This window comes from Neofelis nebulosa, chromosome 17, assembly GCF_028018385.1.
Source record: "Neofelis nebulosa isolate mNeoNeb1 chromosome 17, mNeoNeb1.pri, whole genome shotgun sequence".
NCBI lineage: Eukaryota > Metazoa > Chordata > Mammalia > Carnivora > Felidae > Neofelis > Neofelis nebulosa.
The window spans coordinates 33,093,995-33,165,439 of NC_080798.1; the positions used below are offsets into that span (position 1 = coordinate 33,093,995).

Below are 71,445 nucleotides of genomic sequence, written 5' to 3' on the forward strand. Positions count from 1 at the left end.
GAAACTTCCAGCTTCCTCTCTATATCCTGGCTCACCATATACTTATCTAGAATAATGACTGCTCGTGAAGGGGGTTGGGTTCCTTAGAGAGAAAAAAAATTAAGACGGTATTCGACACGAAAACTTGGATGTTAATAGGTTTTTTTTAAATAAAGGTTAAAAAATTAGGTCATTTCCTACTAGTGAAAGAACATGCATTTTTAGAAGGTAACAAAAAAAAAATCACAAATCGCGTTCAAAGCATCTTGCTTCTGACACATGGCTGCTAAGTGACAAATGGAAATTTCCTGAGCTCAGTAAAATGACTTGACAATAGGCTACATATAGTTTCTACCGAAGCTGGCTGTCAAAAAAGTTGTAGCAATCATGCTTATCGTTAATGATGACCAGCCAAGCTCTTTGTCTGCAAAGACCATGGGCCAAATATTGTCATAGCCCGTCACTGGCTGTGCAAACCTTTTTTGTTACCACCTGGCAAAGAAAGAAATTTTATTTTTACGGATTGGCTCTCTTTACAACGAATATCACCCCAAACCCTTGAAATAACAGAAAGAATCCAAAGGCCTAGCCAATGACCTGCTCGCTTTATACAATATTGATAGGACAACCCCTAGGCAACAAAGGAATTCTGATGGTGCCTTGGTTCTCTTTGTAATGGGATTTGGCCAGGATCAGGAAAAGCATGTATTTATTTTTTATTTATTTACAGGGTATACCCTGCCTGCTTCTCAAAAGGTTTAGGATGGCTTACAAAAACAGAAGCCAAAGCAAAACAGGAAAACTATATGCATTAAGACTGGTGCAGATATAAAAATAGAATTTTTTTAAGCAAAAAAAGAAAAAGGAAGGACAGGAAGGAAGGAAAAAGGAAGGAGGAAAGAAAGAAAGAAAGAAAGAAAGAAAGAAAGAAAGAAAGAAAGAAAGAAAGAAAATTAGCCTAAGTAAATCCAGGCAAATATAGGTTCCATAATTGGGTGGTAAACGGACTTTGATGTAACACTTCCTGCTCAAGAAAAAGCAGGACAGAAACTCAGCTGGAATACCAGGAAGACTTACCAGCTTTGTTTTCGGCTGACATCTACTCTAACTGCTTGATGCCCACGCTGTATTAGTTGCTAAGTAATGTTATCATCATCCCAGGAGCCACGCAGAGAATAGGCACTCATTAAATGGTGGCAGTTTCCAATATTTTGTCCATTCCCAGCAACCATATCACCTGCGGCATTCAGTTAATATATACTGTGTTTGAACTACGCAGAAAATATATTCCTGTTTTGCCTTTAGGCACCTGCCTGCTAAGTGCCCTCCACCAGCCAAAAAGGAAGCAAGGGGTTGATCTTTCTTTGGGCTCTATTTTGCCCAATAGGAGAAATGAGACCACAGCTCAGCTGATGTTCACCAAAAAGCCGATTCTCGTTCCCAGCAGAGACTTTGCAACCACATGATAAATCAATCGAATACCGCACTGGGTGCCCCAATTCTGGTGTATTTGCTGAAAAGCATGCACTCTATGAAGTTTCTCTCAACTTTGGAAAAAAAAAAAAGTGGGGGTGGGGCATTTCTCTCCTTTCCTCTAATTTTTTTTTTTTTTTCCTAATTTTTGTTTTGTCTTTATATGTAAGCCTCCCACCCTTGGAAGGGTTCATGTAGCGACCTGTGCATTTTCCCTTGTGTGAGTAAAGGACAAAGTGTCTGCTTTCACTTCAAATTGCTTGGTCCTCAATCAACATCACCATAAATGTGACATATGCATATTAAATCCAAATATTTTATTGGTGCAGATAAATATGATTTGTAAAAAGAGTCAAATTAACAATCCATTACATACTAATGGGTTCTAATCAATAAGTTTAATTTGACTAAAAGGAGAGGGGAGGGGGGCAGAAAGGGACTCAATTACACCCAAATGGTGCAATTTAAAATTCTAAAGGTGACTGCCTTCTACAACTGCTGAACCACAGTCTGATTTGGGGGCTTATGGACCCAAGGCCTAAACTCTGTTGAAATTGAATTTCTGTCTGTGGTTTACACACTCATGTTTCCAATTGTTTTTCTTTAAAACAAACAAACAAGCAAACAAAAAACCCACATTGCTTTAAATACAAAAAGAAGTACAAAGAATAAAAAAACAAACGACCTTCCACAACCCAGAAAGAACAAAGATTTTTTAAATGTCATATTTGCTTCAGATTACTTTAATAAAAATTAAACAATGCACATAAAACTGCTCTCTTTTCTCCGCGCCCCCCCCCCCCCCCAGTGACCTTCTCTCCTTCCCCTCCACCTCCTCCAGGGACTGGACTGAAGGTTGTCTGTTTCCTTCTTGCCTTCATTTCTGAACATTTACTCCCTCTACAGAGGCCCCACCCGCCAGGCATAGCATCACTTGCGGTGTTCGTAAAATCTGCAACTTGCTTTTTGCACTTGACAATCTGATGCATCCCTTTTAACGTTCCACTCTACGATTTGGTTTTTATTAGCTCGTTAGCCGTTAACTGCTCATTTATTCCCCTACTGATGGACAGTTAGAGTCAGCCGGCTTACTATGGTTATTCTGATGTCTGACACATAGGAAAAAGGTGCCCGGGTTCCTTTGATCACGGAAGTTGATTTCAGGTATTTGCACAGGCCACAGCCTCTCCTCCGGGGCTCCATCACTGGAGAAGCAAGGCAGAAAAATCCCTTCTTCCTTGGCAGTGGCTCTCTATTTTATATGAGGACCCTGTTCCTGGCAGTTTGGCTCAAGCTGGCCAAGCCCTTGGAGCATGAAACGTGTCCCCTTTCCCTCCGCTCCCTGCATCTCTCTCTCTCTCTTCTCCCGCTCTTCGGCAAAACACAGAGCCTGAATAAAGGAGACGGACGAGGCTTCCGTTTGCAGGGGCTTCCGCCTCTTCAGATGGGGCGTCTGGCGTCTGCGACACACCCACGATCTTTGGTGTCAGCCTGCCCCCTAGCGTCGCCGACGGGTCCAGCATCTGACGGCGGCGAATCTGCAGCTGCTAACCAGGGGCGCTCGGCTCCAGCCGCCCTCCCGCAGAAGGGGAACAGAGCCCAGCAGACTATCTCGCTATCTTCTGGGTGGCAAGGAAATGTCAATTATACACCCAAGGGATGTGGTTTATGAAAAACTAGAAAGAATGTTTAAATTGTGTACGTAAATTGTTTTGTTTTACAAGCTGGGGTAAATCAGCACATTTGCAGCCCATGTTTATCTGATCCCCTCCGTAAGACTCTTTTTGAATGTATGCCATTGATGTGGGGTGAATGCCTATGCAAAACATAACCGACCCCTAAATTCAATTAGGGCATCACGGGGGGGAAAATGGAAATTTCGCTTTGGGGTTAGTTAGTCAAGATTGCTGAGAACTTCTCGGGATAGTTCCTTGGCTGTAACCGAAGACTGAAATCGAAGGATAAAATTTCCAACGGATGCCGGGCAGTCAGAACATTGGCTCGGGCTCGCCCTTTTAAGAAAATGATGGCAGACAAAATGCCCTTCTTTTACCCGATTTCTAGCTTATTTTTTTGGAAACAGCTGGATAGAGGGTTAATTAACATTCTGTCCCCTGATGGTAATACACGACGGAAGACGGGAATACCTAATTCCACAGGGAATACCTAATTCCACCATCAACTGGAAGAAAATACCCCAAGGGGAAAAAAATTATTTGAAAACAGTGTTTTATTTTTATGAAAGTCTGAGCACACCCCAGGGAGGCAGTTGATGGGTGAAAAGGAGGAAGTGTTTAAATGGTGTGTGTAAACTGCTGTGTTTTGCATGCTGGGTAAATCACAGATAGAGGTCACAGCGATGAGAAAAGTTTGAGATGGCGTGGAACCCAAGCGGGAATAATCCCTTGGCTTTGACCGTGGGTTGCTGAACCCTAATCACTGATAACAGCCGTCAAGCGGCTAGTGGAGAAGCTCCACTTTATATTGATGTGGCATTTACTTCTCCAGAAAGTCCCCCACTCGGGTGGGCACTTATGGCAAGATAATTAATAGTCCCCTGAGTTATAGATTCTGAGCTAAAGGTAACAGTACATAATAGAAGTCAAGGTCACCCATAATACAGTAGCTTCTATAACAAAGGGGGATTATTACTGCAATTACCGTCCTGTTGGAAAGATTTTATAAGTTTTCATCATTTTAATTCTTAAATCTTCCTCTTGCCAGTGACGTTTAAACTCCTCGGTTTATGGTAGAGAAATAAAAGCCTCTCCTACACCGCTGCAAAAGCTTTCTGTCCAGAGCATTCAAGTGGCTTCTGGCGAGGTCGAGAGACCAGAGAACAGGAGAACGGTGACCCTGTTTAGCAGTCAGGCCTTGAAAGACTCCTTACACACCGAATTTGTCTTCCTTGTGTTATCCCTTCCGAGGCCACATCAAACGAAACACACTCACATCCCAAGGTAGATGGAAGTTTGGGGTTTTTTTCTACCCCCCCCCCCCCCCCCGCCACCCCGTGCAGGATGGGAAAGAATTTTCTGGTTTTGCTTCTAACATTATTATTCATTTTCAGTTGATGGTGTTCTGTTCTCCTTTTCAAGCCAGTGACTTTTTACCCCTAGGTCTCAAACATTTTTGAAGGGCCTTGAAAAGTTTGAGCTTCTGGCCCTTTGCCTGTCGCGTCCTGTGAAGGCAATGGCTCTGTTTGCCAAAACCTAAACATGAGCTGAACGCGAGAGCACGTTTCCCACCCAAACCATTTAGTGTCTAAATTTGCTCCTGCCTGGAAAACCTCCGGTTCCTGACGTTGAAACCAGAAACAAAACAAAACAGAACCTGTTTTTAAAAGCTTCTAAAAAACAAAAAAAAAAGGGGGGGGGGGGTTCAGACCTTAAAATTGTAATTAATTTAATAAGACATCCCCCCCCGGAGTAGATCAGAAGCTACGTGTGCCACTTGGGAGAGCCTGGGGACAGCGTCCTCCGAGTGCTTTCTGAAATGGTGGCTAACTAAGACAGCACTCGTTTCTGTGACCTGGACGGTCTTGCTGTCTTTCTGTTCTGGACAAAAGAACGAGCAGACACAATCATCTTTTGAGAATGATGGCATCGTCATTGTCTGCATAGCAGGACTGTAATTAAGCACCAGAAATAGGACAGCTGAGAATGGACAAAAGCGGGGGGGGGGGGGGGGGGGAGGGGAGGGGGGAGAAGAGTGAAATGGCATTGTGGGGCAAAGATAGTAGCTGAAATCCAGTATACACATGGATGAGGTCATCCCAGGAAAGAGTGTGTGTCCAGATGAACAAAAGGGAGGGAGGGAGGGTGTGTCCAGAGGAAGGGAGGCCCAGCGGGCTGCTTAAGTGTTCTAGGCCCACCTCACATGCCTCCTCCTCCAGGTAGACCTTGGGGATGTCTCCTGGAAGAATTATTAAGGTCTCAAAATTTTACTGGGGACCTGCTATGTGCCACGTGGTGTTTCAGGTGGTGGGGATCTTCAGTGGAGACACCCCAGGTCTCCCTGGCTTTTTGTGGATACTGGAATGTCAATTCCAGAAGAACCCAGCCATGCCCAGTTCTGGAAGAAGAGCATTCCAGGAAGAAGGGACAGAAGTGACAAGGGTCAGAGGGTGGGAATAAGACTGGTATGTCCCTGCAGCCTAAAGAAGGCCAGGGTGCTAGAGCTGAAAATGCTGGGGGCAGGGGGCGGGGGGGGGGGGGGGGAAGTACAGTGATGGCAGATATGTGGGCTGGGCTTCACATGGAGTCAATGGCCCCCAGGGGACGGGCCTGAATTTTAGCCCAAACTTCAGGGACTACTGCTGGGAGGGTTTTAAGCATGGGGCTTATATGGAGCTGCGTGTACTCACAGGGGCCCTACTTTGCCAGGCTTCTCCCCTCGCAGCCCACACTTAATACAATGTACGCCCACAGCAGCCACCTCATCAGTGTGCATGCGGCCGAGGGGTGGGTCAGGACTCAGCATTCAGCTGAATCCCCATGCACGGGTTGTGGACGCCAGTCGACTCTGGGTGCTCCCCACAGACCTCACTTGTGCTCAGCAGGTCGGTGCATGAAGGCATATTAACCAAGAGCTGATTCTGAAACTAAACTCACCAGGAAGGTTCAAAACGGACACCGGGAAAACCTTCATTGTCTTTGATTTTTCTCATCTCGTGGCTGATGAAGCTACATAAACACGTACCTCTTTCCCCAAATCAGAAGGTCAACAGCAACTCGTAATACCCACCCAGTCAGTACAGCCCTTGTGGAGGCTTGAAGAATGTACGTGCGACAAAGGGGCACACAGGAGTTCGTTGTAGGAATGAGCAGATGGGTGCATGGATTTCAGAATTTGTTTCTCACTAGGCTCCAAGGGTTTGGGGCTTGAAGAGAGAGAATTGGCTTATTTCAGTCCCTACCAATCCCCCTGAATATTTTCTAGAGATCCTCTTTGATGAGTAGTGTCATTGAGCATCGGACAGCAGGTTTAACCCCAGCTAGAAACTCTGAGGTTCAGAGAGGGGGAGTAACTTGCCCAAGGTCACACACCCAACGTAGGGCTGGAATTCTACGGGGTGCTCCCTTCATTGTGCTCTGTTTCTTTCTTGACGGATAAAGACGGGCAGAGAAAGAAGGTTCAGAATACACACCAGATGGGCATTCTGGACCACAAAAAGGGACCTGGACCATAGGGAGAGCTCTCTCCCACTTTCGTCACTGGTCCTGCTCTGTAGGCTCACCCACAGCAGGGCCCTTTTGGCAGGGAACGCTGGGCTCCTGTGTATCCGGGGCATGAACTTTGAGTGGGCACATCCTCTCAGTTTGTTCATCTGTAAAGCGGGTACAGTTTTAATATCTTTCTCACAAGGTGGTAGCCATGGCAAATTAGCCTATGAGAAGTTTCTCCCAATGCCTGGCATGCCCTAAGTCCTCAGTAAATAATAGCCATTGTCAGCATTATTTTTTTACGACAGAAAATATAAAAAATACAGACAAAAAAAATCACCCATCATCCCAAACCTAGAGATAACCATAGTTAATATTCTGGACATTATCCTTCTAATCTTTCTTCCAAATACACACACACACACACACACACACACACACACAATTTGCTTATTAATTTCTGGTATATTATAAACATTTCCTGTGTCACCAGATTCTTCCAAAATGGGATTTTCATGGCTCTTTTAGCCAATATCTTATTTTTGGAAATTTAATTTTGTTAATAATTTGCTGCTGCACGTAAGGCTTCAGTAATTGTTCTTATACGTAAAGCTTTATAAATATGTATGATAATTGCGTCTGGATGATTCCTAAATGTGGACTTGCCCGGTCACCAGGCATGCCTATTTCTGAAGCTTTGTGTAGAAACTGCCGAAACGCCCTCCGAAAAAGGTGGGCCACTTCCTACTCTCCTGAGCAGAATACACGAGAATATATGCCCACATTTCCACCAACCCTCGGCATCATCGCTTTAAATACTTTTAGCTTTTAGATAGGCCCCAAATATTACATCCTGTTGTTTTAAATCCCTTGATTGGTATGAAGGTTGAAATTTCACCCGTTTTTATTCATTTACGAAGTGGCTGGTTAAGTCTTTTACTTTTTTTTTTTTTTTTTCTACCGGGGTATTTGTTTCCGTCAACCTTGAAAGAGGGTGGTGTATACTTGGGATGTTTTGTCACTGTGTTAATTGAAACAGATCGCCTGTACTGTGTTTGTGGTCTTCTAGTATTTTAGTCAAAACGTGAGAGTCACACGAGCTTGGCGTGCTGTTCATCTGACTCTGGGCTTCGGTCGTTGGTAACTGGCCAATCACATTGTTGTTTATTCCTGTCCCCAAGACTGTTGTTCCTGGGGTGGGGTGGGGGACGGGGGACGCAGAAGGCAGTCCAATAGGGTTTCACTTTTATGACTTAATTTGAGAGAGAGAAAGAGAGAGAGAGAGAGAGAGAGGTAGAGGGGTAGAGGTAGAGAATCCCAAGTAGGCTCCACACTCAGAGCACAGAACCGTGAGATCATGACCTGAGCCAATATCATGAGTCGGATGCTCAACCGACTGAGCCACCCAAGCGCCCTAAGATCTTTTTGCTTCATATCAGAGCCCTACCTGGAGCCCCAGCACCACCGACCTTCTCGAAACAACACTCTTTAGGGGCTGTTGATGTTGCCACTTGGACCCCTTTCCTATCCTCGTGATACACATTTAGCACCCGAAGTCTCTAGTGGGTCCCGTCTTTGAACAAAGTGAGGAGAGGGTGGGAAAAGGAAGAGGAGTTAGTGTTATTGTTTTTTTTTTTTAAGCAACCTAATTTAAGTGCAAAAATCAACTTTCCTTCTGAACAATGTGGCAACAACCTGAAAGCTGTGAATAGTGGAGCTAAAGCTGGGGTACTTGTGAGGAAAAGCTTTTATCCAAAGTCCCGGGGGAGAAAGCTGACTGTTTCTGTGCTTACAAAGGACATGCTGACCTGCAGGGATAACCCACCACAGCCCTCCTTTACCTCCTCAAGGATCTTTTCTTTGTCCCCATCAGTGATCCCAGAACAGGGACTACATGTCTTCAGATGGTGTAAGGGACATTCACGCCCCCAGCTTCCATTCCCCCTCCTTCTGGTAACTGGTGTCCTCTTTTCCTTTGGCAAATCCCATTCTCAGTTCATGGGTCTGGGGAGAAGTTGACTCTCATACCAGCTCTAGGGGTGGGGGGTTTGGCTCAGGTCCATCCAGTCAGAGCTCCACAATACTCGTGGCCTCCATTAGGACCATGGGGGATGGGCACGTGATCCAATTCAGGCCAGTGACAGTCAGACGTAGAACCATGGCCCAAACCATCAGCGATGGGAGCCCTCTCCTCCGCCAGGCGCAGAGCTGCTGGTGGCCATCTTGCCACTCTGGTCTTCCACAGAAGGAAGCCGAGGGGATAGATGGAGGTAATGAGCCTGAGCCCTGAGACACTAGTGAGCCCACGGATCGAGCCATGCCTGAGACCCACTGTTGGACTTTTCAGTGGTGTGAACCAGTCAACTCCCTAATTTGGCATGGGCTCTTTTGAGCTGGGTTGCGGTCACAGGAGTCCTGACGAATGCAATCCATTCTGTAGATTGCCTTGAACATCTGAATTGTGGATACTCATCGCGGTTCTGGGGTTCTCAGCTAAGGCAGGGTGGAGTGGGGTGGGGTGAGTAGGGGGTAGGGCCATGAGCTCACAGGAAAGGGACCTAGAAAAACACATGTGAGGAATAGTTGAAGAAACACAGAGGGGGACTCCAGGGAGATGTGGCAGCCTGTTGTCATGGAGACCCCACAGTGTAGACCACTGGATGAAGGATTTTTAGAGCTGGATTTCAACTCCGCGGGAGGAAAAGTTACCGGCTCTCTCGGATGTGAGGAGGTAATGGGTTCCCCTCCCCTGTGGGCGTGTAAGACGAAAGTGTCCAACAGGATGTCATCAGGGAGATTCAAGCAGCAGGTGCGGGTTGAACTAGGTACCCTTGACATTCCTGCTAACCCTGAGCCATGATGAATCTGTTTTCAGGATGAAGAGGTTAGTGTTTGAATCAGGTCTTTCTCATTTGTGACCCAGCTTTTCCAGCAGAGAAGTTACGTTTATGAGGGTGGAGTTGCTATGGAGACAATTAAAATGACAGATTCCGTGCTTAAAGCAAAGAAATAGAGATACTGCCTTGAAGAGTATGGCCCCCGCTTCCCAGCCCCAAAGCCCTATGCACTTGTCCTGTTACCCAGAGCTTGCACATAAACTGGGAGACTCCTCGAAAAGGAACTTGGCTCCCAAAGTCCCAGAGTTGGAGGCCAGTTAGAACAGGGGCAAGAGTCACTATCCGGACGCTACCCCCAAGGTTTGCTTTAAGTGTGTGTCGGGAGGCCCAGCTGGGGGTTCTGACTGTAGCCTCTTCTCCTGGCCAGTTCCCACGTGGTATGGGGTCCCCAACCCTGGGGCCAGTCTCTCTCCTTCTCTCAACCCAGAACCTCTGTTCCTTCTAAAACGGAGGTGGAGTCTGCCAATCTCTCTTACATTCTCCACAGAAATGACCTTGACGCGTCTTTCGGCCCTTTTTTCCTTTTTGAGATGTTTATAAATCACCACTGTACATGGCATTCATGGTCGGGGCATTATTTTGAGGATCGTTTCATATTAAAAGAATTTTCTTCCAATTAATGGTGTTTGCTTTTCCACCGTGATGCTTTTAAAGTGTGGGCATGTGCCTACGCATGAGCTCAGTTGCTGTTGGTGAAGTCCAGTTAAAATTCATGGAAAACAATTTCCAAAATACAGATTAGCTGTTTATAGGCTCTTTTGTTGTTTTTTTTTTTTTGAAGGAATCTATGTATTTTGTTATGTCAGCCATTCCTGAACCACAGGTGTTTTTGTGGCATTTTTGTGGGCCTCCTGGAGCCATTGGGAGGCAGCTGTCTTTTTACTAAACTTCCTCTAAAGCAAACATTAGAAGCTTCTTCCTTATCTCAGAGATCTCAGAGCTTTCCTTGTCTCCTTTTCCTGTTAGTGACTTCCCTCTCCCTCCTTTGGGTAAATACTTATCATGTCTGGGACCCTGATGATTCATAATCCACAAAAATAAAATGTACAGATGTTTGGGGTTTTTTTTAAATGGGCCAAAATGGACACTTTTCACATCTCACTCCTCGGGGTATTTTATGGTTGATTTTTATTTTAGGGGAAATGCTATGTCCTTATAACCCTGACACGAACACCTTGTGTCAGTGGGCCTGGTTCCCTGGGACACGTTTCTGGAAACAAAAGGGCAAAACACCAAGAGCGTCATCACTGGTGGGGGGGGGGGGGGGGGGTAGGGAGAGAAATAGGGTTCATTTTTGATTTTCATTTTTATGCCTTTCTATGGCTTCTGGACAACCTACAGCAATCATGCACTGGCTTAAAAATAATTAATCAATATGCCACTACATGTTCTTAGAAAAAAGAATTAAACATATGTACAAGGTTAACGTCTCCTTTGACCACATCCTTTCCCATCCTGGTTCTCTCGTAAGAGGTAACCACTGTTAGTCAATCTGGTCTGTATCCTTCCAGATTTTTCCTTTAGTAACTCACACACACACACACACACACGCACACATGTACATAAGCATCCGTGTATTTCTTTAAAAATCAAGGGAAGGAAAACAAACCACGATTTTGGTAAAAGTGCAGCGAGGAGTACTCACAAATTTTAGAGCAAGAAAGAGTCTTAAAGACCCTGTAGTCCAACTTGCTCATCGAACAAACGCGGTGCCGGGTTCCCGCGTGCCTCCCTTCCCACGAAACCGCGCTGTGATGTGAGCCACATTTTGATATGTGGGGCTTCAGATGAGCAGGCAGATGTGTAAATACTCGTCTCCCAGGCCTGAGTATGATTTTTAATAATCGAATATGGAGCTCGAGCCAACGTTTTATTCAGGCACTAAATTTAAAAGTGGAGCCAAGAGACTTTAAAAAATTTATGATTCCACAAACGCAGGGAATTTTCCCCCACGATCGCTATCTTAGAACTAAAAGCATACAACCGGCCCTGTGTGGCTTGGCTCTCTTTCCCGAGCTCCAGCTCAGGGGTGCCCCTGAGTCTCAGGTGAGCTGCCCAGGCTGGGGTCCCTCCAGACGGCGGGGGCCCGGGCCCTGTGCCCTCTCCCACCCCCATCCCCGCCCCAGGCCCAGGAAGGCCTCAGTTATCGTCACCTTCCCTTCATACAACCCTCCGAGCGAGTGAGCGCCTGAGCGCCCTGGATAAAGATAGTGTTTCGACTTGAAAGAGTAATTGCTGACACACATTACTGTTTCCCTGGAGGAGATCAGTCCAGACAAATCCTCTACAAACCTAGGACAGCAAGCTGGGCAGTTTATGATGGCAGCCTGCTTGGTTGGCTTTTGCTCTCCCTTGTGAAGTCGTTCTGTTGCCTTTTCAAGCCTTGTGTCCAAACGCCTGCCATGCCAACAGTAACCTCGAGCCTTCCCATCCTGCCAGGCCCATCGCCAGGATCTGCACCTCGGAGGCTTGGGGACAGCTCTGCACCCCCCCCCCCCAACACACACCACTTGGGAGGACTTGGGGAACACAGGATTGTTGCTGATGGAAAAGCACCCTGGGCAGTGGAAACAGCCAGTGCAAAAGTCCTGAGACAATGGGGCCCCCCCGGGTGGCTCAGTTGGTTAAGCGTCCGACTTCAGCACAGGTCATGGTCTCATGGTTCTTGGGCCTGGCCCTGCGTTGGGCTCTGTGCTGATAGCTCAGAGCCTCCAGCTTGCTTCGGATTCTGTGTCTCCCTCTCTCTCTGCCCCTCCCCGTCTCGTTGTCTCCCTCCCTCTCTCTCTCTCTCTCTCACTCTCTCAAAAAATAAATAAACTTAAAAACAAAAATGTCCTGAGACAAGAGGAACAAAGAGGCAAGTCTGGCTGGAGCCGAAAACGTGACAGAGGAAATGGAAAATTATATTGGGGACAGTGAAGGAGCTTATTTTTGGCCTTATAGGCCATTGTAAGGATTTAATTTTTCCTCCAAGTAAGACGAGAAGCCATTGGAGGGCTTTCAGCAGAGGAATGACAGGATCAGATTCAGATTTTGACAGAATCATGCAGACTCCTAATGTTGAAAAGACTATGACAAGATTGGAAGGAAGGAGACCAGATAGGAGGCCATCTCTGTCTTCCTTCTAAGAGATATTGGTGTCTTGGTTGGTAGCACAGAGAGGGTGAGTAGGAGAGGTCCTGATATATACTGAAGGTAGAGTCAACAGGAATTTGGCTTAAATGATTGAGAAAATGGAGGTATTTTCTGAAATGGGGGAATTGCGAGGGGACCACCAACAGGTGGCGAATTCAGGAATTTGGTTTTGGATGTGCTAAGTTTGCAATGCCTTTTAGACACCCAAGTGGATATATGAGCCTGAAGATCAAGAGAGAGGTCTCAGGGTGCCTGGCGAGCTCAGTTGGTTGAACATCAGACTCCTGATTTCGGCTCAGGTCGAACTCTCATGGTTCGTGGGTTCAAGTCCTGCGTTGGGCTCCACGCTAACAATGCAGAGTCTGCTTGAGATTCTCTCTCTCTCCCTCTCTCTTGGCTTCTTCCCTACACATTCTTTCTCTCTCTCTCTCTCTCTCTCAATATAAAAATAAATAAACTTTAAAAAGAGAGAGAGAGGGGCGCCTGGGTGGCTCACTCGGTTAAGCGTCCGACTTCAGCCAGGTCACGATCTCGCGGTCCGTGAGTTCGAGCCCCGCGTCAGGCTCTGGGCTGATGGCTCGGAGCCTGGAGCCTGTTTCCGATTCTGTGTCTCCCTCTCTCTCTGCCCCTCCCCCGTTCATGCTCTGTCTCTCTCTGTCCCAAAAATAAATAAATAAATAAATAAATAAATAAATAAATAAATAAAAAACGTTGGAAAAAAAAAAGAGAGAGAGAGAGAGAGGTCTCATCTAAAGATATGTTTCAAGATAAAGCCATGATACTGGACGAGTAGCCAGAGAAGAAAATCAACAAACGCATGAGTATGAACAGCGAAGAGAAGAGGAGAAGAGTCAGAGAGAGTTGGGGAGGAAGGAAACAAGAGAGAAAGTGAGGGAAGGGCAGGAATGGGAGAGGGAGGGAAGGAATTGAGAACTGAGTTCAGGAACGCCCAACATTTAACAGTTGGGGAGATCATGGAAGAACTCCAGTTAAGAAAGCATTTCCATTGCTGGAGGGTGAGATCCAGGGGAGTGTGGTATCCTAGAAGCCAACAAAGAAAGTGCTTCCTGAAGTAGAGGATGATCAACGATGTCACACACTGTAGAGGAGCTGAGTATGATGAGGTCTGAGACTTGGCCACAGGTTTTAACAATATGACCTTGAAAAGAGCTTTCTCGGTGGAGAGGAGCCTGATTGGACTGGGCTCAAAAGAGAATGGAAAAAGTACAGGTGAAGATACGAGAAGAGATAGTTATTTTGAGGAATTTAGTGTGAAACTCCATGACATCAAATCTTGGGGGGGGGGCACCTGGGGGGCTCAGTCGGTTGAACTCCCAACTCTTGATTTTGGCTCAGGTCATGACCTCACGGTTCGTGAGTTCGAGCCCTGTTTCCATGCTGATGACACAGAGCCTACTTGGGGTTCTCTCTCTCCCTCTCTCTCTCTCTCTCTCTGCCCCTTCTCCCTCTCTCTCTGTCCATCTCCCCTGCTCACGCTCTTTCTCTCGAAAGAAATAAACAAAATCTTGGTGTGGCAAAAAGGCCACTCAACGCCTACCTGGATTGCCACGAAAGGACAAGACCCAAGGCGTTCCATTCCTGTGGGCCTAGCTTGAGATGTTACCAAATGCCAATACTTTACTCAAGCATATTTTTTCTTAAATAGAACGGGCATTCAGGGACACACGGACACAGCACTGAGCGTGAGGCAGTGGGAATTTCTTCCCGGATGTTTGTCCTGCGCTAAGTGGATTTTTCCACTGAAGTGGATTTCCAGTGATCCTGGAGTGGCTTCTTCTGCCCAAATCTGTATCATGGGCTGACACTAGGTCAACAGGGAAACCCATCTCCAAACGCCCCTTCGGGTTCTCGGAAACCAGGAGAGCTCACCACATTTTTAGCTCCCCACCTGACCCGCTCGTCTGTCCTTATCTTTTACAAATGTTTAATGATGGTTGCCAAGACTTCCCACCAACCATTTGGACAATGAGTCAAATGACTAATTGGCAAACGATGTTTCCAGAGCCTTGATATACCGCAGCACTGTTCTGATGGAAGGTTGCCCAGGCATGCAAAGTCCTAATGGTAACGGGTCCGTGTTGTCTTTGACCTCATATCCAAAGTTGGCGGTTTTGAATATTATTAACATGCAGACATTGGATATGGATTTATTTTGATCAACGAGCAACAGCCATTGTGGTATTGACACATGAGTAGACAGATGTCCACAGATGAAGAGAAAGTTCAGAAACAAAGTCGAATTTACATATTCATTTGTTTGATAAAGGAAGCGTTTCCAATAAGTTAGGAAATTAATAATGATTTAATGAAATCGTGCCAAAGAGATTGATTAACTATTTAGAAAATACAAGGTTAGAGCCTCACCTCACTTCCTATACCAAATAAATCCCAGTCCAATTAAAGGCATCAGTGTAAAACTAAAACAAAGCAAGAACTAGACCAGATGATAAGGAGATTTTTTTTTTGTCTGACCTTGAGCTGGAGATGATCCCGTAAATATCCACACAAGGAAATATCCACACAAGGAAAGGAGCTGTGTATGAAATGTTAATGGTTTGACAACTTAAGACATTCCGTTTTTATTAAAATAGAGCCCTGCTCTCCTCGGCCTCTCCCCACCCTTCCTGCCCCAATCCCTTTCCACTCCTGTCCTCTGTCGCCAAGGCCTTCTGGGATCTAAGGAGCACGGGGTGGAAAGCTGTTCGCTCATCTTGAGAAAGGGAACCCAGAGACCCAGCGAGGGGAAGCAGTTTACCACAGAACAAACAGCCCAAGAGTAGTGAACAGCTAGACTCCCTGCGTTTGAATCTCAGCTCTGCCACTCACTAGCTGTGTGTCCTTGGGCAGATCGCCGTCCCTCTCTGAGCTTCAATGTCTTCATCTGTAAAAGAAGCCGGAAATAACATTGCCATAGTGGTTTGTTATGAGGATTAAATGAACTACCAACCCGTGGCAAGTGCTCAAGTAAGGTTAAGTTTATTGTTGGGCTTAGGGTTAGCCTTACCTTACCCTGGAGGACAGGACTTTGATCATACACGTCCTCACAATGGTAGACGCCGGTGAGGTCATCCAGCCCTCACCAAATACATATTTTAGACAGAAACTGGGCAGTTGTCCACACTGCCATTCCTTTTAGATCTATTCTCTTCTCCTAGCCTCCCAACAACGGTGGGAGGCAAACAGGGCAAACAGAAACTGTACCCATTTCAAAGATGATAAAACAGATGTGAAAGGTCTTGCCCACAGCCAGACACGGGACTGGACTCAAATGTCCTGGCTTCTCGACCGTAGTTTCACACTGAAACCTCCAACTTGCCCGCTCAACCAGACAATAACCATGGTGTATTTGTTGCTGTCATCCAAAGCCTCCGTTTGTAGAGCCTGTTCTGCACCCAGCCCAGCACGAATGCTGCACGTGCATTATCTCATCTAATCCTGAGAACAATACTATGGAAGAGACACTTTTTACACATAAAGACACCAAGACCTCGAAGGGTTAGGGGAGTAGCCCAGGGTGGCCCGGGTCCTACGGAATGAAATCCCTCTTCAAATGAAGGCCCATGTGATGCCGTAACCCGGGTTCCTTACCGCTGTTCTAAACCAGGAGAGACACTGGGAAGCATAAGACCCGGTTCTTGCCTTCGAGGAGTCGTTAATCCACTCTGGGGAGATCCCATGGCTGCAACTAGGCAGCGCCAGGATTCAGACCCCGGCTGTCTGATTGGGGTTCCCACGTTGTCCTGCCACTTCGCCCGAAAGCAATCATGCTAAAATACTAAATGACGTTAAAATACTGAAATAACAATACAGAAAGGAATCACTGTGGACCTACTAAAACAGAAGCCCCGGGCCAGGCTACGTGGAATCCACAGAAATGGAGCCATTGATTATTAATACACCAAGGGATTCGACCAACATCTACTGAGGACCTGACATGTGCCAAGCACTTTTCTAAACCCTGTGATGACTTAAGCCACATCTCCCCAAAGGGTTTGCGAGACAGGCTGGGGAGGAGAGACATAGCTAGGCAACTAGACAAGTAGTCATTAAAGAGGAAAGTACTTATTCGGGGAGAGAGTCGGTTGGCTTCCTGGATCCGGGGTCTCTGCCCTCAAAACACTCAAGATCTTTTTGAGGAGACGAGACACACAAATCACCAACAGAAGAGTTCAGAGATAAAAGTAGGTGACGTTGACGACTGTAGGAAGGCAGTAAATGAAATTGCCGAGGGAGGAATTTGAACAGAACGTGTTTCTGGAACTCGCGTGGCTGGGAAGGCTTCCTGCAGGCTTCGAAGCCCAGGCTGGTAGAGCTGTGGCGGAAATCCATAGTTAGTTATTATTTTCCTGAGTTTAAAATGAAAAATATAAAACGAAATGAAGTCGGGACGAGGCGGTCCCCTTTCCCTCCCTGCCCTTCCTCCCCCATTCCTGGTCTTACACACCATTGCTCTTCCGGATTGCCTGTTCCCATAGATCCCCACGTCTCATGGAAATAGAGGCAGGGAGAAACTGTGAGGACATGTTCCTTTTGCCTTGCTTGCCCCTTCCTCAAATCACTCCTGACCCCACTGTAAGGAGACAATATTGAAAATAGTCAAAAATAATCCCACTAAAAACATGAATCAAAAAGTCGCGGCTCCTGGACATGTTTTTAAAATTGCCTAGTTGCATGCAAGTCCCTTTAGTGCTCGAAGGACTTTAATAAAATTGATTTTCTGAGTATAGCCTTTTAGCAGCTACTGTATAAGCTTGAAATATGAACCCTTCATTGTTGAAAGTGTTTCATTTTTGCCCTGTTACTAATGATGAAGGGAAAGTGTGGGTTTGGAATTCTCCATGGCTGACATTCTCATAATTAAATAGTGTTAATAATAAAGCTTTGCAGATTTTAAACAAACTGGCACAGGAGTGGCACAGTTTGCCATATTTCATTTAGAGACCACAGCAATTAGCCCTTAATGAATAGTACACAGCGGCATATAAGGGAGTTATTTCTACACATCGTTTATTTGCCAAATCACAAAAGGCGACATTTTCATTCTGCTGATTGAAAATGATTCTCGGGATTTCTTCCGAAGGCCTCTTAAGTAATTGCATTGCGAAACTTAGAAATAAATAAATAAGGCGAGAGAGAAGAACATTAATTGCTTTTAATATCTGCAGTCTAATTTCAGCAAAGCTTAGCAGACCGGTAGCTCTTGGATATCACAGCCATGCCACAATGGATCAGAAATAGAAGCCTCATCATGGATGATATATTTAGAGCTGATGTTTTTATTTCATAATTTTAGGAGAGATTTTTTTTTTTTCTTCCCAGGCACGTTGTTACTCCTCCCTGTGAACTGACATGGGGTGGGTGGGTGGGGGGGTGTTATAGAGGATTCATGGGCGGGGTGACTACAAGGTTGTCGCCAAAGGAAAATGACAATGCTTGTCCCGAAGGAGAGACCAGAGAAAGAGCTGTCCAACTGTCAAGGTTGTGAATGACAAAGAAACGGTTTTCCTTTTATGGCCTTCCTCAAGGCTTTTGGGCAGAAGAAGAAATCATTTTTTAAAAGGTAGGTGGGGTTCTAGAACAATTTTTACACACTTAAAAATATTACTTCTTACATTCGGGGCTCAATCTTCTTATTTGCAAGTTACATGGGAGAAAAGAAAGGCAGGAAATAGTGACTTCGCTGGACAAAGTCTAAAAATCACCCCGGGGGGTGTCAAACATACAGATTCCCAGTTTCCACATGGTATCTACCGAATGAGAGTTTCCAAAGCAAAGGGGTTCAGAATCCTAGCCTTTGTGAAAGCATGCTAGATAATCCTGAGTGTCTGGTAAATCTGGGAAACACGTACTCAGGAGTCTCTGGGCCCTTCAATTCCATAGTTGTTAACAGACTCAGGGGTGGCCATGCTGCAGTGCATTGTGGGAGAGGGCAGAGGCTGCCTGTGGGGGCCCGCAGGAGGAAACCACAGACCCCAGCCTCAGAAAGCCCTTCCAACCCCTCTACAGTGTCCCCATCAAGGGCACAATTTACCCTTCACTGTGAATCAGAAGGAGCAAACTGTTATGTTAAAAACATCTCCAGGCCCAAGATGGAGCCGCCCTTGCCCCAGGGGATGGGGGGGGGGGGGGAAGGGCACGTTAGCAAACAGACACTTAGATAACTGTCATGCCCCTGTAAATGTCCCACTTGATGAGAAACAGTATATCCAGTCAGCCAAGCCCCAGACGCCAAGCCAGCTCTGCCTATACTCACTTCTTTGTTCCTTATTCATTTTTCTATTCTTCTCTTCCTCATTCTTTTCTCTTTATCCCATATAAGCTTCCCGCTGTCTGCCTCCATTTTGCAGTTCACTCAACCCTTGGAAACGGAGACTGCCCGCTTCACGAAGTGTTACATAAAGTTAGTTTGTATCGCCCACATTGTCTTCTTTAGTCATTTATAATCCTTCTAAGGAGCAGGGTTAAGGAAAAGTAAGTTTCAACAAGGACTGGATGGGAGGTCACTGAGTATGGGAGAGGCAGAGGCCCCCGTGGGGGAAGAGGTGCTCCCTAGGGTATGATACAAAGACAGATGAACAGACAATTAGAATAGCATAATTGCACCCCTTTCTGTGCCATAAATCCCTGAGTGAGGCTTGGGGTCCATTTTAGGGCCACGGAACGCCCTTCCTCCCACCCCCCCCCCCCCCCCAGCTCTAGAATGAAATGGGTGAGCCAGACATCAAGGGCCCCTTCAGGCTCTGATCACAATGGCGGGCAGCTTGGCTGAGGGCCCATCCTGACTTCAGCTTGGAATAGCCCAACCTAATTCTGCCTTGCGGGAAGGGCCTAGGGAAAGGGCCTGGATTTGGCCTTCTAGCGAATTCCAGATGGGAGTAACAGAAGCGAGGCCTAACCCAGGTGGCCAGGGCTGAATTCACTTCCAGGGGTTTTAGGAATTAGACACAGTCTTAAGAGCTGAGAAATGGCGTAGTTTCTGTGTGTTTGTTGTTTTTTTCTTCAAGATTCCGGTCTTTCTAAATGAAGAAAAATAGGGACAGCCCAGTCTAAATACCTGTCATCAGAAACTAACCTTCCTTTAAACAGTTTCGTCTTTCATTACCATTTAACCTTTCTCCGAGCCCTCTTGCAAGCTCATTGGTAGGACATGGTCCCCGTAACCCAGATCACCAGCACAGAGCACCTTAGTCGACACACAGCGGGTGCTCAATACGCGTCAGGGGAACTAATTGACGTATCAATAATTTATTTAATGTTCCACTGTGCTAACTATTTTCCACGTATTTTATCATTAAAACCTCACTGGCATCCTTTGAGGTAGGTAGGTAGGTGTGAAGTGATATCTCACGGTGGTTTTAATTTGCATTTCCCCCATGATTAGGGGTCTTTCCCTAATTGACACGATTAGCAAGTCTTTCCACTTGCTTATTTGGCCATTTGAGTATCTTCTTTGGAGAAATAGCTATTCAAGTCCTTTGAGCATTTTTGAATCAGTTGTTTGGGTTCTTGTTGTTGAGTTGTGGGAGTTCTTTATACCTTCTGGATATTAATCCCTCATTAGACCCAGGATTGCAGTCCTATTCTGAGGGGTGCCTTTTCACTCTGCTGATAGTGTCTTTTGATGCAAAGAAGCTTTTAAGTTTGATAGTCCAATTTGTTATTTTTTTTTTCTTTTGTTGCCTGTCCTTTTGGTGTTACATCCAAGAAATTATTACCTTTGTGATTTCAACGTAGCCAGATTTGGAAACTATGAATCTGGTCCAGAGTGTAAGCTTTCTTTAAAAAAACAGGGTAAGCCTCACCTTCCGCTTTTTTTGTTTTTCCAAACAAAAACTCAGTCAGAAAACCTATCTGTAAAAGAAAGAACTGATCGGATAACCAGTTCTCTCCCAAGTCAGTAACCGATCTATCCATCCCTGGTCTACCAATGTCCGCCAGCAACAACTCCTGAAGAACCTCCACAGGTGTAAAAAACATTGCTCTAGTGATCTAACCCCATATATTTTTCTCATGGGGACCCTGAGTCCTCAGAAAGGAAAATGAGTTTCTAGAAATGGACAATCCCTCTGCCGTCTGTCCCTGAGTCCTCTGAGGGGATCAGTGGAGACAGCCAGAGGTCATGATTCCGCACTTATCAAGATGACCAGCTGGTCAGGGAAGAAGATACTTCTGTGCGTCTGGAGACCTTTGGAACAAAAACACAATGCTAAGGTAAAATAAGACAAGTTTTCTGTCTTTTAAAGAAAATACCACTCAAGTTTAGCTAGGTAATTAATTAATTCACAAGTAGGTCCAAAGTGGGAGCGATTACGGAACAATGGCTAATGATAAAGAATAAACCCTAAGGTAAGCGGTGATCAAGAATGTGAAACAGTTTTAGTTTGGAATCCTATTACAATTCTATTTCAATATAAATAAGCTGACACCAGAAGCAAACGATTAACCCCAAAGCCGCTGGCTGTTCATTAGCTAAGGAATAATTTTACATTTCATTATTATTCATGCTGGCTAAATTTCCATTAAAACCAATTTAGTAAACTGGCCTGCTGATGGGCTTGAAATTAAAAGGAGGTAGAGAAGGCAGGGAGGGGACAAAACAGAGGCCATCGCTTGGGCATCTAGGGATGGGAAACTCATGGGGGGCAGATTGCCACTTTAATTAAAGATAATGTCTCAATTCACTTTCAAAATGAGTCTCCGGAAAGTGCCTGGGAAATTTTCCCTGGCCAGAGCGTCTGGCTCATTCACAGAGAGGTGATTTCTGTTGCCGGGATTTCTGATTCAAAGGAGGAATGACCGGCTCATTCCCAGATCAGCTAGCTTCCCGAGTCTCTGGCTCTCCGCTGTGCATCTCCAGCGGGGGAGAAAGGGCTTTGGAGCCCCCTCAAAAAGCTCTCTCCCAGAGCCTGGGCAGGGAAGTCGCTGGTTCATTCTTCGGGCCCTTACGCAGGCTTAAGGGCTTTTATTTAACATATAAATGTGACCGAAATACCAAAGACCAGCTGAGCTCACACTTCGGGAGGACTCGTTTGGCCCGGCCCTGAACTAAGTACTTTCGCGAATTAACTCATTCCATTCTTGTGACCGCCCTGAAGAAGTGGGTTCTATCACTGTCCCCAGTTCCCAAATGAGGAAGCTGAGACACCGGGGAGAGTAATGGTGCTACTCAGCCAAGGTGGCAGAGCTGGGGTGCAAACCTGTGTCCTTCCGCTCTAGACCCGTGCAGTGCACTTAACCGCTATGCTATCCTGCCTCTCACAAAATAAGGACACAGCTTCGTATTCTTTAAGTACCTAAATCAACAGAGCACAAGGTACAGGTATGTGGTGAGTTGTCAGTGGGAGGCAATGTGCAAAGGTGAGTGGGGGACGGTTGGTGGGGGATTCTGAGTGGCAGGCCGAGGGGCTGGAACTTGACTCTTTGGGAGATTCCCCCATAGTGCACTGCCCAGTCCACTGAGAGTCCGTGCACAGAATTTAAAACAATATTCAGTACTTGCATGGGTTTTTTTTTTAAAGATGATAAGAAATAAATATAGATGGCATATAACAACTGGGTAAGAAAAACAATCTTTTTTTGTTTTATTTTTTTTAACGTTTATTTTATTACTGAGAGACAGAGACAGAGCATGAGCAGGGGAGGGGCAGAGAGAGGAGGAGAGACAGAACCCGAAGCAGGCTCCAGGCTCTGAGCTGTCAGCACAGAGCCCGACGCGGGGCTCGAACTCACGGATCGTGAGATCATGACCTGAGCCGAAGTCGCACGCTCAACCGACTGAGCCACCCAGGCGCCCCAGAAAAACAATCTTTATTTAAGACAAAAGGCAAATTTATTTAACGCTTCACGTGCACTCTTCCTATTTATCAGGCATTGTTCCAATTGCATTTTAACTCTTAGTTCTTTTTCTTTAAGCTTATTTATTCGTTTTGAGAGCGAGGCAGAGACAGAGACAGAAGAGAGAATTCCAAGCAGGCTCCGTGCCATCAGTGCAGAGCCCGACATTGGCCCCGAACCCATGAATCGTGAGATTATGACCGAAGCCGAAATCTAAAGTCAGCTGTTTAACCGGCTGAGCCACCCCGGTGCCCCTAACTCTCCATTCTGACAACTGTATAAGGCAGGCACTGCTGTTCACTTTGCTTACAAATGAGGAAACCGAGGCAAACAGAGGTTAACTTATCCTGGATCTCACAGCCAGCAGACGGCAGAACAGGAATTTGAACCCAGGGGTGTGTCTGCGGACTCAGTGCTTTTCACAATTATTCTAAGTGATTAAGAGTGGAGGAGGACGGGATATAAACATCACGAGGGGGACTGTCTGCTGATGGGCATCTGCCCCAGGTACTCTTCCCCAGGACTGCCAGGGGATGTCGCTCCAAAGCTCACCCCTGTGGGAGAGGCACTGGCAGCAAACCCGTGGTTCGTAGCCAGCAGGGCAGGACTCCCAGCACATTTCAAGGATCAGGTGTCCGCATCAGAAACACAACCCAGCTCTAGGTGCCCCAAATCACTTTGTGGGGAGTAGAGCTTTGTCTTTCGTGCGCCTGGACCAGTACCTCACTCGCTTCTGGAAGCCAGTGGCCCCGGCGACGGCTGAGCCCAGCAACTTTGGAATGTGGCAGAAGAAGGAGCAAGGAAGTCTGGCTTTGCGTGGCCCCGATGCCGGAAGTATTGCGTATCCACAGGAGAAATCGTCATGCCTTCCCCCCACCCCGGCCTAGAAGAGCTTTGGAAGGCCGCCTCATCAGCAAGGCCTTGGGGTGGGACAGGCGTTGGCCCTTCCAACGTGTCACATCGAATGGATAGCCCACGTCCATCGGAAACTCCGTGGTTGGTGAGTTCCCTACCCGGATCCCCCTCACCGAGGATCCCCACTCCCACCCAGACCCTCCTGCTCTCCCATAAGCCCCACTGAGTTAAGACCCTGTCCTGTGCACCTTCCCAGTCCTGCGTGGTCGCCATAGGCATCTGATGCCTGATCCAGAAGAGCAGGGTGGCCACTGACCCCACCTCTGCCACCGCTTGCTGGTCCACCTTCTAACCCAATGGCCCCGGGCGAGCCCTGGAACCGCTGTGCCCTTTCTCCTCCTCGTTGGAAAAGGGTACCAACAGCAGACCTGCTACTTCACGTGGCTGTGTCGTGAGGGCCACCCAGACAAGGTATCTGAAATATTCAACCCGGTGCCGGGCACATATTAAATACCAGCTAAGTAATAATATTGTGACTCCCAATAATAGCCATGCAAGTGTCGAGTGTGATGGCCAAGATCTGGGGTTTGGAAACACGCAAGCCTAATTTACAAGTCTACCCTCCGTGCCTGTGTTGGGTTCGGCCGCAAGGAGCCACCTTAACCTCCCAGACCTGCCGCCTTCTTCCTTTGAATAGATCTGCTCTCCCTCCAGGCCTGGACGAGCCCTCACTTCTTCACCTAACGGGAGAGGCGATTCTTTGCCAGGAAAGGGGGGAGACGTCCTCGGAAAGGCGTCTCACACGCTGCCATTTATGGCACAGCGAGAAGGCCATAGCTACTCTTTCAATGACACACGCACAAAAGCTCTTGTGGACACAAATAAGGGAAGTTGAACCCTCCGCCCGGTGGAATTCACTTCATTTATTGACCAGGGTTCTCTCCCCCCAACCCCCGATTCCTTTGCATTTGTCAGCGGTTCAGAGACCCCTGGCATTCAGCATGATTTGTAATGTAAATTACATAATTGGACTTGGACATATTTTAATATCAAATGAAATGATTGACTACAGAGTAAGAGCTGTCTACAGGTGGGGGTCAATTACCATCTGAATAATCACAGTGCCACACAAGAATAGCATAGCCGCTGAGCGTGACATATTTTTATCTCTATGCATTTCAATGAAGTCAGGCTGGTACATAAAAGGTTATCACCTAGGAAACATATTTTCCTAAGCACAAGTTAAACATGCAAGTGAGATCAGCAAAGATATTCAATTTAGCCAGTCAACCCTAACCTATTAATATTTTAACAAAATCCAGCGAGGATAATTTTTTTCTTTGATCCCATTTCGTGTGAGCAGCCGGGAAAGGGAAGAAAAATTAAAAACAAAATAGTCAAGCGTACAGAATGAGGTTATGTATTAAGTGGGCTATTTAATGTTTCTGGCATTTCATAGCCCAGGGGAGAGTGTGGATGGATTTAACAATCAAGAGCTGTGTTCCCTTGGCCACAAAGTTCGAGAAACATAAAATAATCTATACTTCCAAGCTGACAAATCGTGCCTGACACCCGGCTTCATCTCACCGGGACTCGGGAGATCAGCATTAATCATATGTTACAGGGAGTAAAAAGAAAAGCAAATCGCACCATGCTGAAAAGTGAGATGGAAAGTCTTCGGGCAAGGATTGTAATCAATAATGCGCCGGGTGATAACCAGGAGCTATTGTTTTAATCTTCCAATATGAAAAGAAACGGATGCAAAACACACAGCTACCAAGGGCCGGAGCAGTCTCTACGATGCTCTGTAGGAACCGAAGACAGCCTGGCGGCTCGGCTTCCCTTTCTGACTCGTGACACACGCACAGGCGATTTCTTTTTAAGGGGATAAAGGCAAGCCCGTCCTTGAAGTTGCCCGTTTCTGGAGCCTCAGCTGTGGCCCAGCCCGCGGGCCACGGGTCCTGGCTTGCTCCATCATCCCTGTGGGGTGAACGTCTGCTGGTTTGGTGAACGTCTGCCTGGTGCCCATTCGTGCTTCTAAGGGCGCCTTTATTTTCCCCGAGTGTCTCCCCTCCCCCATTCCCGGTGGTTCGGGTCGTGTTGGCTTCACCACTGGTTCTGGGGGAAGACGTGTCTCCATCCCGGCACCACGGTGGTTAATCGCTTCAGGGATGGGGGGGGATTCAGTAGAAATCCGGGAGATGCAGCCTTGAGCGTCTTTGGCAATACTGTCCCGAGTCGAGGCTGCTGTGGGCAGAACCGTGTCCCCCCTCCCCCCGCTCCTCACCCCCAAATATGTGTATTGAAGCCCTAGCTCCCCGTGCACCTCAGAATGTGCCCTTCTCTGGGCCTAGGGCTGTTGCAGATACGAGTGGTTGAGAGGAGGTCCTACCGGAGTGCCTGGCATCTTTATAAAAAGAGGAAATTGGGACACAGACACATGAGCACATAGGGAGAACACCAGAGGGATAGTGCTTCTAGAACCCCCAGAGGCGGCCAGCAAATCACCAGCCGCTAGAAGAGAGCATGGGGCGGATTCTTCCTCATGGCCCTCCTAAGGAGCTGAAAGGGGTCCGATTGAGGCTCCCCCAGAGAAGCCACTGTGGCATGCAGATGACTGGGGGCTGAAGTCGATCGAGGCCCAAAAGACCAGGCAAGAGCTTTTACCTCCTCTGCCTAAAATATTTCACATAAAGGGCCTGGTCCAGAAAGGGCAAATCACCAGAAATAGCCACAAAGAATACGGGCTAAGTAGGGGGAGAGGCGGGGAAGCCCGTCCGGCCCTGGAGACCAAATTCCTCTCCGTGTGCGTGGCATGGCGGACCTTTGTTTACGGAACGTTGGCCCTTCCTTTCTTCCCGTGGACTGTCTTCCTCCTCTTTGAACCCCAGACCACTCCCCTCCTTCTCCTTAGTTGAGGACAGCAATATAAACTTCCATCAAGCCTGGGGGTCTCCTATTCTCATGGGGCTCCCGTAAGCAGGAACTAATGAAATTAGTTCTTTTCCTGTTCATCGGTCTTCTGTCCATTTCATTACTAGACCAGCCAAAAGAACCTAGAAGGGTAGTGGAAAAACTTTTCTACAGAGCCAGTCCTGCCTGGCAACACTGTGGTCTCAAACCTCTAGTCTCCGGCACCACGAGATAACCGATTTCTGTCGTTTAGGCCGCTCAGAGTGTGGTCCCTGCTATGACAGCCCCAGCAAACCAATTCAGAGGCCCCCTCTCTTTTGTTCCCGTGTATTGGGAACTTTGAAGGTTTAAGTTTGGCATGTGCTGTGGTCTGAATGCGTTCTCCTAAAATTCATACCTTAGAATCCTAATCTTTGCAGATGGTGGTGTTAGAGGTGGGGCCTTTGGGAGATGCTTAAACCATTCCGGTGGAGGCCTCGTGGATAGGATCAGTTTCCTATAAAAGAGGCCCCTGAGAGTTCCTAGCCCCTTCAACCACGACAAGAGGTCCGCAGTCCGGGAACGGCACTCGCCCTACCACGGTGGCACTCTGATGTCGGTTTTCCCACCTCCAGAGCCGTGAGAAATGAATTGCTGTTATTTACAAAACTACTCAGTCTGTGGCATATGATTATAACAGCCTCGAGGGACTAGGACAGCGTGGTTGGCATTTATCTTGCCTGGAAAAGGAGCCAACAATCGGAAAAGTTGAGCCATGGCTACAGAGATACCTACCTCAGGCGAATGTTGCCTGAGCCCCTAGATCCATCCATACCTGAAGTTCGACTCTGATTCTGTGCTTGCGTGAGCCATTAAATTCCCACTTTTATTTAAGCTGCTTAGAATTGAATTCACATCACTTCCAACCAAAGGATCCCAAATGATTTCTTCTGAGAGCAGTCAGTGTGATCTTAGGATGAATTAATAGACATGAAGACTTTAGAACAAAGAACGTAATCGTGTTAATTAGACCACAGGAAGGTTGTATTCAGTTTGAAGCTTCATACTTTCAAGAGGGACGCAGATAAACGTGAGCAGAGTGATTGGGTGCTGAGAGAAAGGGACAGTGAATCTCAGGAGGCATAAGGGACGCTTGTCCTCTGCAAGGAAAGCGATTTATAGAAAATATGATAGATGGCCTCAAATAGCCACAGGAATGGCAATTAAAGGAAAGATTGAGATTTATTCAGGTGTCCCCTAGGCTAGAACTAGGAAACCACAGGAAGACAGAAATAAAGCAGTGATTTTCCAATGCTTCTAGCTATCGGAGAAAGGAACGATATACTCCTGAAAACAGTGAGTGCCCTCTTGCAGGAAGGATTCCAGCCGTAGAGAGGGATTCTGCCATCTGCTGGGTACCCGCTGAATGGGGAGGTTGCCTGGATGACCCTGAAGCCCTTCCAGCTTTGACTTTCAGGTCTATGATTCTTTCACTAAAACCCAAGTGAACTTGGACATGTCCTTCCCCCAGCGTTGGGCCTCAGTTTCGCCATCCGTAAAGTAAGGAGGCTAGACGCCGTGGTCTGTAAACATTCTTCTGACTGGAACGTGGCACAATTTCAGGATTCCAAGGCAGTTAGTTCATCACACCCGGTCTTCTATCCAAACCCTTTGGAAAGTCTCAGGCTCACTCCAAACACACACCGTCACACTACTAACCTTTGATTAAAGGAACAGCTGACACTATAGATGTGCAACCGTTGGTGGCAGGAGGTCATTTCTCATTCTCTTCCCCTTTGCTGTGATTAAATTGCCCACTCCGCAGCTGAAAATTGAGGGGTGAGAGTCGACTTATAATTACTCTGGCTACAGACTTGTTTCAGACCTGGCCCATACTGGGCACACAGCACACTTGAAATCAATCGGCCTGTTAAGCCACAACCCGGCTTCAGACGATCCTGGGACTTGGTGCTTAGGAGCAGGAAGTGAGACATTCAACGTGTCTCATAACTCTCATTGCCACCTTCATTTCTGCTGTGACCCTGTGCAGCCCCCATCAGCCTGCCAGACACCCAGCTACCGACTCAGCCCAGCCTGCGGGCTTGATATTGCAAAGGATCCTGGAAATGGAAGAGAAAAATCTAGTTCTGCCCAGCATGGATGTGCGCTGGGCCAATAGGGAGAAGAAATGTCTGTTTAGAATCAAGAAAGAAATCAAGAGCTCATTACGGAAGAGTTTCTGTCCACTGTGTGGGAGAAGACACAAGACAGCCCAAGATGTGCTCGGTGAGCCAAATCCTAGCCATTTCGCAGAGACCCCGTGGTGTTCTCCATGATTCTAGAATCTGCTTATTGTCTTGGCCTTGATGCGGAATTATTTTTCAAGTCGACAATCTTTGTTTTTAACGGAATATTTGAAACCAACCCTCCACACGAAGAGGAGCCCCGTCCGCTCCTACACGTTGCCATTATTTTGAGACCTTCGCCCACTTCGGAAGCGAACCTCTTTCTCAGGCTGGGAGAGGTTCTTGGAGACTGAGAAAGTCACAATGTGTTTTTGTTTGTTTGTTTCTGAGTAAGGATTAATTCTTCATGAAAATGAACCTATTGATCTCAAATTCTGAGGGACTTCCACCTTTAAAGTCTCTGGGCAGGGGTGCCTGGGTGGCTCAGTCAAGTGAGCTTCTGATTTCGGCTCAGGTCATGATCTCGCGGTTTGTGAGCCCGACCCCCGAGTCGAGGGCTCTGTGCTGATGGCTCAGAGCCCGGAGCCTGCTTCGGATTCCGTGTCTCCCTCTCTCTGCCCCTCCCCCGCTCACACTCTGTCCCTCTCTCACAAATAAATAAACATTAAAAAAAAAAAAAGTCTCTGGGCAGAGGACTCCCCACAGTGAAAGACACAAACAGAACCCCCAATTCAAAGCCCCAAGGTCTCAATAACAGTCCCTCATGTCCCTCACGGAGGGTCTTGAGCACGGGTGTCTCCCCACACCCCTGTTCGAAAAGTAGGGCTGCAGAGTTCTTAATCTCAGCTTCCGGTTCAGGGGGCAGGGCGTGGGGAGCTGAGGTTCAGAGAAGGCAAGGGTCTTGCCCAAGGCCACAGAGCTGGTAACGCAAGGTCAGGGCTGACATCCAGGTTTCCTGATTTGATTTCCACTAGACTGGAAGCCTCGAAACATCATTCAGAGCAACACGTGTTTTAAGAGCGTGCATTCCTGACTTTTTCGAAAACCGTTTGCCACTTCCTTAGAACAGTGCTCCTCAAAGTGTGGTCCCTGGATCAGCAGCATCGGCATCACCTCGGAACTTGCCAGAAAGGCAAGTTTCTTGGGCCCTATCCTAGACCTTCTGAACCTAAATGTGGAGGGGGCCAAGGGTGGGGGCAGAAACCTGTGTCCTCAGGCCCCCACACCCTCAGCTTTCAGAACCCCTACCTCAGGAGGTGCCAGATTTGTGCATTTACTTGAACGGCTTCTTTGAAACACAGGCACCGAAACCTTAAACTCATCCCCTCTGAATTCCATTTGGTGAAGGCCGGAGTCCAAAGCCCTGAAAAGCTTGTTATGATTCGAAGCTGCCCTGGTTGGCTCTGAGAACCCAGGAATAAAGGCTCACTCACACTCGCATGTCGGCCTGGCCCCAAATTCTCCACCAGTCACTCACCATTGGTGCAGAATTGAGCCCCGCTCAGCCGCGCGGCCGGCTGTACTCTGGGACCTGGCGACCCGTTACTCTGATCCTGTTGTCTTCGGGGAAACACAGAGCCAAAGTCTCCTGGATGTCTGCGGCAAACAGGGGAGGCCGAGGGTTCCGGTTTCATCTGTATTGTGCCAGACAGACTCATGCCCCACACTTGCTCCCTTTTGGATTCCAGCCTTCTGCTGCGGGACACATTCATATGCAAGGAAAACAAACATCACCAGAAAGAAGGAAAGTACAAAGAGGCAGTGAGTACTCAAGTGGGGAGAGTAGGAACGGGTTCTCTCCTCCATGCTCGGATGGACTCCACCAAAAAATGGGCTACGGTGGAAAGGATTCAATGCCCAAGAACGTGCCATGGTCTGGCCCTCAAAATCTGCTTATAGCGACCGCTGTCACGGGCGATGGCGGCAAAAGAGACAGACAAAAGGAACAAAACCGCGGTGTCTTTGAAAGGCAGGGCAGTTTCGGACAAAGTTGAAAATAACGCACAATGTTATAAACAAAAGATCTTTGCAAAAGCTCAGGCTGAAGCTCAGTCCTGCAGAAGATTTTCGTTTTTCCCCACACTTGGTCCAGTTCGATGGTTTCATTTTCAAGGTGAATCTGTCTCCACTCAACAAAAATCAGAACATTTTGTTTTTAAAAAAAATTCCGAAGGGGCGCCTGGGTGGCTCAGTCGGTTAAGCGTCCAACTTCGGCTCAGGTCATGATGTCACAGTTTGTGAGTTCGAGCCCTGCGTCGGGCTCTGTGCTGACAGCTCGGAGCCCCTGCTTGCACTCTGTCTCTGTCTCAAAACTGAATAAACATTAAAAAAAATTTTTTTTTAAATTCTGAATTGCCGTAGTCTTGAAAAAGACCGGAAAATTCGGTGCCGCCCCCAACCCCCGCGCATTTCCCCGTTGTGACAGTGACCTTCTGTCAGCTGCCCCTTTTTATGGGACTCACGTGACCTCAGCAAACATGTGAGTTTGCAAGCCCTAATTTAAGCAAACCCTGCGTTTATACCGTTTAGGGTCTGAAACCCAAATGGGTTTCAGTTCTAGGCTACAGTTGAATTGGCGTCTCACTGGGCACTTGCCTCCCAGTGAGCGATCGATCGGCAATGAGACATTGATAGTCAAATTGGGATCTTTAGAAGCCAAGTCATGTAGAAATTTAAAATCAATGACCCAATAAGTGTTCACATTCTCTGCCAATAAAATCAAATGAAAAATGTCATAATCTATGAAATGGCAGTTAAGAAAAGCTAACCAAATGACTTAAGAGTGTTCATTTGTGTGTTTATTACCTGCCTCTCTATGGGCCTACATGCCCCTTGAGGGCAAGGGCTTTGTTTTGGTCAGTGCTGAATGCCTGGCGCCTAAAACAATGCTTAGGACACTGAAGGCACTTACCAAATATTTGTTGGGCAAATCGGCAATAGTCTATAGATGCTAGGCTTTGTTCTGTGCACTTTACGAGGATTAAGACTTCAGAGGTACTCTTTTTTTCAAATTTTTTTTTTGAGAGAGAGAGAGAGAGAGCACAAGGGACCGAGACTCAGAATCGGAAGCAGGCTCCAAACGGAGGCTCGAACTCACGAACCGAAAGATCACGACCTGAGCCGAAGTCGGATATTTAACCGACTGAGCCACCAGGGGTGCCTGTCAGAGGCTTCATTTCCTGGGCTGGAACTCATTAACTAAGTTTCCCTAAGCCAGCCCAGGCCTTTGAGTCTCCTCCTGGTGCAAAGTAGCTACTCACTAAAAGCTTTCTGGATGTGAGTTATTAAAATGACCATTTCTCTGAGAATGAGAACAGAAGGGCTGTTAATGAGGCCCTGTAATCTAATGAAAAAGCAAGAGGTTGGGACGTTAAAGACCCTCTCGGGGCTTTCTTTCTATTTCTGTTTCTTCCCTAAGTCAGTCACTCGCCTTTACAGGCTCCTGTTTCCCCATCTATAAAAACTGGGAACATCCTTTTCTCCCACACCCTGTTCGTGGGAGCATTTGAAGGGCAAGATGTGATGGAGGGAAACTCAAAACCTGTAAATCCTTGTAATGATGCAACTTCTTTTGCAAGTTTAAAGCATGGCTTGCAGTTCTTCAGTTCATGGTCCGCCCCCTTCCCCCCTCCCCTGCTTCCCACCAAGAACTTTGTGAGCAGGACAAGGTCGTCCGCTTCATTACGATGAGGAAAGCGAACCCAGGAAGTATTGCCTCGTTCAGCTAGCCTCAGCTCACCAAGGGCAGAGCGAGAACCCACCCGTTTCTTCGGGGCCAAGCGTAATCGCTGAACAAAAACTGTGGGAAAAATGGGATGTTGGCATGTATGGATTTGATCGGTGGGGACAGGGGGCGGTTCAGACGTGCAAGCGAACCATAGTACCGGGCAGGAGACCCCACCATAAGGAGGAGAGGGCAGGCTTCCCAGAGCCGTGGCAGACCACGAGCAAGAGAGGAGGGACAAGGCCGGAGAATCCCAGGGCAAGGGCATTTGCAAAGTGGTTCAAGGAACATCCCAGAAATGGTTAAGTGGGAAGGCCGTCTGGCTGGAGTGAAGTCGCTGGCAGATATAGGAAGGGACATGTGGGCCGAGGCCTTGCATGCCAGGGGTTTTTCTCAGTGGAAAGGATCCGGGTACTGATGGTAGGCAGTTCTGGGTCCAGATCCTGAAGCTGTCTCTGTTCCCAAACAAACATCTCATCCTCCGGAGGCTGGCTGGACAGGAGGCGAGGAGAGACGGGAGGACGGGATGAGAGGCTCTCAGTTGCCGGGCTGCGCGTTCATTAGTGATGTGAAATGTGGCGTCACTTCCCCGCACATCTCAATCAGGCAGCGCGGGGTGGGGGTTGGGGGGGGGGTGGCTCGCAGGCTCAGGTGTTGATTTGCCTGCCGGTGTTATACACAAAGAGCTCCCTCTCTCTCTTCCCACTTGCACCGGCCCCGTAACTGGGGAGACGCGGCTGATCGTTTCCCCCTTCGCATCACCTTTCAAGTATGTCTTTGAGGCTGCTCTTCCCGGATTGTTCGGGGGAGTCTCGTGTGAATGGATAATCACCTCCCTGCTCCGCGCTGACCGGCATTATCCTTCCTCGCGGTTTGCAGCCTCTGCGAACCTGGCCAAGTGGCCTCCATAATCAGTCGTCTTGTGCGGAAAGGCCGGCTGTCTTGTTATTCCGGTTTTTTGAGGGCGGCGGTCCAGGAAACAGATTGATTCAAGGGGAAACAGGCAGCTACTAGCCACTAGAGGGAAGGAAATAAATAATTGCTTTTTAATACATTATTTATGGCCCGTGCACTTCTCACGTCTTTCTCGTGGAGCTCGGAACCTCAGCCACACCGAAGGAGGCTCTCATTTTCTCTGTTGTCTAAATGTAGACAATAGGGGTGCCTGGGTGGCTCAGTCGGTCGGGCGTCCGACTCTTGATTTCAGCTCAGGTCATGATCTCAGGGTTTGTGGGTTCGAGCCCTACATCGGGCTCCGCCCTGGGAGTGCAGAGCCTGCTTGGGATTCTATTTGCCCCTCTCGTGCTCGCTCGCTCTCTCTCTCTCTCAAAATAGATAAACTTAAAAACATAATGAATGTAGACAACAAAAGCGTGTTGATACGGGTGGCAAAAGCAGGGATTGGTTGAGAAATTTTTGTCCTGCTGTGCAAGTTGTCCTTTCAGCTCTGACTTGAACACTTTTGTTTTCCGTGTCAAGTCATTCCACAGGCGGTAGAAAATCACCTCTTGCTGGGCTCACACGCCGTTCTTAATGAAGTAGTCTTTCCGTTCTAGAACGTTCGGAGGATGTGTGCTAGAACACAGGGGTGGGTGTCTCACTATCCGCTGGGGGTTTGTGAGTTTGCGGGGGTGGTTCTGGGGTCTGAATGTGCATGACGTCAGATTCTCTGAACTTCCTCCGTAGGGCAGCAAACTCTCCAGGGCCCCGTGAGCCCAGGGTAGGGAGGACGTTTACCAGGAGGCCTGGGGCTGGCTGTCCAGGTTTGTGTCCTTGAAGCAAGGCGATGCCCTTGTCCTGCCAAGGTCAGAGTGCGTTACATTCAGCTTTTCCTGGCAGGGCAGGATGGCGATGGTCCCCGTTTCTGAGATGAGGACACCAAGGCTGACTGCCACAGGCCAGGCTTCCTGTGCTTACCAAAGCCCAGTGCTTTTCCCACTTACTATGGCCACTGGCGTGGAGATGTCACTGTGTCCTACTGGCCGGGCCACCCTCCGAAGAATCCCCCGCACCAGCCTAAAGAAGACCCGTTGCGTGCAAGCAAATACGTGTGCCGTGGCTGTAAGCGTCCCAGGCGGAGGATGGGTGAAATTGAAAGGACGTTTGGAGGTCACCGAGTACAGCAGTCACACGCTGGATGCAAACAGGGGCAAACGCCGTCTGGTTTTGTAACGGCGTAAATCAGGTGCGAACGCGTGAGCATCAGAAGAGTTCACGTTAAAATGTGAATTTCGGTGTCTCTTGAGAAGTCGGGTCTGACCACACGAGCCGTGGCCATGTTGCGAGGGCTGAGTGACAGCTGTCCCTCTAGGCGAAGCTGAGCGCTCCAGCTCACCAGCGTCCCCCACGGCTGCCTGCTGTGTTACACTCAGCCCGTTTCGGCCAGTGAGGCCGCCTATCTGGGTCTGTGGGCATTTCAAACTTTCTAAAATTTAATGTATTGAGTTAATCGTGCCTGTGGCGAACGTTTCAAATCGTACTGTGGAAAGGAAACCTCCCTTCCACCCCATCTTGTTGTCCTTGTTCCCAGGACAACCACTGTTACTAGATTTCTTGTGTCTAAAGATGCCACACACGGATGCAAGCATATGACGTCATCACCTTTTTTAAAAACGCAAACGTCAGGGCGCCTGGGTGGCTCAGTCGGTTGAGTGTCCGACTTCGGCTCAGGTCACGATCTCGCAGCCCGTGAGTTCGAGCCCCGTGTCGGGCTCTGTGCTGACAGCTCAGGGCCTGGAGCCCACTTCGGATTCTGTGTCTCCCCCTCTCTCTGCCCCTCCTCCCGCCCAAAGAAATAAACATTAAAAAATTAAAAAAAAAATTGTGCTATTGTCAAATGACCCTACGAGAAAGGAACGCCAAACGACACTCCCACTAACAGTAAATAAGAATGCTTCCAGTCAGTAAGAGCCTCTTATTCCATCCAGTCCATTTGACAGGTGAGCACACTGAGGCCCTGAGAGAGGAAGTGATGTGATTGCTAAATAGCACAGCCTAGACTTGAAATGACCCAGGGCCCGTGATGCTGTTCGCCACCTCCCTCCACTAAGCCCCAGCCGTTCCGCTGTCCCCGTTTGGCGCCCCCCCTTTGTAGGAAACTGAAACAAGGGGCCCTGGGATTAGCTCTGGGGTTTGGCAAGTAGAGCCAGGCCAGCTCTGGGGGAGCAGATGTTCTGCTCACAAACACTTCCAACGTGACTGGCGCATGCTGTCACCTTGGTGGGCTGGCACGGCAGCCAAGGCCAGAGAGGAAATGGACCATGGAAGCTGAATTACCAGCCCAGCCCTCGGTGGGTTTTAAATTATAGATTTTTAAACAGAGCTAAATATAGAGCGATTAAGAAATGGCTCCATGTTCTACCCCCCAAAAACAAAACAGCTGAACTACAGCTAAGGCAGCACATGTACGTGCATGTGAAATTGGAGATGAACAGAGGTTGTCCCTTAGAGTAAAAATCCAAGCCCCATTCCTTTGGTTTCTCTGGCATAGCCACACATTCCTGCCCCAGGGCCTTTGTACACGCTGTTCCCACCGCCTGCTAGGACCCCCCTCTTCTCTCCATTCCTTTCTTGGCTGACTCCTTCTCTTTCTTTCCAATACAAACCTCAGGTTTTCTCTCTCTCCCAATTCCTGGCCCAGCCTCATTTTATCCTTTCTCGTGGCTTTAGGAAAGCTGACCAGTTTTTAATTTAGTTCCTTTCTTTTTTTTTTTTTTTTTTTTTTTTTTTTGGTCTGATTCCCCCACTAGAGCTCAAAGACTCCGTTTCTTCCTCTGTACCATTTTAATAATAGTTCCGCTCTGCCTGTTACTAGGACAGTTGAGACCCTGAAGGCCAACCACCCATGGGGCTCTCTTCTCCTTCCAACTCAGTAAGACTTCTGGTCCGTGGTGGGAAATGTAAATCTACATTTTGTAATACGGCAATTCCCCAAGTGGACACACATAACACAGAGAGCATATGAGATAATGTCAGTACGGGGAGACACTTAAACCGCCTTTTCATGGTGTCCACCTTCTATGGCCACCCTGCTCTAAAGTGCATAGTTCCTGTCTTCTCACTGGTATCCCTGCCTACCTACCTTGTTTCTCCAACCCCCCCCCAACCCCGCCCCGTCTTGCTTCCTATAGTCTATTCCACGCTTAGGAGCCAGAGGAATCCCGTTAGAGACGTCTGATCTTGCCACTCCTCTGCTCAGGACCCTCCCTGCCTCACGTCTTCCTCCCAGCAAAATCCCAAGTCTTTACAATGATGTAAATGACCCTGCACCACTGGCCCCGCCCACCACCCCTCTTCCGGGACCTCACCTCTTGGTCTCCCCCACGCTCACCCATCTCTAGGCACGGTGTCCTCAAACATATCATGCTCATTTGCCTCGGTGCCAATACATCTTTTGTCTCTTATGCCTGGAAGTTTTTCTTCCCAGTCATTTTGTGTGGTTTGTATTCTTAGCTCCGACAAGTGTTCAGTCAGCTGCCAACTTCTGCAACCTCCCCAACGACCTCAGTTCAAATTGCTGCCAACCTGGGGCGCCTGGGTGGCTCAGTCGGTTAAGCGTCCGACTTCAGCTCAGGTCACGGTCTCGCAGCCCGTGAGTTCGAGCCCTGCGTCGGGCTCTGTGCTGACAGCTGGGAGCCTGGAGCCTGCTTCGGATTCTGTGTCTCCTTCTCTCTCTGCCCCTCCCCTGCTTGCACTCTGTCTCTCTCAAAAATAAATAAACATTAAAAAAAAAAATTGCTGCCAACCCACCCCCCCATTTCCGGTCCCTTTGCCTTGCTTCGTTTTTCTCCAGCACACTTACCACCTCCTCGTGTTCCGACTGTCTTTCGTATTTCTCTCCTTCATTGCCTGTCTCCCCCATCAGAATGTAAGCTCCAAGAAGGCAGGACGTTTTCTGTTTTGTTCACAGCAGTACTGCTCATGCCTAACATAATACATTCGTAGGAGTTCAATAATTATCGTCAAACGAAAGAATGATTCTGGATTATTGAGAGTAAGCAACAGAAACTGACTCTGGAGAGCGTGGGCAGAAGCAGGTGGTTACCTGGAAGGTTGGGGAAGACTCGGCCAGAGCCAGGAATAGGGGGCCGGGAACCAACAGGAATGCAGCAATCTCAGGAGGGCTGGGCTGCAAATTATAGCAGCGTTGATGGAAGAGCTCCCCACCATTGCCACTTGTGACAAATGACCCCCTGGAATTGCAGGCACTTGCCCAAGTGTCAGAGTCCAGGGAGCCGGGCCTGGCTGCTTACGTCCGCCGCCCTCATGGCCAGGGTGTGGGAAGGCAGACAAGGCCCATTCCGCCTCCACGCAGTGGGACATTTCCCTAAAAAGGAGATCGTGGTGCTTTCAGGAGGGCACACCTGAATGCTGGACAGAAAAAAAAGAAATAACAACAATACATGTTTCCCTTCTTTACATTATTATCTATTTGTAGCAAGTACGGTCGTCAAGAGTGCCGTCTCCGCTCTAAAAGTTGAGGGAGAAGAGGAAAATCCAAAACCGGGCAAATCTATGTCGTGACTCACAACGGAAGGCGTACAAATGGTCTTTGCACACGTGAAAAGATGCTCACTCGACCTTGTCATAATAGAAATGCCAATTAGAACCTGACCTGAGATACTGTCTCTCGCCCAACGCATGGGCAAAAATCCAAAAACGTATCAACACACTTTGTTGGAGACGCTGCAGGGAAACGGGGAGTCTCACGGATTGCTGGAGGAAGTGCTGTAAAACATCCAGCAAAACCAAGGGTGCCTCCACCCTCTGCCACAGCCACCCCACATCCCAGAATGTACCCAGAAAATACACTTCGGCAAATATAAATCGCATGCGGAAGACGTTATTCGCTGTGACATTTTTTTTGTTAGAGTCAAATATCGAAAACCACCTAAATGCCCATTCACAGAAGACTGGCTGAAAAAAAAAATATTGCAAATCCATACAACAGAGTATTATGCAGTCACAAAACCGAACATGGAGTGAGTTCCAGAAAATATTAAAAGTCACAAATGCAGGTACAAACGGATGGATATGGAACATCGAGGAGATTATGCTAAGTGAGGTAAGCCAGGCATAAATCAGAAATGCTGTGTGATTCCATTTCCTAAAGTAGTTGAATTCATAGAAACAGCAAGGATCGTGGTTGCTGGGGGCTAAAGGAAGTGAGGAGTGGAGTTACTGTTTAACAGGGATAGAGTTTTAGTTTGGCAGGAGGGAAGGTTCCAGGGCTCTGTCGCACCACAGAGCGAACACGCCTGACAGGATTGACCTGTGAACTTAAAATGGTTAAATGGTAACTTTATGTAATGTATTTTTTTAACCACAGTTTTTAAAGATGTTTAAATATGTATAATATGCTTTTGTGTAAAAACCAGGAGAAAATAGGAACATATACAGTATTTGCGTATTTTTCTAAAAAGAAACTCGGGAAAGATAAACCAGAAATGAGTGAAGGTGGTTTCCTATGGGCGTGGGCTGGAAAAGGAGGAAGGGAGGTGGGGGGTGGCAGGGAAACTTCCCTTTACATGTCCTCTTCATAAAAAGGCTCCGACACTTGAAACTTGTGAATATTTTAAAAGAACAAAATAAATGTAAAAGGGTCTAGAAAGCAAATCCTAACTTTGAACTCAGACAGAAATGGGTGCCCTGAACTGTGTATCATAGCGATACCGTAACCACATACCCACACAGAAAATAATTCTAGCAACTTTTGAATATATTCCGAATGTCCACATCTAGGAGGACATAGTCTAGGAAGTGAGAAAGAGTGAAGAAATCTTTTACTTTGTTTCGAGTGTTTTCTGTCTGTGGGGGTACCTTGCAGTAGTTCTGAAACTAACTAGCATGTGTGTATTGAGTAATGTATCAATATGGTTGGGACCCGTGTTCTCACTGTGAGAGAGAAGCCAGCGTGTGTGTGTGTGTGTGTGTGTGTGTGTGTGTGTGTGTGTGAAGGCATCATATAAACTCAGGAATCGTCACTTCGAGCAGCAACGACAGGAGGTCAACACTGGTTGGAACTGTTGTCCCTAGTATGGCTCCCGGCAGAAGCATCCCAGATGTTCTCACCACTAGGACTTCCAGAACAGTCCCTGGTCCTTTCAGCGTGGCTTTTCCTTTATTCTTGGAGCTACTCCATACCCTTCCGTGATGGTCAGCTGTATGTGTCAACGTGGCGAGGCTATAGTCCCCAGTTATTTAATCAACTCTAGAGGTTACAGTGAAGTATTCTGTAGATGTGATTAAAGTCGCTGATCAGTTGACTTTAAGGAAGTGAGTTGATTCCAGATCATGTGGGTGGGCCTGATCCAACCAGGTGAAAGCCCTTATGAACGGTATGGAGACTTTCCGGAAGAGGAGAAATCCTGCCCGTGGATAGCAGCTACAATCCATGCCTCAGTGTTCCAGCCTATCTTCCCAACATCCTACCCTACGGAGGTAGGACTTGCCTAGCCAGCCCGCTGTAAGCCGATTCCTGGCAATAAAACTCTTACTATCTACCTTCTCCTGGTTCTGTTTCTTGGATTGAACCCTGACTGACACACCTTCTAGTAAACTTCTTTTATTTCTACCTTGATGTAGTTAGTTTCTGTTACTTATTTTTTTAATGTTTATTTATTTCTGAGACAGAGAGAGAGAGAGCATGAGCATGGGAGGGGAAGAGAGAGGAGGAGACACAGAATCCGAAGCAGGCTCCAGGCTCCCAGCTGTCAGCACAGAGCCCGACGCGGGGCTTGAACCCACAAAACGTGAGATCATGACCTGAGCCAAAGTCGGATGCTTAACCGACTGAGCCACCCAGGCACCCCTAGCTTCTGTTACTTATCACCAAGTGAGAGCACCCCACTTAAACCACAGTATTGGGACTACCCCCCTCACTTTTCACATAGAAACTTCTCAGCATGGCGAAGTTCAGTCAGAACCACTGCCCCCATCAGACATGGGTTCCATGTTTACTAAGGCCTTCTCCTTCCAGATTCGGGGGGTCCCACTAGGATTCAACGAATAAATAACCGCTTCTCTTAACAACAGGCTGTAAGGTCAGGTGGTTCTGGGTTCCTGCCTCTGTGCCTTGCTAATCAGGCTCAGGATTTGTCAGAGGCCCTGAAATATTCATGAACAACTGCTTCGCGGATTTTAACAGCTGTGCAAATAGAGAGGGGCCCCCAGGGGAAGCAGGGAGACAGGGGACCTGGGCTTTTCATGTCATCTTCTCACCTGTTCTCAATCCCATTAGACGAAGAAAGAATTTGGGAGGTCCCGAGGTACTCTGAAGAGCCAGACAGTGCCAGGCAAAAGCCGCAGGAGCCCAAGGGCCAGGGCATCAGCGTCCCCTGGGGGGCCTGTTCAAATCGATTGCTGGTGGAACACTGCAGGTAATCTGATTCAGTAGGTGTGGGGTGAGGCCCCGGGTTTGGCGTTTTTAACAAGCTATTCTGATGCTGCCATTCTGGGCAACTTACTGGTCCTCGGTATTAAAGCAACGGCTCAAAAAGAGAAAAACGAGCTCGGCTGGTGCTTCATCCGAGGAAAGCCAGCCTGAGTCTTACACGTATCTGAGCCTCTTCTCTGACCTGCAGGGTTTGCGCTGAACAGCTGGAGCCACTTGGCTCCTCCTGGATGTGGTCTGAGACCCCCCGAGCCATCGGTCTGAGTCACCGGTATCACTGCGGCAGGAGCACACGGGTCTCCAGACTCCCGCCGTGCGCGTGAGACCCGATCTCTACCTGTGCGTCTCGGCTAACGATTTGACTTCTCTGTCTTCGGTGTGTCATCTCAGATGACAGCAGTCACTACCTCCCGGACCGCGGTCGGGACTCCGCGAGACGACGGGCACAAAATGCCAGTTCCTCACAAGCAATTGTAGCAGTCCGGGTCCTGGCAGGAAGGAATTCAACCAGAGGGTTGAATTTATTTTTGAGAAGAGAGAGACAGAGCATGAGCGGGGGAGGAGAGAGACAGAGGGAGACGCAGAATCCGAAACAGGCTCCAGGCTCCGAGCTGTCAGCACAGAGCCCGACACGGGGCTCGAACTCACGGACCGCGAGATCGTGACCTGAGCCGAAGTCGGACGCTCGACCGACTGAGCCACCCAGGCGCCCCTCAACCAGAGGGTTCTAATGAAAAGGCTGCAATGCAGGAGCGACTCACAGAGGTGTGGGCGGGGCTGTGGGAACCAAAGAGGGATGTGGAGGCCCCTGGAGACTAGCGATTGAGAAAAACGGATTCCATCCCCCAGTGCTGAAGAGGAACCAGAGGCCAGAGAGGGCTGGGGTTTGGAGGGAGAACAGCCTGGCAGGAGCTGAGCGCTAGAAGGGGCAAGGCACTCCCAGAGATGCCAGGGCAGTGTAAGGAGGTAGCAGGAAAGAAATACTTTGACGTCCCTCTCCTCCCGCCCTCCAGTCGCCTGCTAGACTTCCCACTGGCAGAAGCCAGAGGGCAATGAAACACAGAGACGTGGTGCATAGAAGTCCACTCTCCGGAGCACAGGGCAGGGAGAGAAGGGCACAGGGTGAAGGGGGTGAGGCAGTGGCAAACAGGGAATCAAGAGCACCGTGCTTCATGCGTGTTTCCCGTCGTTATCGGCAGGGAGGACGTCCATCCTGGTTTCCTGGGACGATTCCCACTTATGCCCGTTGCACATTTTCATTCCCAGAGGGGTCCCAGTTGGCGTAAGTTGTACGGCCACCCCACTCGTTAGCAGTTATCCAGGAGAGAATCCGATCGGCCCTGGGAAGGGTTCCAAAGAAATCATCTGGTCCTTTGGGGACAATGTGTCCAAACTAGGGTTGTGCTCACTGACACAAGTGGGGGCTGACTTGGGTGTGTTCCATTGGTGAACGCATATACAACACAGAGAAAGATGGGCGTTTATGAGTTACGGAAAATGCTCTTCTGTATGTGTGTTATACATCAACAGGCAAGGTTATTGTTTTTAAGCACACGAGCCGCACTACTTTGGGCAACTCTCAGCTCAGCTGAGCCGAGAGCACAGAGAACGGCTATTTCACTAGACTATTCTAGATCCTCTGTAAAAACCACTGGGTCGGGGCAGCAGGTGCACCCAGCTCATGTACAAGAAATCCCCCAAGGAGGCTGCGAGGAGCCCAAGAGAGAGTCAAGTCTCTGTGTCCAAAGAATCCACCCCTCATCTCCTACCTACTTGCTTCATCTGTTTAGCAAACTCACTCCACATCTCGCCTCCTCTTTGAGCCTGCCATCCAGCGGGATCTTTGAAATTTATTTTCTCCTTTTAGCCTGCTGTATTTTTAATGTCTGAGTGAAAGAACAAAGGAAGGCGGACACAAGACAAGATCGCTTCATTCCTTCAACGAGCTGTTGTGCAGCCCAGCGCAAGCTCAGCCGACATAAATGTTTTAAAATTCCGCCTTCGCACGGAGCAAGTGCTGGTGTAGTCATCAGCTCCCAAGCCAGGCCCTGTTTCTGCCTTTCATTTGGCGACTTAAAAGGCCCCCGCATCAATCATTAACAACCTATTAACAACAAGCAGCCCAGAGAAGTTTTCCTGGTCTGGTCAACCGCAGTGGAAGAAATTCCTGTCGCCCAGCTGGCTGGCCATCCACGGGAGCGGCCTGGGCAGACTGTTTTCAGCTTTGAAAAGGGCCTGCTGAGACCTCTTTCATCTGTCTCCGAGTAACAGATACCTGGTAGGGCTTGCTTGCCTCCTCCCCCACTGCAAAATGAGCCACCTGCTTCCCGGACTTCTGGCGTTCAGAGGTGCTTGCACAAACACCCACCATATTGATTGTGTGCAACTGTCATGCAGGGCTACAAGACGTCCACTCGGCATGTGGGCCCAGAGCTCAGGTCTGCGTTATGTCCGCATGTCAGACCAAGCAGAGTCTTGAGGGGTCCCGAGAAGGCGCCTTTAAGCCTGGTGTTTCTGACTCTCGTATTTCATTGGTTTTGATTTGAAGCAAAACAAAACAAAGCAAAACAAACAAACAAAAAAACCCACCCACAATCAACATGAAGAGCTTTTTGCTAGTCGGTTCGAAACCAGGTTTTAAAAAGCCCATGTGATTTGGGCAAAGGCCCCTCCTGGAATTTTGCAGACCCGGAGAACTGGATGCTAGTCTTGATTTTGACTCCGATTCACCAAATGACTTTGAGGAAGTCGCGGGTCTGCACCCGAATTGGTTTCCTTGCCTAGAAATGAGAGGGTTTGTCTCCTCTGACTCTAGAAACTCTACCCACAAAGTCTGCACGCTGAGTCAGGCTGAGTGTCTTTGTTCATTTGTGAATTCGGCAAATAATTCCTAAGAGCCCACAGGATAGAAGTCAGGTTCCATACTGGATCCAGGAGCTAAAAAAGTGAATGAAATTTGACTACCAGTCTGGAGAGGCTCCATCTTGCTGCAAAAACAAGCAAGCTCACAGTTTCAGAAACTTCCAAGAGTGACTTGACCGCTCATTCGTGCTGCGTGGCCGTCACCGGCCAGCAGGGGGCGCTGCTCCTCCGAGTCACTGAGACCCTGGCGGGGCAGGTGCTTTGGCATTTCCCCCGCAGTGGGAAAGGGGCCTAGTAAATCATGCTACGTGCTCTTTAAGTTTCCTCCTGGAGCTGACATACATCACTTCTATGAGGATGTGATTGCCCCTGCCTGACTTCGAGGGGACCCAGGGAATGCAATCCTACTATGTGCCGGGAGGAGGAAAGAATTGGAATGTTTGTGGTCAGCACCAATGACCACCCCAACACAGCTCCTGTCCTCTGGGAGGTTACAGCTAGTGAGAGATCCAGGTGTGTAAATCCACAAAACACTGGTTCTGGCAGAGAGCCATCCAGGGAGCTGTGGAAGGATGGAGAAGAGAAACCTGGTCTATGTTTCTGAAGCTTGGAAGCAGTCTTCTTTTAAAGTGTATTTATTTCGAGAGGGAGAGAGAGAGCATGAGTCGGGGAGGGGCAGAGGGAGAGGGAGAGAGAGAGAGAATCCCAAGCAGGCTCCACACGGTCAGTGCAGAGCTCGACATGGGGCTTGAACTCGTAAACCTCGAGATCGAGACCTGAGCTAAAATCAAGAGGCGGTCGCTTTACCGACCAAGCCACCCAGGTGCCCCAGGAAACATAATCTTTATCCTTCCCCGTTTAACAGGTATCTTTAACGTCAAAGTGGATTGGGCCTCTAGTAGTCTGTGAGAGCAAAAGGAAATATTATTTGGTAATGCCAACACTTTCTTTGTCTTTCAGTTTTATTTTCTAACACATTTTCCCTTGTATTCCAAAGTAGGTGGAGCTAAGTTTTCTCTTTTAAGTTCAAAGCAATTAGAAATTTGGAAGGCCTCCCCAGGCCACCCGTCGTTCATTTAACAAAGAGTTCACAGAGCACTTGCTCTCTGCTAGGCACCGTGCTGGGACGATGCAGTGAGCTAAACAAAATTCCTCCAAGCTTTGTTCCTGGAAGATGAAGAGACAGACAATCAAGTACACGTCAAATAGCTACACGATCCTACATTATGATAAGTGCTCTGTAGGCAAAGAACAGACTCTTGTAAGTTGTGTCAAGGAAATGGAAGACGATGTCTGGCTTGCCAATGACAAGCTCCTGGAAAGCTTGTTTTTTTCTATCGCTTATTCATTCAATCAACAGACATTTACTGTGACCTCCCTATGCACCAAAAAACAGGACAAGGCTGGGTGGGAGAGGAAGGCTCTGACGAGGGAAGTTTCGAAAAATAACATCACACGGGTCCTACCCTCTACCAGTTCACCATCCCGTTGGGGAGGCAGAGAGATAAATAAAGAAATGGCTATGCAGCGTATTTTGGTGCTATAGGAAGGGTATTTCAGTCAAATAGCCTGAGTACTTAAAACAGAAGGAATTTATTGGAGGGAATTGGTTACCAATGATAGAAGTAAGAAGCCAAATATGGGATTGTGAAGTTCCAGCAGCAGCAGGGGAGGAAAGGGAGAAATATGAAGGCTTCTGCCTACCCTCCCACCCCCTCCAGGCCTCTGCAGTCCTTCCCGCTGGTTGAATCCAGCTGGAGGCCAGCTGATTCAGGGCCTGGGGAGGTGTAGCCTGCAGGTCTCTGGCTCTCTGACTCTCTCTCTCTCTCTCTCTCTCTCTGTGTCTCCCGCTCTCCCTCTCTTGCAGTTCAGAACAGAGGAAGGATGGGGAATACAGTCTTGGCACAACAGGCATGAGCAAAATCCCAGAGAGCCTTGAAGGATAAAGAATACAGCTTTAGAAAGTAGAAGAACATTCCAGGCAGAGAAACAGCATGGGCAAATGTTTAGGTGCAGGAAAGCACTCTTTGCCCAGACACATAGCAAAGGCATCCAGTTTGGCCAAGCAGAGGCTACTCTCAGCACACGCCCCCACTGGCTACACGTGCACACACGCTCATGTACACACACGTACACACCATGACACTGGGGCCCAGTCTTTCCAGGATATCCACCTCCCCCCCCCCATCCATCCTCTTCCCTCTGTCTACATCTGACGTCTCTTCGGTCCTCACCGGAATCATCCCTGCTCTCTCGTTACGCTGTCCTTGCTGCTTAACTGGCTCAGCGTGCTGGAGCAGCCAGAGCCCTTGGGATCCTCCAGTCCTGCCCAGAGCCCGGGAGCAGGGTCCCTACGTCTCCTGCTGTGCCATGAATGAACACATCACTTGCTGGGCTCAGGGGAACTTCATGGAGTCCAAAGGAGGAGACAAGAAAGCCAGGACAGCAGAGGCATTCAGGGGTGTTATGTGCTGGATAGTATCTCCCCTGCCCCCCGTTCGTGTCCACCCACAACCTCAGAAATGTTGTCTTATTTGGAAACAGGCTAAGGATGCACCCCGAATCCCATGGCTGCTGTCCTGATAAGGAGAGGAGAGGACACAGAGAAACACACACAGAAAGGAAACCCATGTAGAGACAGGGGCAGAGATTGGCCTGATGCAGCCACGAGCCAGGGAACATCTGGGACCACCAGAAGTCAGATGAAGCAGGCAAAGACTCCCTCCTAAATCCTTCAGGGCCAGCACCTTGAGTTTGGACTTCTAGCTTCCAGAACGGTGAGCTAAAGCCACACGGCCCGTTGCTATTTGTTACCGTAGCTCTCAGAAACTTCTTACTGAACAGAATTTCAACGATTAACAAATCGTACAGCGGAACCACGGCTGAGCAATCCGTACAGCGGCATCTGGTCCAAGCTCCTTGTATTCTAGAAACTGAATAGCCGGGAAGCTGAAGCCCGCAGCTAACAATGAGTCGCAGACGAAACTGGACCCGAGAGTCCGTCCGATACTCCTTCCTGACACTCCCTCTCTAAGGGAGCGGCACTGGGAAGGCAGTGGGGGGATGTCCCTTCTCTGTCCCTTGCTCAGTCCCCTTCCCCGTGCCCCACCCCTCTGGCCCGTTTGTGCTACCCCGGGCCACCCTGCCTTGTTTGGCTGCTGGAACCCTTGCCAAAACCCATATTTAGTTGTTGAAAGAACCTTGCCTGAGTGCCTCTGAAGTTAATGATGGAATCTTTGAAAATGACATTAGAAGCAAAACATAAGCAGCAGAAGACATGAAACCACCTCGAGTCCATCTGTTCGAGCACGATCCACCTCAGAGCTCCCATTTCTCATGTAAAACAGAAGATATGATTTATAATTTATATCTCACCGGTACAACCCTGATTGAAGCAAGCCACTTTGATGAAACGTTGGTTTCATGCTAGTGGAACACCATTCCAAATCAGAGAATATTTAGAACTCTAACTCCTCTGCTGCCACTTTGAAGTAGAAAGATTTGTATTTTATGTGCTTTTCTTATAAAAAAAAAAAAAAGAAAGAGAAGAAGAAAAAAAGAAAAAAGAAAAATATGTACACTCCAACATGCATGTGGTGGAAAGGCGAAAACATTTACGTGCGAATCAGCACCGAAATGTAATTACCGCTTTAAGCATTGAGAATATTTATAGACTCGTATCTCGTGTTGAAGACCTGGTTCCAATAATTCTCAGAAAATTGCAAAATTCATACTTTGTTTTCTTGGGACTAACTTAATTTATTTGAAATCTACAACACATGAAGAACAAAATCAAAGAGCGTCAACTTTCCATCAGCTCAGCTAATGATCTAATAAAGTTGTTCGGAGTAGATGTATGTGTATATATGTATGTGACTTTGATTGGTTGAGAAAGTGAGAGAGCCAGAATCAGGAAGACAGGCAGGAATGGAAAGAAAAACAGATTGAAATTTGGAAGACAATGCCTCCTATTCTTACGAGAACAACTAGAAAATACCTGTTCCCGTACAACTAAAACATCAAACAATCAGGTTAAGTCTCTTCATTGTCTCCCCAGGTGACAAAACTAGCCAATGAACCAACATCATAAAAATCATTCATTCACAGGTGTTCCTTGATCCCCTGAGTGCCAGGCACCATTCGAGAAGCTGAGGAGACTGAAGATACCGTGACAAGCAAGACAGAGGATTCCTACCCTCGTGGAACACACATCCCGGTGAAGGGTCAGAAAATAAACACATAAATATGCAGCATGCTGTACTGAAAGCTCTAACAAACCTTTTAAAAAGCAGAGAGCAATTTTTCGGGAGAGGGAAATTAGGGTAAGCCATTATTTTATCGGGAAGAGCTTTCTGGAGAGGTGACATTTAAGCAGTTACCCGAATTAAGTGAGGGAGACAATCATACAAAGACCTGAGGATAGAGTGTTCTGGAAAGAGCAAACAGCAAGTGCAAAGGGCCTGCAGTTTGCTTGAGGAAGAGCCAGAAGGTTGCTGTGGCCGGAGAAGGATGAACGGGGCGAAGAGGAAGAGTCGAGCAGGAAGTCAGGGAGCCAGGCAGAGCCGCACCCCGTGACGTATGACAGGCATGCCACGCAGACCTCATTCTGCATCGGAACCGGAAAGGGTGAGTTTAGCTACGTTAGGTCCATGTAACAACCATGTGCTAGGTGTCAAACCAGGCAAGGCTCTGAAGGTACCAGGCTCCATGGGGGAAGGAAAGACAAGTTCACAACGACGGTGGGATAAGGAAACGTGACAAGGATCACAAGGAAAGTACACTCGAAGGGCTTTGCCTTTGACCTGAACGCTAAAATAAGGTGGATATTTGGGCAGATAGAAATGGCAGAGACTGAAGTTCCTTCACTCGTTCATTCATGTATTCATTCAATCAATATTTATGGAGCACCAGGCGCTATACATTTAGGCTGAGAATATACAGCCGAGCAGAAACAGAACAAGGTCCGTGCCCTTGTGGAGCTTCGAATCCATGAGTCCTCCACAGAAATACAGTTCTGGCTGCAGGGAGCCATATATAAGAGAGGCTCGTGGCAGACTCGCCAAGTATCAGAGAGACTTCTCCGGAGAAGGCGTGCCTGGCTGGGAGCTACCTGGGGGAACGGAGTTGGGGTCAGGAGCTTTCCACCTGGAGACGGCATCAAGGGCAAAGAACCTGTGGTTCAAGGAGTCAGAAGGAAGGGCAGGAATGAGAAGCGAGGCCCGAGATGCGGTTGGTGGGCATGTCAGGGCTCCGCCGTGATGAAGAGCAAGGCAAAGGGTTTACCTTTGGGTAGTGAAACAAGATTTGCATACTGAAAAGCTCACTCTGGAGCCTGGAGAGCTGATCAGGGGACAGAAGCACAGGTGAAATTAGGGACATCGGTTGGGGGCTTCTGCAGAAGTCTAGGCAAGGAGAGAAGCTGGCCGTTTTGGGAATAGTAGAAATGTAGAGGACGACAAGCAAGCAGGTTCAAGAGAGATATTTAGGAGGCTGTGATAGGTCTCAGGCTTATGGCAGATGTGGCAATGTGACTTGTTTGTCCGTGTCTTGTAAGCAGAAGTGACATGTGGCAATTCCGGGCGGAAGCTTTAACAGCCCGTGAGTGTGTGTGTGATTGCCCACCCTCTCTCTTTCCTTTTTAAGTGGCATTCGTCACCATTTCAAGTGGTGGCCACTTCTGTATTCTGGGTCCCTTTTGCAGAGGAGATATGGAGCAGAGCCCCAGGTGACCCACTGGATCTGTAGGATGACTCAGAAATCAACTTCTGGGGCGCCTGGGTGGCTCAGTCGGTTGAGCGACCGACCTCGGGTCATGATCTCACGGCTCGTGGGTTCGAGCCCCGCGTCGGGCTCTGAGCTGACAGCTCAGAGCCCGGAGCCTGCTTCGGATTCTGTGTCTCCCTCTCTCTCTGCCCCTCCCCCACTCGCATTCTGTCTCTGTCTCTCTCAAAAATAAATAAACATTAAAAAAAAAATTTTTTTTTTTTTTAAAGAAATCAACTTCTGACAGCTTAAGCCTCTGAGGTCAGGGGATTGCTTGTTACCGCAGCATAACCTAACCTGTGCTGCCCACAAATAGAAATGAGAAGGCAGGACCGGGACACAATTGTGAGGAATGAGAAAGGAAATGATAATTACCTTCAGCTCCCTGGTGCTTATTCTCAGGCTGTTTGCAAGCACCACTCAGCGCTCCTAGGGAGTCGCCTGCTCCCTGTCCCCTCCAAATTCAATCTGATGCGATCCGGTGTGACACAGGAAAGGGAGTCTATCTTCAACAAATGCGGTCTTTAATGGCAGCCAAGTGCTTTGAAGATGAAAAGTCCTGCGTGAGTGCCAAGCATTATTATTCGGCATCGGATGTCAGTACGCACTTAAAAAAAAGAAGGTTCCATTAAACTGCCTCGCCATTGTTTTACAATACGACCATCAGACATTTTCAAAGGGGGTCAAGTCACGACGGGAATATTTAACTCCTAGAAGGAGCAGAGGGTAATTGGAGTGGGCTGGAGGATGAGCCAGGAACGGAAGACCTGCTCAGTTATCACGGGATTCGTGGGCGAGAGTGGCCACTCGAGAGGATAAGGGTTAAGTGTGCTCGGTTAAGGAGCCCAAGGGTACTGGATCTGTGGGGCACCAGCTGAATGAAAATGAGGACCCGGCGTCTGCGTGTGGACAGGGTGAGGCAGAGAAAACCCGTCTTGCGTATAAGGAAGCAGGGAGGGACGCTGCCACACACCACCCCCCCCTTGGTCACCACTGTCTCCTGTGCATCAAGTAAAAGAGTCTGGGAGGCTGGGAAGCTGAGCCTCAGCCCCAAGACCCCCACTTCCTGTTTGCTACTGGACCACGATAGTCATTCAGTGCTGGGCATCTTCATTACAGAGGATATGGAAGAGGAGGACAACCTGGAGGAGGAGGCATGCTGGGGACCGTAGGGTGGCTGCTGGGATGGAACCAACGGGCAGACATCATGCCGTGTAATATCAAGCGGGTCCGGTCCTAAGGGGCGAGCTTACGAGGGTGCGGAAGGAGGGCGAGTCAGAATACCACTTAACTGTCCAAAGAAAATGCTGCTGTTTTCTTTCAGGTGCTTGGTCTTATCATCTCCCCGAAGCCTCCTGTCATTCCTGGTTCAGGAGTGGATAGGGTGAGCTTCCTAATTAAAGATGGCTCTGTTTCCTCAGGCTGGAGCGTCTCCTCTCAGTTGACATCGTCCCTTCTGATCCTCACGCTTATGGCACTGGAGGGAGGGGACGTCACATCCGCACTGTGCCCTCTGAGTACTTGCTGGCACCAGCGGTCGCCGGGGTGGACTCCCGCCCGCGGGACCAGGGCCTCCCAGCGATCCATCCCACCTGCACACTGGAGGGGTGGCTCACGTGGAGAACGTGGCCCCGCTGGGGACGGCAGTCGGAACTCCGGTGGCTTGCCTCCCTTCCTGCCCTTGCACTTCATTCTCCTCTCATGGCTCGCCCGGAGGGCCTTCCCCCTCTCGTCCGCAGGGACTTCTCCTGCCTCCTATCACATTCCTTCCCAAGGTGGCACTCACCCTTCACCGGAGCAAGCGTGATACAATGGCTGTGGTTAATGTTATGTATAGAGAGGGCTTGGATGAAAACCGCAGGCATTGAATATTTTTAAAATATTTTCCCCAAGAGGTGCGTCCCTTTAGCCCCAGGTTTACTTCGTCTCATAAAATGCAGCTATGCCTCGGAGATGGGGAGCAAAATCTCTTCTTTCCAAAACTCTTGGATAATATGAGTTTGTCGTTGGCTCATCCAAACCTAAGAGTGCGTAAGTCTTGCCCGCCTATTCATGCATTCATTCATTCATTCATTCAGCAACTGGCCAGCATAGCCCTAGGCACCAAGGATCACAAACTACCCAGAGGGGTATGAAAGGACAAGGACAATAACTAATGACAGCTGTGAGCAGGACCACCCAGGGAAAGTACAGGATGCTCCAGGAATGAAGAACTTAGAGAAGGGGATCCAGGATTAGGCACCTGAGCAGGTGACAGGTGGCACGGAGGCATGAGGAGGGCTCAGGGAGGTGCGGTGGGCTGGACGGGAGAGGCACTCACGATAAAGTGGCGGTGTGTGCAGAGGCCTCGAGGTAGGAAGGAGCTTGGCGCGTCCCCTCCAGGGTGGCCTATGGAAATAGGCTCGAGAGGGAGTGGAGACAATGGAGGAGGAGAGAAGCTGAGGGAAAGGACCCAGGGTGGGAGGGAGCTGAGGCAGTCCAAAGTCACCTTGAGAAACTGACAGATAAAATCGGGAGCCACTGTCCCAGTTGATAGTCGAAACCCCACAGATTTTTTTCAGCCTTATTCTCTTCACTTGCAAACTAAATCTCCATGTCACTGCACTTTGGCCAGGTCAGGGTGCTTTCAGGCTCTTTCCTAACTCCTGGAGGCTTGAAAGGATCTCAGGGCCACCCTGACCTAGCACCTGTCTTAATCAGGTCAGGAGCCAGGTGCTGGGGAGGGAGCTAACTTTGGTCCTTACCTTCAAGGAGCCTGCTCTGGCAGAACACGGCAGCAGCAAGGGTCAAGGCTTCTGTCCTCCAGCTGGCACCCTGCCCACCCTCCCTCTGAGGGCGCAGATCCCCAACCTCAGGGGTGTCTCGATGCCTCTTCTCTCTACTCCTCGCGGCTAATCTTCTACCACCTGCAAAACATTGCCGGGGCCTTCCACCTCTCTCTGCTAAATTTGCAGCTTGCTAACTGTAATGACCTCTTAACGGGAGACCCCAAATCCTGTCTGCTTTCCCCAACCACGGGCACAGCCAAAGTGATCCTGTCCAGTTGCATATTTGGTCACGTCTTTGTTTTGCCCCCTTCGGAGGCTTCCGTGCTCTCAGGAGAAAGGAGGATCCCTACGCAGCCCACAAGGTGTGGGACACCCAGCCGGCGTCTACTGCACCTCCCACGCCCCCTATCGCTCTCCACCTGCCAGCCGCACTGGCCTTCTCTGAGTTTCTGGAGGGACCACGCTGCCTCCCCTCCATGGCTCCTTCCTTGGGGTAGACGTCCTTGGTTGCCAGTCTCAGTTTCCCTCAGAGCCTCTTACCCCATCACCCTACAGGGCAGTGGTCTTGATTTTTCTGTCTTTATTGAATTAATGGCTGTCTATCCCCAACTTGACTTTGAGTTCCTTGAGAGCACAGACGATGGTACGCGACTATGGCATAGTGTGGGTGCTACATGGATATGGGTTGGGTGAAAAAAGAGATATCTTCAACGGGAATGAGCAAGGAATCTGCCTGTGTCCCCAGCATCCTTGTACATGAAAGACCTCGCAACAGTCTGTCAGGCTGGGCATGGCCTGAAGCCTTTATCCAACCTCCCTCCTTTGCTGACATCCATTCTGCCACTCTTTCTGGAACACTTAGCTCTGGCCTCACTGGTGCTGCTGGTGTTCTGGCTTCCTCAGTGTCCCTGCAACAGGCCAAACATAGTCCGGCCTCAGGGCCTTTGCACCTGCCGCTCCTTGTGCCCCAAATTCGTTCTCCAATATCCACATGGCTGATTCCCTCTCTTCATTCAGGTCTCTACTCATATAACATCTTCCCAGGGAGGCCTTCTCTGATCTCCATACAAAAAAAAAAAAAAACAAAACATCATCCCCTTGTAGCATTTCCTAACCCTCTCTACTCTGCTTTATTTTTTTTTCCTGAGAGTCCTTATCACTTTCTGACATTTATTTAGATGTGTAGCATCTATTTCCCCCCATGAGAATACGAACTTCTTGTGAGCAAGGATTTGGTCTATATTGTACTCTGCTGTATGCTCAATTCTGATTACAATGCCTGGTATGCTGTAGATTCTCAATAAATGTTTGCGAGTGAATGAATGAATGAATGAATGAATCTCTGGTTCAGAGATGCCCTGGACCCTGTGCCCAAAGACTCCTTTTCCCTCGACCCCGTGGCAAGAAAAATGAAGCCCTGTCCCCACCTGAGCTCTCATCCAGGCAGGCCCCAAGTTCTCAGCTGCCGATTCGTAACAACATTAATAATAACTAACCGTATCCCAGATATTCTGCTAAATGTTGTACCTGTGTATATAATCCCTAAAGCACCACTCTGGAAATGGTAGTTATAAGCCCCACTTGGTAGCTAAAGAAAATGATAATCAGAGAGGTTAAACGATTTGCTCGAGGCCACACAGCTAGCTGGGAGAGTCGGACCCGACCTGTTGATTTTGCGAGCAGAGGGTTTGACAAACATGGACCACAGACCAACTCCAGCCCACTACGGTGGTTTCGTACAGCCTGCGAGCTGAGAAAGGTTTTTACATCGTTAAATAGTTGGGGGGGGGGGTGGTTGGAATAAGCCACAGGACCCTACACACAGCCCACAGAGCCTACGATGTTTACGGGAATAAGCATATGGAATCGCAAATCCCCTGGGCGCTCCCCATGTGCCCGCGGGAGGTGGGGCGAAGGGACGTGTACAGAAGCAGCATTTATTGGGTCCCTCTTAGGCTGCAGGCACCGGCTCCGCCTCTTTGTGGGCATTCTTTTCCCGAGGCCCCCCCACCCGGCAACTGCTCTGTAGAGATGAGGGAACGGAGCCCTGGAGATGAAGTGGCAAGGACAAGGCCATATGTTAAGAGACAGAACTGGATGTAGAATCACACACTAATGGCCGGAGAGGCGTCTCACACACATCAGTTACCAGCTCCTTGTTTTACGGATTCAAAACGGAAAGGCGGCCGAGCCCCGGGGAGGCCAGGAGCAGCAGGGTTAATGCTACTGCCCCTTCCCAATCCCCTGGACCAGAGGTTGGCCCCCCTTTTGTTAGCCCTTCCCTCCCCTCTCGCTTCCAAATCCGCGGGCATCCTTACCAGCCGGCATCCAGCCAGCTCCCTCTCCTGTCCTGACCTTCCTCCTCACCCACCGCGCCAGGCCTGCGAGGACGACTCCAGCTACAAATTAAGCGAAGGGGAAAACGGAATTGATATGATCTGAGCGAGGGAAGCACAAAGGCCCCGGTTTCCTCTGCACATTATACAGGAAGATCTGGGCCACGTGGGGGAGCGGGCGCGGGGCTTTTTGATGTTTGCCTTTCTGCAAGTAACAAGCAGGACGTGGGAAGCCTTCACCTCCTCCACGCAAACTCACAACAGCAGGTTTCCGATCACGCTTGAAACAAATCCAGCGATGAAAAAAAAAAAGAAACAGGAGAAAGAAAAAAAAAGAAAGGAAGTCAAGGAGGAGAAGAGAGATGATTGTTGTTTAGCGAGCTTTCGAGGGCGACAAGACCCTTTAAAACTGACTACAAGACATGTCAAAGAGCTTAGAAACACCCCCAACACAGCCCTGGGCTGAGCAGCTAAGGGTGCATCAGCCGGATATGGGCCTGAGCTGGGGCCCTTCCAGGTGGGACAGGCCCTCCTTTACGCACTTGAGCTGGGATGACACCCCGGTCTGGGACGCTGCCCCCCCACGGGCTCCCGTAGTCACTTTCACCAGCCAGGGGACCTGGTCTCTAAATATCCAGAGACCTTCATGCCCGGCTCTGGTATTTGCGATTCATTGTGTGACATGGGCCGCCAGTCATGGTGGCATTCAGGTGCTAAGGGGAAGCCGTCGGTTGATCTCTCTCTCGTTCTCCCCAAATTTTTATTGCAGTGGAGGTGGGAGGCTAATAGTGTGTGGCTCCCAAATCATCTTGGGCTTATTCTTTTTTTTTAAGAGAGAGAGAGAGAGAGTGCGCGTGCACAAGCAGGGTAGGGGCAGAGAGAGAGAGAGAGGGAGACACAGAATTTGAAGCAGGCCTCAGGCTCTGAGCTGTCAGTGCAGAGCCCGACTTGGGGCTCAAACTTGTGAACCATGATATCATGACATGAGTCAAATTCGGGTGCTTAACCTACGGAGCCACCCAGGAGCCCCATCTTGGGCTTATACTGTAGCAGTAGATGTTCTGGAACATTCCAAGGTGCCAACTGGAGATCAAAGCCCTTGTACCATTGCAACACCTTCCTGCCTCCACTCACCACACTGGCTGAAAACCATTGTTTAGAAACTATAGAAGAAATATATAGGGGCAAGATAGCAATAGGTTTTTCCTTCCAGGAGGTGGGAGGATTGAGTAAGATGCATTAGTCCCTTCTCTTCCTTGCATCATTTGTGGCATGATTTTTTTTTTTTTAATCTTACTATCCCAACAACTCTATTGTCATTATTGTACAGATGGTGGAACTGAGGCTCAGAGGAGTTAATTGGCTTGACCAAGGATCATATATTATGAAGGGATGGAGCCAGACGTCCAGCCCAGGGCTCTCTGATTTTAAAACCCGAGCTCCTTCGGATAATATTCATTCATATCCATCTTAAAATGGCCATGTAGCCTCCTCGGTGACATCCTGTGTGTTTGGGAAAGCAGAGTCCGGTTGATGTTCCTTTCATACCTTTCATACTAGAGTAACTTAGACTTGGCCCTTGCCTGGGCTTGGACTTGTCAGCATTGTCCACGCTGCCAGCAAAGTTGGAAGGTGAAGGTCTTCTGCTGTTGACATACAGAATGACCAGGATGTGCTATACTCAGATTTATGTCCCTATCCTTGACCTCAACCCTCTCCTCTCTAGACTTGTATTCCCTACTACTCAACAGTTTGACTTGAATGGTCAATAGACATCTCAAACTCAACATGGCCAGATCTATGATCTTGACATTTTCCATCCAAACCTTCTCCCTCACCATCCCCCAGATCTTTCTTATCCAAACAATGGTACCACCACTCACCTGGTCGATCCAGCCAAATGCTTTGGAGGCATGTATTTGACAAGTCCAGAAATTTGAGCCCAGACTCTGTCCCCAGGGACCAACTGATCTGAACCCATGAGTGCAGAGTGAACAACTGGAAAGAAAGAATGGGTGGGTGGGACGGGCTTCCGGAGACCAGTCATACAGAGAGGAGACTGCACAAGAGAGCAGAATGTAGGTCTCTAAGAGAAAGGATGCCTCAGCATTTTAAACTTCTAGAAGAGAAAAAAGCTTCTAAGGAACCATTTGGACCGCTAGGTGAAAGCAAGACCTTGGTAGGAGCTCTAGAGTCTGAGTGCATAGCACTTTCTACGTGCCTGGCACCGCCTATGTGTTCTAACCACTGTACGTTTATTAACTCACTTAGTGCTTACAACGACATGGGGAGGGGAGAGGGTTCTTTCTCTCCCATATAAAATTTCCGGGGCTGGTGGTTGCGGTTCGACTTGGCACTTGTCACCGTTGGGGACCTTTGGGTCTTCTCTCTTGTTGCTTTTCATCATTCAAGGCGGCTTCTGGAGCGCCAAGCTTTAGCAGCAACAGCTGCAGCCTGCAGGAAGGAGGAAGATGTAAAGAAGGGAAGATGTAAGACAATGTCTCCAGTGGGGGCACTCTCCAGAAGTTGCAGGTACCTTACCCATATATGTCCACCTACCAGAATGTAGTCACCGGTCACACCTAGCTGCAAGGGAAGCTGAACAATATACTATTCCAGGCAGCTAAGCAGCCATTTAAAAGCTAGGGGGTCTCTCTTATGGAGGGAGAACAGAAAATAGCTAGTAAGGGACAATAAGGGAACCTGTCACCCAGATTGAGTAAGCTGACCTAGAATACCGCAGAGACACTTGCGATGAGTTTACCGGCCTATCGGTTGTCTATCCCTGCATAACAATGTATTCCCAAACTTAAGCAGCTTAAAACAGCGCATGCATTATATCACACAGTTTCTGAGGGTCAGGATCCACAAGTAGCAAAGCTGGGTGGCTCTGGGTCTCTCATGAGGCTCTCACAAGCAGCTGGGGCTGCGGTCATCTGAAGGCTCAGCTGGGGCTGAGGTACCCACCTCTAGACTCGTCACATGGTTGTTGGCAGGCTTCAGCTTCTCACTGGCTGTTGGTTGGAGGCTTCGGTTCTTTGCCGGGAAGGTCTCTCCAGAGGGCTTTTCGCAACATAGCAGTTTGCTTTCTCCAGAGCAAGAGATCCAAGGGGAGTAGGCAGGGAAGGGAGAGAGACAAAGATAGAGACAGAGAGAGACACACACACACAGAGCACCCAAGATGGAAACCGGTCTTTTTTTTGCCCATTCTCGGACTACATACACCATCACTTCTGCCATTTTGTTTTGGCTGCACAGCCCAACCCTGATGCAAAGCAGGAGAAGACTCAGTAAGAGTGTGAAGACCAGGAGTCAGAATCTCCGCGGGCCATCGTGAAGCCTGACTACGGACCGCAGATAGGTAAATGAGAGGCAGGGATGAGACACAGATCGTCTAGACAGAGAGTCTCTCGAAGGCTGGAAGACCCCACCAGCTCAGGAAGGTTCACTGGCCCTGGACAGCAGCAGGTCAAAGGGTAAAGAGTGCAACAGAACGTTCCTTGAGATTACCCCCTGGATTACCTACCCACTCACCACTAAGGAATGAACCTTTCCACCAATTCAGGGAGAAAGACAGTTTCATTAGCACATAATGGCACCCACAGTACACACAGCTCAGGCCTCCCCAGATGCAAAGCCAAGACCACTGAGCAGACAAACATCCTAGCTAAGTATGGACACAGGGCACAATCAGGGATGTGAACACACAGACGGCTTTTCCAGCTCCCGAAAAAGCACTGCTCACCTTTTGAAATCGCTAATATGGACAAGCCGGTCATTCCAGAGACTGACAGTCTCCACTGGCCCCCGTTACCTGAAACCAGAGACCCACTACCATGTAGAAGGTATAAGTCACTACAGAGGCAATTAACTGCTTACCTCCATAGAGGCAATTAACTGCTTACCTCCATAGTTAAATGCCAACATGCAGGCCTTTGTGCATGGATATCTCAACTCTTTCAGCAGGGGAAAAACTCTCTAGTCCTATTTTCTCCCCAAGCCTAGGGGTCATTCAGGAAGCCAGCTTTAGCGACTTGTACACAGAGGCTAATTTGTACAGCCATTGCCTAAAACTGGGGGTGGGGAGGGTGGGGGGGTGGGGAGGGTGGGGGGGTGGGTGATGACCATGGCGTGTCAAGCACGTTGCGGGAGACAGTCAGCCATTGAATTCGACCTTAATATTCTAGTCCATGAGCCAGCACTTGCACCAGAGCCTGGTTTAAAAAAAAAAAAAAAAAGGCAGGAAAAACCCACACACATTCTTTCAATTTCTAAAGGGAAATTTGACTCGAGCTGTAGAACAAAGGATGAAGAAATAGAAGTAAAAGAAAATCAAAGAAAAAGTGATTTGGATTCAAGGGGATCAGATGTTTCATTTATTGCAGGTTGGAGACCTTCAATCAGTCAAATGAAAGGAACATTTGTATTAAAATACCTACGAGGCAGAGAGAAAGCCTTGATCGGGCACGGGAGAGTAAAGTTACAGCAATCTTGCTGAGAGATATGAACCCACCTTCGAGGCTATCTGTTCCCAATATTGGAGGTTTTCTGTGTTACAAACCTGAGATGAAAGGTAGTTGTTTTAACGTCTGGGTCTGGAAGCCAGACGCTGAAATTAGCAGCACTCTCAAAGTGCATGCTGGAGGGACAGGGAGCCCAGGAGGGGGGTGCAAATGGAGTTGCTTGATTAAAATGAAAAAATGCTAATGTAACACCGAGGGCCCAAGTCACCTATGCTGGCAGGATGTGGACGGGAATTATGAAAACACCTTCTACCAGGTGGGAAGGGGCCGGGAAGGAGCACTAGACTAGGAGTCAGCAGACCTGGGATACAGTCCCTTCTCTGCCCCTGGGATGATAGCTCCATGATGGCGGGACTTGGCCTTTTTGTTTCACAGTGCCAGGCATGTAGATTGTATCCCATGGATACACATCAAACAAATAGATGAATGAATAAGTGAAATGTGACCTTGGGTAAACCCTTCTCCTTTGGGCCTAAGTCTTGCAAGCATGAGAGGGTTCGACCAGCTCCAGGTTTCCCCAGTGGGATGGACACCATGATGGTTGGGTACCATCGGGATGGGATTGGGCGATAAACGTGAAACTGGCAGTAAATCATATTGGCGCACAGGGACTGCTTTTGAATTATCTTTTGAGCTTTCTGATTCCCAGGAAGAGAAAGTCTCAGTCCAAAGGCACTGTGACTTTAACCCCTCTCTTCTGTTTCTGAACCTCTTTTCATTATTATAAGAGGGGAGGGCTCAAGTTCCCATCCCCTCCATAAGGCAGGGCACGATTTCTTTCCTTTGCCCTTGTTTTTACAGTTACCTATTGATGGCAAGCAATCATCGGTTTCCCTTTACAGGACGGATTTTTTAAAGATTTCTTTGTCAGAAAAAAGTATGTGAGTAAAGTCCACACGAATGGATGTAAAGAAAGGATAGTTGGATAACGGAAATAACGAATAGTTCAAGAGGGATACGGATAAGGCAGACCTCTTGGTGGTGAGAGTCGAACGTCTTGGGTTTGGGAAAAACTGTCCCAGTTGATCTCCGAGGTCCCTTCTGGCAACACTGGCCGTCTGACAGTTTGTACCACCAGCTATCTCCAGCAGAGGCAACTGTAGCTTGAACTTTAAGAGGACAGATCTGTTCATTCAGTAAACATCCGTCAAGGGCTTACTGTGTGTTCACTGCTGTTCTAGGTACTGGAGACAGAGCAGGGGGGAACTAAACCAAAAAATCCTTGTCTGAGGAATGTCTAATGGTTTACGGCAGGACAGGGACTAGGTGAAGCAAATGAGGCACCAGGGTGCAAAATTTATGAACTTACCCACTGTCAGGGTCATGTGCGCCTGGTCCTAGCCTGAGGAGAGTGCCCCTTCCTGACCACAACTTGACATAGGTCATCATTACAGAAGTCACAGACTCTGCCTGCGGAATTCTTCTGCAGCCCCGGAATCAGGGATGCCCTACTGCCTCTATGGGATGGCCTTGGTGCCTGAGTCCTTGGGCATAGGAGTCGCGGTGTAAGAGAGTGAAGGAGGGGGCCATTTGCGCCTTAAAGCTAGGAGTCTTTACTTCCACCCGAAAGAGTATGTGCTCTCTCTTTCTCCAAACACCAGGCCTGCTCCAGCTTCAATTTGCTGCGTTAAAGCCATAACTATATAATCATGTTCTTCTATGAGGGAAAATACCAACAATGCAAGCCTAATACTATGTAACAGCTATCCTCCCACCCCAGTGTGGGGGTAACCTTGGGGAGTGGTGGGGAGTGTGGCAAACTGAAGGGAAGAGCCTGCACAATGTCTCCAGATCTGAGTTATCAAAAGAAACAAGAAATTCAGGGGTGCCTGGGTGTCTAAGTTGGTTAAGCATCTGACTCTTGATTTTAGCTCAGGTCATGATCTCACGGTTCATGAGATCGAGCCCCACTTTGGGCTCTGTGCTTGGGACTCTGACTCTCCCTCTCTCTCTGCCCCACCCACTCACATGTTCTCTCTCTCTCTCTCTCTCTCTCTCTCTCTCTCTCTCTTAAAATAAATTAAAAAAAAACAAAATAGGGCGTCTGGGTGGCTCAGTCAGTTAAGCGTCTGATTTCAGCTCAGGTCATGATCTCACAGTTTGTGAGTTTGAGCCCCGCATAGGGCTCTCTACTCTCGGCACAGAGCCCGCTTTGGATCCTCTGTCCCCCTTTCTCTCTGCCTCTCCCCCACTTGAATTTTCTTTCTCCCTCTCTCTATTTCTCAAAAATAAATAAAACATTAAAAAAGTTAAAGAAACAAGAAGAAATTCAGACTTAGTGTAAGTCTCTCAATTTCTATGTGGGCTCCAACTTATAAATAACTATGTGGGCCAAATACATGCTTCATACAATGTGAATGTCAAGTCTCCTGAGAAAGGCAAAGCTGGTGAAAAAGGTCCCTCGGGATCTGGTGTAAGATCATTGTGTGATCTAGGACAAGTGCTTGGGTTTCTCTGTGCCTTGAATCCAAAGCCATAAGAAGAACATAAAAAAATCATTTATTCTTTCTTCAACGTTTAGTGACAATATCTGTATATTAAACACTGTGCCAGATGGTGAACGTAAAGATGAAATCAACAGCTTGTCATCGAGACAGAGTCAGAAGCAGTGAACTCTCGGTCCATGAGATAAGCACTGCCGTGAAATAAGAGCACGGGAGTGTAGAGGGAAGCCCGGAGTTCTGCCCGGAAGAGACGACATTTCGGCCAGCTGAACGTGATTCTCCCGGCAGCGAAGGCAGAAAGAAAATGACTTTTCCTTGATTCCCAAGATCTTTTATGCGTTCAAAACACACGTATGTGCACCCATAGGCTGTAGATTGTGCAAATTGATACCCCCCCCCACTGCAGCTGTCTTTTGCATATTAATTACTTATCCACGCGTAAAACCAGAATCATTCTTTTCTGCCCCCCCCCCCCCCCCCCCGTCTGTCTTACTGGAGCCAACAGTGCCCTGGCATTCCTTCCTCTCTCTCGACCTTCACAGGCAACCTGCAGAAGCATTCCTCGTGCCAGCCCGTCCTGAACCTCCAAACCGCTCCCTTCCGGCCCCCGAGACCCACAGTCATGCCGCCACCATTCCATTCGGCCTTTGCCTGCCGTGTGGATCGTTGCTGTTACCTTCTTTCTGTTCCTTCTGTCTCTCTTCTAATCAACACATTGCTGTTTCCCAAACGCAGATCTGACAGCATCATCTGTGGCTTTAAACCTGCAACAGCTCCCGGGGACCTCAGGACAAAGTGGACCAGGGCGTCCCCGGCCCTCGGCACTCTCGCCCTGCCTACTATCCATTCCTCACCATCCCTAAAATAGATGCTCCAGGAACCTGCCGCTCCTGCCTCTCCCCAGAACATAGCTGGCAGCGTCCTACCTCGGGGGTGTGCCACAGGCTCTTCTCGCTCCCTTATGTGACTTACCTGCTGTGTTTAGCTGTGGACCCGTGACCAGGCTCAGGCACTCCCCCCTGGGGAAGCCTATTCTGGCTGTCACCACCCCCCCACCCCACCCGCCACTCCGTCCCCTGGGCACGGCAAACCGGGAAGGCCGAGCCAGAGAGTTAAGACCACGAGGGAGGTGGAGTCTGGAAAGTCAGACAGACACAGGCCTCAACCCTGAAAGTCGTTTTTGCCCAAGCCTCCATCGGCAGAACCCTGTCACCGAGCGTGGAGACCTACCCGCAGAAAGAAAGAGAAGCAATTTGGCGCGTTGGAAAAAGGCCCAGGGCAGAAGAAATGAAAAGCCACCAGTTGGCAGGAGATGCTATAGAGGTTGAGTGGCAAAGCCAGATCAAATGGGAGGTTGGGACGTTTCTGGGACGCATATGGGCCCCAGCCCTCAGCAGGCTGACACTTGCTTCCTAAGGGTTCAGACAGCCACACGCAGGGCCTCCTTCTTGGCCAACAGATGGGGAGGGGGCCACAGGCAAGGCCGGCTCTGGGCTGTGGCTCCTAGGCTGGTCATCTCGAGGCAGAGCAGGCTCATGGCTGTGTCAGTATCAGTCGCCAGGAAGGAGACTAACATCCCCAAGACGGGTATCCCCGTCTCTGTCTTGAACAGAGACCTTCTCCCCGTAGAGTCCGGTCTCAAACTCAACCGCCAAAATGTCACCTGGTAGGGACAGGACGAGCACGCTGTGGCCACCGCAGGCCGGCACTCTGTGCAGCTTTTCCTAGAGACATCGCATATGGGAATTTTCATGGGAAACCTTCTGTCGTTAAAATGTTTGCTCAGTTTTTATTTTTATTTAAAAAAAATTTTTTTTAATGTTTATTTATTTTTGAGACAGAGAGAGACAGAGCATGAATGGGGGAGGGGCAGAGAGAGAGGGAGACACAGAATCGGAAGCAGGCTCCAGGCTCCGAGCCATCAGCCCAGAGCCCGACTCGGGGCTCGAACTCACGAACCGCGAGATCGTGACCTGAGCTGAAGTCGGACGCTCAACCGACTGAGCCACCCAGGCGCCCCTGCTCAGTTTTTATAAAACACCGTACAGTGCAAAATAAAGACGGCCACCACTGTCGGAGCTCAGATTAAGCTCATTCATTCAGACCAAATAAATATGGCCCTTAAGTCTGCACCATTACTCCCTCTCTTCGGCTGAGAATTAAGATTCTGTCACTGAGTCGGATTTTTCTTAACATCTAGGTGTTCGGCTGTGCAAAGACAGAACTTCAGTAGCCAACAATATTCATGACTGCCTCTCTGGGCATTCCTTGCGGATCTGTGTTTTCATCCGAGAGCAGGGTCCGGATCATTACTTTTTTGTTTGAATTTTAAGGACCAGAGGCACTCTGACACCTGGCTAGGCTGGATTCCCGGCCACAATTTTACAGTTCGGGGAACTGAGGCCCAGGGAGGAGACAGGCTTCTTGGGCCCCCAGCGCAGGTTAGACCCTCGGCAACCCCCCCACCCCCCACCCCGGGCTCCTCCTCCATCTACGCTAGCCTTGCACACCTCGGCTGTGTTTATACAGCCTGCACACCCGCGCTGGTGTGTTTGTGTTTTCCCTGGTCCTGGAGGGAAAGCACACCAGGTGGCCAGATGTGGCGGGCTCCGGGCAGCGGAAGTGGTCTGCCCGCGATGAGAAGCAGGCTCGGGCTGGGCTGTAATCTGGCCTTCTCATCAGGCCGCCTTTCCGCCCACGGCAGATAAGAGGCCGGCGTGGAGGGAACTGACGCACAGTCACGCACCGCAGGAGGGGCCTCCTCTGTGGTCTTTCATCTGTGGCCTTTGGCAGGCCTGGCCTCCCCCTCTTAGGCGGGAGCAGAGCCCCGGGACCCCTCCGCACCACGTGTGAGGGAGCGGCGTCTACCTGTGCTGGGTCCCTTCCTTCCCTTTCTCGGGGACCCCCCGTTTCCTGGGGGATCTGCTGCAAAAAAGCACCTGAAATCTGCAATTCTCCTTTATGGCCAGCTCCTGCGATTCTCTGGGGAACCTTCAGAAGTGAGGGGACGCCAGACTCAGAGGCATGAGGTTCCAATGGTGGGGTCGCAGGCTGTCGGCCGGGAGGGACTGCTGGGTTCATGGCAGATGATAACCTCTTGAGGGACCCCTTGCTCCAGCTTCTGGTAAAGTTGCCTCGAAGCAATAGGGGGCTCGGGCTCTCGGTGTTGCTCGTCCCATGTGTCCTGTGGATTCCCCTGTCAGCTCAAACCCTGCTACAAACCCCCCTATGTTCCCTTTATTATTTTTTTTAATGTTTATTTATTTTTGAGGCGGGGAGGGGCAGAAATAGGGGGACAGAGGATCTGAAGCGGGCTCTGTGCTGATAGGAGGCTCGAACCCATGACAGGCGAGATCACGACCCGAGCTGAAGTCAGACGCTTAACTGACTGAGCCACCCAGAGGCCCCTTAAATTTAAATAATACACACGCATGCGTGGGGAGGGGGTGTATGAGAGAGGAGGGGGGGAGAAAGAGCCTACTATGTGCAAATCCTGCCGACAGTCACCTACCCCATGTAGTAGCTTTCATCATCCCCATTTTGCAGCGGGAGACCCTGAGCTCCTCTCCTTCTCTCCATTCCCCTGCCTTCAAGTCCTTCCCCTCCCGTGCACGCCTCCTTTCCCGCCTCGGTGTCCCCTTTATCTGCTACATCTGAGCAGATGCGGGGGACCTGCTGCATGCTCACTGCTGTCACACAGATGCAAGGCCGCAGGCCCGGAGTCCGTGTCACCACGGGGCTCCACACAGAGGACTTTGTGCCTGGCCTCGCAGCTCCTGCGGGTTCACGGAGGGCCGCAAGATCCCCGGGGGGGCGGAACGCGGCTCAGCCGCCTGGGAGGGAGGAGTCCCAGCCCTGGAGACAAAGAGAGCAGGGGTGTCTCTGTTTGGCTGGGCCACCTCACCTAATGGAGGCGCTTCTGTACCCATCAAATGGGGGCTGTACTCACTACTCTACCAGCATAGGGTTGTGGCAAGGATGAACTGAGACAACGTAGCGTTTGGAAACGTACAAACACCACACATGACACCCGGCATGCGATGGTACTCAGACAAGACATTAAATAGCACTGACTCGCACAGTGAATACATTATGGCTCTTTTCAACTTCCTTTGGCCCCTACCAGTTACATCAAGAAAGCCTCTGATGCTGGTGCGTCTTTAGCACCCAACACGTGCCGATTATTTCTGTGGTTCACTTTGTGTCTTAACAAAGAGCGAGTAGGCATCGGTCTCTGAGTCTATTCCAGGCAGCAATACGAAGGTAGAATTTAGGAAATATTTTCCTTTGATGGAAGCGATTGGTATGATTTCTGGTTTTGTATTTACAGTAGTGAGATAGAATTTGCTCTGTAAGTTAAGTAGATCTAAGTCTTAAAAGTAGGTCCATTTCAAGGGGGAAAAAAAATCACTAAGTAGATAAGTTGCAGATACGGCCGCATTTACAAAGGGAATCACAAGTGGTGGAAGTTCTGGAATCTCCGAGATAATCCACGTCAAGGGGTTGGCAGAGTGATTACGATTGCTGTTTTTGGTGTCGGTTCAAGAGGTGCCATGGCATGGATCCTGAGACAAGGGACGCACTCCAAACCCAGACCCTCTCTCCCACCCACTCCAGCACCACGACTCAGACTGAAGAAGAAACAGACAGCCCCTCGTGCCGGTGCCAGGGTAAGACCCAGGCACTATGGCCTCAGCTCTCCAGCATGCTCTCTCTGTGCCTCAGTTTCCTCATCTGAAACAGGGGGCTGAAACTGGATGGCCCTTGCAACTCTGAGGGTCAGACAATCCCTGCTTGTCTAGTGCCTCACTTTTCCCTGACAAGTTCAAAGCCACGGTCTCCAACGAGACGTGATCTCCACGTACTGCAGCCCCGGGCTTCTAAGGAGGAACATCACTAAGAGAAAGAGGTCTGATGCCGAAGATCTCTGGGGCCAGACAGGTTCAGCTCTCTGAGCCTCAGTTCCTCGTCTGCAAAATGCTGTCTCTGATAATACCCAACAAAAGGGAGTGGAGACCTCACCCCGTCACCCTGAGATGTACGTCAGTCGTGCATGGACACAGCATTAAGTAATAGTGACTTGACTTTCTCTGTTGCACACGAGGGAAGTCTCAGTTTGGTACTTATGTGGCTCTGGCACTTGCCAAATAACCCTTGACGTAGGCAGACAGCAAGGCCTTGGGCTCGCTGACAGGTAGCAGGGTCCATCTGGGATGTAAGGAGCATGCTTAGCGGGACAGGAGGACCATAGCCTCAGGTGAGCCCTGGGAGCAGAACAGAGGCCACGGGGACAGTGGCATTTGAGCCGGGCCCTCGAGAGGGTAGAAGTATTCCTCCAGGCAAAGTAGGTGTGGAACAGCATACAGGCGCTCAGAAGGGTGATTCCCCCAGAATCAGGGGGTCTTAGCCTCGCTTGTGACAAGGACCCCTCCAGTGAGGCCTACGCGCCCCCTTTGCAGGAAATGTCTTTTTGTTTCAGTGTGATATGAAAATATCTGTATTGTTCCCGTGGATTTTTAAACAACTGTGATAAGATACAGTTCATGAGTTCGAATCCGACATCAGGCTCTCTGCTCTCAGCATGGAGCCCACTTCAGATCATCTGTCCCCCCCCAACCCCCGCTCCTCCCCTGCTCGCGTGCGCTCTCTCTCCCTCTCTCTCAAAAATAAATAAACGTTAAAAAAATTTTTATGGGGCGCCTGGGTGGCTCAGTTGGTTAAGCGCCGACTTCGGCTCAGGTCATGATCTCGCAGTTTGTGGGTCCGAGCCCCGCGCTGGGCTCTGTGCTGACAGCTCAGAGCCTGGAGCCTGTTTCAAATTCTGTGTCTCCCTCTCTCTGACCCTCCCCCATTCATGCTCTGTCTCTCTCTGTCTCAAAAATAAATAAACATTAAAAAAAAATTTTTAGGGGCGCCTGGGTGGCGCATTCGGTTAAGCGTCCGACTTCAGCCAGGTCACGATCTCGCGGTCCGTGAGTTCAAGCCCCACGTCAGGCTCTGGGCTGATGGCTCAGAGCCTGGAGCCTGTTTCTGATTCTGTGTCTCCCTCTCTCTCTGCCCCTCCCCCGTTCATGCTCTGTCTCTCTCTGTCCCAAAAATAAATAAAAAATGTTGAAAAAAAAAAAAATTTTAGAGGCGCCTGGGTGGCTCAGTCAGTTAAGCGTCTGACTTTGGCTCAGGTCATGATCTCGTGGCTCGTGAGTTGGAGCCCCGCGTGGGGCTGCTACGGAGCCTGCTCCAAATCCTCTGTCCCCCTCTCTCTGCCCCTCTGCCACTTGTGCTGTCTCAAAAATAAACATTTAATGAAAATGTTTGTAAATTGTGATAAAATCTACATAACACGAAGTTTGCCATTCCAACCAGGGTTAAGCATACCGTTCATGGCCTTACGTATACAGTTGTGCAAACATCACTTCCATGCAGAGACCCTGTCCCCATCGAACACTAGCTCCTCCCTCACCCCTCTCCCCCCAGCCCTCGCACCATTCTGTTCTCTGTCTCTGTGAATTTGGCTCCTCTAAGTCTCTCATCTGAGTGGGACCGAATAGCTATGTGTCGTTTTGTGCCTGGCGTACTTCCCTTAGCACCGTTCGGGTTTTATTACAAAATAAACAGGACTACAAAGAAAACAAACTCTGAGTCCAGGTAATTTTACCAAGATAGGGTAAATCCGTGTGTTTTTACTAACTTTTCAAAAACACGAGGGAGAGGTGGGGCGGGTAGTTACAAATTCGAGATAGTACTGAGCCGGCTTCAAGATGTCCTCTGACCACGAGAACATAGTAGTAAATAGCTGTGACTTCTACTGGTGACGAAGGTCACAAGGAGTGCTGATACAATTGTGGTTGGGTGCCTGCCTTCAGAACTGAAGGAAATGTCAACTTGCAGTTAGAAATCAGCGCCCAGAAAACATGTGTGTGCACGTGTATGTGTGTGTGTGTGTGTGTGTGTGCACGTGTGTGTGTGTGTGTGTGTGTGTGAATTTTTCCCGTGCAAGCTCACAGGCTCCCGGAAATCCCCCCCACGGATCTTTCAGGGAGCTTCTGCCCCATGAAATCCAAGTTCATGAGCCCCACCCTGGGAAGGGGCATTTTATTTGTAAACGTCAGCTTATTTCGTCTTGGCTCAGAGGCGGGGCAGAGCCAGACTGTCCCCGCTTCCACCTGACCTCAGAAATTGACCCACTGGCATGGCCAATGGGCTGGTTTCTGCACACCAGACAACCTTCCTTAACTTCCCACCCACCCCCAGGCACCATGTTGCTCTAAAAGCTGTTCCTTTTAAGCCTTGTGGCTCATTTCCATTAGTTGTGCAGCAAAGCACTCCATGAAGGTGGGGTGGCTGACACATAGGAGACCCCCCCCCACCCCCGCCCCGAGTGTAGACGGTGGTATTTTCACCGACAGAGGAGACGCGCTGCCTGCTTCTTAGTGGTTGTTTTATTTTGCTCATCTGCAAAGAGGCTTTGGATCGCCAACCTTTAATTAAAATGCAGTGTTTGAGGGGTTTTTTTTTGTTTTTTTTTTTCAAAAGCAATGTGTTCTAATAAATACCATCTGAGCTGGGGCGGGGGTGCCACAGAAATTATAACTGCAGACGAAAAACCATGAGACTTGCAGCAGGCTAACCATGAAGGCCTTCTGGAAGGGAATAGTTTCCATGTGCTTTGGAGAGAAGGACACGCCTCGTGGACCGTGTTCCCTGGCTTCAAAGCCAAGCCACTGGGCCATGGGTTCTGCCTTCTTGAGTGGAGGGAGGACAGGGAGAGGCAGGGTGTTGGCTTAAATGACCCCTACCTTGGCATTGCAACTTTAGAATCAAGAAGGTACAGCGAGTGAGGTGACCGCAGGTGAGACCCGTTGGCTTTGGAGGAGGGAGTCCCCAGAAAAGAAAAAGTTTCTGCAGACCGACATGTCTCAGTATCCCTGTGACCACCCCCTTGCCCCTTGCCACTTAGAGCTGCCCATAAAAAGAAGATGTCCAGTTAAATTTGAATTTCAGATGAATAATGAATAATTTTTTAGTGTGTCTCATGCAATATGCTAAAAATATACAAAGACCGTTCTCGTTGTCTATCTGAAATTCAAGTTGAATGGAGTGTCCTGTATTTGTTTGCTAAATCTGGCAACTCTACCCCCACTCAAAGAGGATTCTGGGGCCTCTCCTTATAAAGAAATGCTGGGCCAGCCTGGGACATATTGAGGTCAGCTTAGAGAGATCTTTAGAGCCAGCACAGTGGTTAAGAACGTGAACTTGGGAGTCTTAAAAACTTAAAGGGGCTTCCACCTCAGGGCAGTCGCCACCTAGTGGGTTGATCTTGAGAAGGTTCCTTGACCTCCCAAAGTCCCACGTTTGTCCTCTGCAGAATGGGGAGACTGAAAACCAAGGCTGATATTCAGCCGTATCCAACGGTACAGCCTGTATTCGTTGTTTAAAAATGAGAGCACCTCAAGGGGCGCCTGGGCGGTTCAGTCGGTTAAACGTCCGACTTGGGCTCAGGTCATGATCTCACGGTTCGTGAGCTTGAACCCCCCATCAGGCTCTATGCAGACAGTGCAGATCCTGGGGCCCGCTTCGGATTCTGTGTCTCCCTCTCTCTCTGCCTCTCCCGTGCTCATGCTCGGTCCTGTCCCTCTCTCTCTCAAAAATAAATAAACATTAAAAAAAACTAGAGCACTTCTCAGGCCAGTTGCTAAACATTCCAAACACCCTCCAACACCCTCCATCTTGCCAGCCCCCGGCTCCTCCCCCTCCTCCCCCAAACTCCACCTCTTGTCATCTTGCAGTGGGTACCTGGTGCAGACAAGGGCATCCACTGCTCTGCCAGTGTCTTTCTGATTGGCAGGGGTCATGGTTTATGGATCTTTACATAGACTGACTACCACTCTTGGTAGGAATACCCACCTTGAAAGGTGTTGTAAGGGTTAAATGAAATGATGTAGAAGAACTGAGTGATGCAGGACCCGGCCCAGAGATCTCTCTCTCTCTCTCTCTCTCTCTCTCACACACACACACACACACACACACGCGTGCACGCGCGCGCAGTGAATGAATGAATCCATATGCTGATTATAAGAAAGAGCCTTGGTTTTCGTGTTTTCTTTGTACATAAGCAAAGTTCTCTCTCTGTCTCAATCTACACACACACACACACACACACACACATATATATAGACACACACATATGTGATGCGTGTGTGTTAGAATCATGAATTGCATCGCCTTTAAGAAATCATTCAGATCATTCTAGTTCCAATTCAGTTCCTTCCATTTTACACAGAGGAAAACTGAGATCTTGCTTAATTTACCCACTTATCTAAACACGGCCAACTCTGCGCATTGGAGGAGAATTGTTTTTGAGGAATCACTTGGGAAGATTCTTTGCTCAAAACTGTCCCTTTTATCCAACCTCCCTAAAGCCTGAAATTCCGCCATTAGCATTGTATCCATCTTTTAAAATCAAACAGGTTTAGCAAGGTATTTCTCAAAGCTCTCCTTAAGCTAGCAATGACCCAGGGTCATCCTGAGGGACTTAAGTGCTGGGCTGACAGGGAGGGGGGGTGGTAGGAGGGAGATTCTCAAAGAAGCTGAAACTTTAAAACTTTGTGACAGGCAGGCTCTGCGTTAAATTGTCCCACTGTGACAGTCGTACATTTGTGTTGCTGCGTGTGTTATGCTACACAAAGCTAAAAGCCTCTCTCATATTGTGGGTCAAGGGTTTTTCAGCTGGGTGGTTGGAAATGGTTTTCACAGATCTGTGAAGCACGGATGGTAACGCAAAGCCTCAGAGTGTCCATGGGCAACAATGTAGCGGGGACTGTATGTGTTCGTGTAGACAAATTGGATCCACCACTTGGGTGAGCGCCAACTGTGGGAGCTCCACATCCCTTGCCTTTGGAGACCTGCTGTCCTCCTCTGCTGTCTGTTACATTCAGCCCACCTATGTGTTATTTTGGGGAGGCTGGTAAGAGCTCAGCAGTTGCTGGGGATCAATTTGACTGCTTTCTCCAAAACAAAACAAACACAACCTCACATAACTTGATTGGCTCAGTGTGGAAGATCAGAGTCTAAGGAAACGAAGGAAACGTCTAGAAAAGACGGGGATAAAATCCTGGCGACTTCTTCTAATACCAATATTGGTGACTTAGTAATTACCAACGGATGATCAGTAAAAGGGGAAAGAGTTTCCTATCAGG

General features: G+C 48.9%; 2 long non-coding RNA genes across 3 annotated transcripts; one reads left to right on the forward strand and one right to left on the reverse strand.

Moving 5' to 3' along the window:
* Nucleotides 1-14,991: 14,991 nt before the first annotated feature.
* On the reverse strand, nt 14,992-19,305 carry LOC131499093 (uncharacterized). Of its 2 annotated transcripts, XR_009255721.1 has the most exons (4): nt 18,283-19,305; nt 17,115-17,240; nt 16,259-16,982; nt 14,992-15,551 (listed from the first exon to the last, which is right to left on the reverse strand). It is a non-coding gene; the product is annotated as an uncharacterized LOC131499093 (long non-coding RNA). The 2 variants fall into 2 exon arrangements; XR_009255720.1 differs by having other exon boundaries at nt 14,992-16,982.
* Nucleotides 19,306-22,761: 3,456 nt separating this feature from the next.
* LOC131499268 (uncharacterized) lies at nt 22,762-47,268 on the forward strand. Its single transcript, XR_009255780.1, has 2 exons — nt 22,762-23,504; nt 45,960-47,268. It is a non-coding gene; the product is annotated as an uncharacterized LOC131499268 (long non-coding RNA).
* Nucleotides 47,269-71,445: the final 24,177 nt, after the last annotated feature.